Source organism: Zea mays, chromosome 3, assembly GCF_902167145.1.
Source record: "Zea mays cultivar B73 chromosome 3, Zm-B73-REFERENCE-NAM-5.0, whole genome shotgun sequence".
Taxonomy (NCBI): domain Eukaryota; kingdom Viridiplantae; phylum Streptophyta; class Magnoliopsida; order Poales; family Poaceae; genus Zea; species Zea mays.
In genome coordinates this window covers 196,326,472-196,397,496 of record NC_050098.1, presented here as the reverse complement: position 1 = coordinate 196,397,496, position 71,025 = coordinate 196,326,472, and the positions used below count along the sequence as shown (strand labels likewise).

The 71,025-nt window shown below is 45.2% G+C and overlaps 3 protein-coding genes and 1 long non-coding RNA gene across 17 annotated transcripts; 2 read left to right on the top strand and 2 right to left on the bottom strand.

The window, feature by feature from the left end:
* Positions 1-3,396: 3,396 nt before the first annotated feature.
* Positions 3,397-6,485, top strand: LOC100272305 (Protein UPSTREAM OF FLC). Of its 6 annotated transcripts, none has more exons than NM_001146790.1 (7): positions 3,397-3,493; positions 3,639-4,039; positions 4,145-4,214; positions 4,475-4,623; positions 4,770-5,337; positions 5,437-5,556; positions 6,061-6,480. In NM_001146790.1, exons 2-7 carry the CDS (start codon positions 3,892-3,894, stop codon positions 6,248-6,250), a joined length of 1,245 nt encoding a protein of 414 aa, NP_001140262.1. In that variant the 5' UTR covers positions 3,397-3,493; positions 3,639-3,891; the 3' UTR covers positions 6,251-6,480. The 6 variants fall into 6 exon arrangements, with proteins under 6 accessions (NP_001140262.1, XP_023157606.1, XP_008672319.1 ...); XM_035965705.1 differs by having other exon boundaries at positions 3,452-3,493; positions 4,767-5,337; positions 6,061-6,485; XM_023301838.2 differs by having other exon boundaries at positions 3,403-4,039; positions 4,767-5,337; positions 6,065-6,485.
* Positions 6,486-22,118: 15,633 nt separating this feature from the next.
* LOC100856995 (uncharacterized) lies at positions 22,119-22,674 on the top strand. Its single transcript, NR_157385.1, has one exon. It is a non-coding gene; the product is annotated as an uncharacterized lncRNA (long non-coding RNA).
* Positions 22,675-29,733: 7,059 nt separating this feature from the next.
* LOC103651146 (protein STICHEL) lies at positions 29,734-43,042 on the bottom strand. 9 transcript variants are annotated; one of them, XR_564591.4, is made up of 9 exons: positions 42,520-42,983; positions 38,338-40,368; positions 37,414-37,633; positions 34,062-34,619; positions 31,733-32,414; positions 31,327-31,402; positions 30,885-31,241; positions 30,716-30,773; positions 29,734-30,600 (listed from the first exon to the last, which is right to left on the bottom strand). XR_564591.4 is itself a non-coding variant. In XM_008676751.3 (8 exons), the coding sequence occupies exons 3-8, from the start codon at positions 40,291-40,293 to the stop codon at positions 31,209-31,211; spliced, it is 3,525 nt and encodes a 1,174-aa protein (XP_008674973.1). In that variant the 5' UTR covers positions 40,294-40,295; positions 40,390-40,400; positions 42,520-42,991; the 3' UTR covers positions 30,616-31,208. The 9 variants fall into 9 exon arrangements, 5 of the variants coding, with proteins under 5 accessions (XP_008674973.1, XP_008674972.1, XP_020406035.1 ...); XR_564593.4 differs by lacking the exon at positions 29,734-30,600 and having other exon boundaries at positions 30,616-30,773; positions 30,885-30,939; positions 31,016-31,241; XR_564590.4 differs by lacking the exon at positions 29,734-30,600 and having other exon boundaries at positions 30,616-30,773.
* Positions 43,043-56,721: 13,679 nt separating this feature from the next.
* LOC103651145 (uncharacterized) lies at positions 56,722-57,819 on the bottom strand. The gene is made up of 2 exons (XM_008676749.4): positions 57,421-57,819; positions 56,722-57,324 (listed from the first exon to the last, which is right to left on the bottom strand). The coding sequence occupies exons 1-2, from the start codon at positions 57,521-57,523 to the stop codon at positions 57,185-57,187; spliced, it is 243 nt and encodes an 80-aa protein (XP_008674971.1). The 5' UTR covers positions 57,524-57,819; the 3' UTR covers positions 56,722-57,184.
* Between the last annotated feature and the right edge of the window lie 13,206 nt (positions 57,820-71,025).

Sequence of the window (71,025 nt, the reverse complement as noted above, 5' to 3'; positions counted from 1 at the left end):
CGGACACTGTCCGGTGCGCCAGTTACGTCACCAGGCCGTTGGGTTCCGACCGTTGGAGCTTCTGATAACTGGGCCACCGGACTGTCCGGTGGTGCACCGGACAGTCACTATTCACTGTCCAGTGCGCCTTCTGCGCTTGCTCTGACTTCTGCGCGTGCAGTCGCGCACTGTAGCGTTTTACTGTTCCTCTGCAGACGACCGTTGGCGCTGTAGAGCCGTTACTCCGCTGGCACACCGGACAGTCCGGTGAATTATAGCGGAGTGGCTCCCAGAATTCCCGAAGGTGGCAAGTTCGGAGTTGGGTTCCCTGGTGCACCGGACAGTCCGGTGCGCCAGACCAGAGCTGCCTTTGGGTTGTCTTTTGCTCTTTTTGTTTGAACTCTTTCTTGGTCTTTTTATTGGTTTGTTGTGAACCTTTGGCACCTGTAAAACTTATAATCTAGAGCAAACTAGTTAGTCCAATTATTTGTGTTGGGCAATTCAACCACCAAAATCAATTAGAAAAAGGTGTGAGCCTATTTTCCTTTCAGTTGGCGTCGATCTAGGCACCGATCGCTGGGAGTTGTTCTACTTTGTTGGCTCTCTGCGGCGACATGGATGGTCTTTGGCCTAGAGTCAGAGGGTCAGTGGCCTGTAAGCAGGAGCGGGGTTCTCTGCGCCGAGCCGGACGGTCCGTGTGTGCGCAGGGTGGCGGTGTTCGCCAACGACGCCTGGATCTCACCCTAAGAAGGGTCCCCATATGGGAGGAGAGATCCTAGGGTTTGTCTTGGAATTGGCAGGCCACCGAAGACGCCTCTAGACGACGTAGAGTTAAAGAGAGGTGAAGATTGAGACGAAGAAGACTACATTACTGTCTACTCGTAGGGCAAGAAAGTAAAAAGAATTGATCAATGGGCTGATTGGTTCGTTTGATGGTGCCCACAATCGGTCGTACCCCTTCATATATACAAGGGAGGGGGTCTGAACCCATTCCTAGGCGTTTTCCAACAGAATCCATGAGATTGAAGAGATAAAAATGCACGAAAAAAGGGATTAATCACATCTGTTTTGATTTGATCATGGACCGTTCGCGCCGAGGGCCGGACCGTCCGCATCCCGGATCGTCCGGCCTGTTGAACCCCATAGTGGGCAGGTGGACAGTCCTACGGTCCGCAGTCTGAACGGTCCGCCGTAGCTGCGCAGACCGTCCGCGCGTGTGCAGAATCAGTTAGGATTCCGGATTTCTTGCGAGAGTTGTTAGCTAAACCTACGAGATTAACTTAAGAACTGACTTGTAACGGGTCCAGACTGTGGGGGTACATATATCCCTCGGGTCCACTAGAAGGCGAAAACCCTGCTTGGGTCCACATGCCAGTCACCCCGCAAGGACGCCGCGCCGTGGGCCGGACAAATATAGCGGTGGAAATGGACCGACCCAGGAAGACGATGGGCTCACGTCCGGATTATTCGTGGCTTGGGCGTGATCCCGTTGAAGCTGTTCGTTTTCCCGCGCCCGACATCCTTGAACGTCGGGGATAGCTTGGAGCCATTGCGTCGGGTTTTCCTCGAGATAAGCGAAGTCTGTTCACTATTAACTAGGAGATAAGTTGAAAGAGTGTGATCAGCATGTACGTGGGAAGTACCCTACGGTCGTGTATATAAGGCCAAGGGGGACCTCCATCATTTTCATCTCATTAGCACCTCTCTATTCAGGAGACACCACTTGTAAACACCCCACACATACAAAGCCACCTCAACAAGTAGTGTATTACGCTCCTCAAGCGGTCCGAACCTACAGAAAATTGCCCGACTCTCTCTTCCTCGTGCCCCCCGGCACGAACCATCGAGTTACAATCTACGACACCGTCCTACCCAAAAGCACCACGAGGGTATCCCGGGTGTGCGGTCGGACACTAAACACCGACACAGACCTCCCCTTTATATATAGATGAAGGGATACAATCGATTGACCCCCCACAATCGATCTAATCAAATTTACGTATCGTTTTATTTTTACCTTATGCATTAGGAGTAGTGCTAGTTTAGCCTCCCTCTACCTTGAATCTTCACCTCTCTTCAGCTTTACGTCGACTAGAGGCGTCTTGGATGGCCTGCCGACGCCAAGACACACCCTAGGATCTCCCCCCCTGACGGGGTCCCTCCCGGGAGGCAAGATCTAGGTTTGTTGTGAAGAAAGGGACCCTCTACGCCATCGTGGACCGTTCGAGTCCCAGACGCGGACCGTTCGGACATACACAGAGGAGGAGTCACTCCTGCTCCTGCGCCAGATCGCGGACCGTTCGCGCCTTCGCAGAGAGCACCACTACACGGTCCGTTTCAGCGTTTAGAGCTTAGATCAGCACCAACACGGCCTTATTCAGCACCACAATTGATGCTCAATAGATAGTGTGTGTCATGGTTACAAGACACCTATCGTCGGTTTTGTTGGAGCAGTATAGCGAGGCTTCTTGTTGGCACTGGAGACCTAGAAACTGACTCTGGTTGAAGCTGTTGCCGACGTCGTTATCGACGCCTACTAACCAAGGCGTCAAGCCGTGCGAACATTTTAAAACCATTAAAAACAATTAACAAAAGAGCCCGATTTTACTCACCGTCGTCGGGCCGCGCACCGTAGCAAATAATCCAACGTGTTGGAAAACGAAGCTGTCCCTGTCCGGCAACGAGTGTCTGTTTTCTACCTTTTCTTTTCTTATGGGCCCCGGCACGCCCGCCCTGCAAACAAATGGCAGGCGCATGGTCAGTCCTGCACCACAGTCCACACTCCACAGCACGCCTGCACGTAGAATAGGAGGCTCCATTCGGTTTCAGAAAGAGGTGGCATTTGTATATGGCTCATGCGTCGAGCGTTCCTGTACCCGGGGATTTGTTAACCAGACGGCGCATCTGTGGTCGTCGACCATACGGTAGTAGTGTCAGTGACGTGCTGGTCACCGTTGTTGCTGGAGTTCTCGAGGTTGGATTGGACCGCTGCTCCAGTCAAGGATAAGCTATTGAAGACAATAACGGTTTTCTGTTGCAGCAACGAACTTGCATAGAAAAGAGCAAAAAAAAAAACCGTTTGTTGGCCTTGCATTGGCTGAATCTCAATCTACCATCACGTCCGTATTGCGTTCCAGAAATTACCTGTCCCGCGTATGTAGCACACTGCCCTTGCGCGTTCACTGCTCAGTGAGATAAAGAGATGTCTCAAGTATCATACCAAAACCGAGGCTGGAAAAGGAGATGACGGTGGACCGAGCCAAGCAAGACAAGACAATGCCAGGATCTCGATCGGTGATGATTCCTTCTATCTCTACGAGGTGGGCCATCCCATCGCCATCGGTCACCAGAGACAGGCCGTACTTTATTTATATATAAAAATAGCGATTAGCCCCATCCAAACGCAGACACCGTCGTGTATTATTATAATCCCCAGCCCTCGGTTTCGGTAGATTCCCAACCCTACGCCAGGCGGAGAGAGAGAGGAGGGGCCTGCAGGCTGCAGCAGCTGGAGGTACCCTCTTCTCCTCCTCCTCCTCTAGTTTATTCTGCGTGCCACGCCCTCCAATCCCTCGCCAACATTTTGAGCCACGCGCGACGCTGCCTCTTGGCTTGGATCCGCCCGTGAAATTCATCCCTGCGTCGGCTCACCCACGCAGCGCCGGCGGCCTCCCTCTTGCGTACGGAGTAGTAAAATAAGAATTCCGGTCGCACCTCCGATCCGGCCGTCTCTCCATGAGCGGCCGGTTTAAATAGGCCGGGGACAAAGATCGGGCGCAGGTGCTGGCTGGCACGCATCAGGTTTGGCTTTTTTTTGGTGCTATCTATCTCCTTGTTCCCTCGGATTGTCCTTGTCGTTGTCGCCGTCGACGGCACGGCGATATCCAAGGGAGGGAGGAAGGGCAGCATATCATGGACTCGCACAAGGGGGCAGTAGTTTGGGGCGGGGGCGAGGTGAGGCGGATCAACGTGGTCTACTTCCTGAGCCGCGGCGGCCGGTCCGACCACCCGCACCTCTTCCGCGTCAACCACCTCAGCCGCGCCGGCGTCCGCCTCCGCGGTACGTCCGTCTGTCTTCCCCTCCATCTGCGGATCCGTCTGCTTCATTCTGCGATCGTCGTCGGCTCATTGTTCTTCCCGTCTGTGCTGGAACCGTTCCGTTCAGATGTGAAGAGGTGGCTCTCCGACCTGCGCGGCAAGGACATGCCGGACAATTACTCCTGGTCCTACAAAAGGTAGGTAGTAATACTACGACGATGGATGAATCGGAGTGCAGCCTTTCTGGCCATCTTGTCGACGACCAGGATTTTTTTTTTTTTGCAAGTGTGCTGCCAGTTAATTCCTTTTTATTTGGCAGTGTCCGATCCGTCTGCATTGATTGAATGTTACTAATTTCCTGATCCGTGTCGATTATTCTTCTAGATAGAGGCCTCCCCCCTATTGATGATTTCCTTACACACACAATGCAAATCCTCCCGTTGTTCTTCATCGCCAGGAAGTACAAGGCCGGTTACGTGTGGCAGGACCTGAAGGACGACGACCTCGTCACGCCCGTCTCCGACAACGAGTACGTGCTCAAGGGCTGCGACGTCCGAGGAACACCTCCTCCCCGCAGCCAAACGCCGAAAAGAACTTGTTCGTTAGGTGACTCTTGGACGTCTGAATTTTCATTCCATTTTATTTAATTTGCCTCTGGCCTGGTTTTCATATCGCTTATTTATTTATTTATTTATTTATTTCTGCGTTGAGCCGTTGAGGTGAACAATTTGACCTCCTGTTTATACCAGCAGGCGAGAACGATCAGAACCACCCCGTGGAGGTGGTGCTGACGCCGGACTCCGACGAGAGCTCGCCGAAGCCGCCGCCGCACGCGGACCAGGACTCGCCCGGAGGCTGCGAGTCGGGGCGCCGCAGCACGGTGCCGTTCAAGGTCGAGAAGCCGCAGGGCCTTAATAACGAGCAAAAGCAGGAGGAGGAGCAAGTGGTGATCAAGATCGAGGTGTCGCGGTCACAGAACCACCAGCAGCACAAACACGAGGAGGAGGAGAACAACGACGAAGAAGAAGAGGAAGAAGAAGCGGCGACCAAGAAGGCCGACGACACCAAGGCTGCTGCGGAGGAGCAGCAGCAGCCGCAGGGAGCGGGGGGCGTCAGGAGCAGCCACGCGCACGCGGTGGGGAAGCAGGCGCGGAGGATGCGCGTGGCGCGGGCGCTCCACAACATGCTGACGTGCGCGCGCGCTGACGCCGTCGACGACGCCGCGCTCCGCCCCCTGGCGCGGCGGCAGGCCGGTGGCGGCGACGGCTGTCCACCGCCGCCCACGCCGACGTGCCCCGGCATGGAAGGCTGCGGCCTAGGGTGAGTCGCTGAAACGCATATTCACGTCACGCGCGCGCGCACACGGCCGGAGAATAATCGGTCTTTGTTGACTTTTGCGCGTACGTGCGTGCGTGGCAGCGTGAGCCGGAAGAAGACGTCGAGGCCGCGGAGGGGCGGCGGCGGCAAGGACAAGCAGCGCAAGCGAGACGGGGAGAAGAAGCACGACGCGCACAGGCCGGCCACCCTGCCGCGTTGCTCGTAAGTGTCGCTGCCTGCGGATGCCTTTTGTTTAATTTCTCGTTAACCTGGTCGGTTCGGTTCGGTTCTTCGTTGCATGCTGGTTGCTCGGTCTCGCTTTGATTTGGCAACGGCCGGCCGGGTTTCATTCCTGCGCTGCGCCCGACCGGCGACCGGTTCCGTTCAGCTCCGCGGCCTGCCCGTGACCGTGACAGGCTGACAGCACGGCAAGAGATTCTGATCCTCGTAACTAGTAGACTAGATACTACAGTATATGGCTATATATGAATTGACAGGTCCGTACTGTTCCATTCGTGGATCTCGTACAAGCTAGTGTATTCCGTGCAAGTAGAGGACGAAAGAGGGTACATTTTTAAACATTCAAATTTATTCCTAGATTCTACTTAGGCCTTACTTACTGCAGGAGCGAGTACATACGACAATATGGCGATACGGACATATAGTACTGTGCCTGCCGTCTCACGTACGCATGTTTTTTTTTTGACAACGTGGATATGCATGCAGGCAGTGCGGGAAGGAGTTCAAGCCGCAGGAGCTGCACTCGCACATGCAGTCGTGCCGGGGCTTCAAGGAACGGATGAGGAGGAGCACCAGCGCGGACAGGAGGCGCAACTGGACCGCCGCCGGCCGCTACCCCGCGGAGTCGGAGCGGCCGTCCTCAGCCTCCGCCGTGTTCCTGCTCACGGAATCCTGACGGGATCGTCGACTGCTTGCTCTAGCCTCTAGCCCATATAAAAATATGAATTAATTAAACACACTAATGTCGCGGGATCGGATGTACATCGTGCGTGATGATCAAAAGCAACGTTGGGATCGTTTTGCCTATAGTCGGGCAATCATGCCGGAATATGTACGTACCTGCGCCTGTCTCGATATTTTGCTTTGCTTCATCTGTGAATAATAGATGGGTTGCTGTGTTGGATCGATTCTGTGCATCGCGTTTTTTTGTCTTAATACTAGCAAATATGTCTATGTGTTGAAACGAAAGGTACATTGTCGTCTGTTCCAATATATCATGAAATCGGACTATGTACAATAGCTAGATACAGTACACATGTATTCTTTATTAGGCATTGGCCGTGAGCCCGTGAGTTCGTGGAATGAACCAAATATAGCAAACAAAACAAATCATAGCTCGTAGCAATAATTCATAACATACTACTTTAACCGAAACCATCTGCTCGGAGAAATGGAGAGACATATAAACTGGGAAATATATAGCGAAAATTCTCCTCACAAACTCTATCACACGATGGGGTCGTCTAGAGATGTCAATGGGTATAGAATTACGAGTGTAATTCTATATCCGCGGACAAGAATGAGGATACTTCAATAAACGCACTGGATACTTTTGAGTGGGCAAACTAAAACTATATCCACAATCTCCAGTCAATCTGTGCTTTCAATTTTCAAGTCTATTGCTGCAAATAAGAGAACTACTAGCTTTGTTCGAAGTAAGAATGAGCTAGATCGCTACTTGGAGGAAGAATCTCTTCCTCATGACGAGAATGACTATTTTGATGTTCTGGGTTGGTGGAAACTAGAGGGAACTCATTATTCAACTTTGAGGCTAATTGCCCGTGATATATTAGCTATTCCAATCACCAATGTTGCATCAGAATCAACTTTTAGTATTAGTGGGAGGGTTTTAAGTGAGCATCGCATGCGCCATACTCCTAAGATTTTGGAAGCTCTTATGTGTAGCCAAAGTTCGCTTTATCACACTCTCAAAGCTACATGTGCATTTGCATTGTATTATCTTTATATTTCATATGTGAAACTCTTGAATGCTTACTGTCCTGAATCCCATATGCATATGCTTATTACAGTTCATATGCATATGAACATTTGGTTGTAATTATATGTTGCAGCAACTAATGCATACGAACATTTGATTGTAGATGTTGCTGATGAAAGTTTCAACAGCTTTTGGTTATGCCTTAAGGACAATGAAGAAGAAATGAAGGAAGAGTATCACAGCACTATGGCAGACTCCGATTAATGAAATACTTGTTGCCTTTATTTGTTATGTTAGCCACTATTTCTTCTATGTAATGGACCTAGTATTTATTATGTTAGCCAATATTCCTTCTATGTAATGGACCTGTGAGCTCATGTATCATGAATTGGTGTGGACGTGTGGTCCACTTGTGATGTGTAAGACCATGGACGATTGATGCTAGTTAAGTTGAGTTTATTTTTGTCCATGAATCTAGTTTAAGTTGAGTTTATTTGTGTTCATGTATTTGCTTTTGTTTTGATATAAGTATTGTATTTTGCCCGCGAAGGGTGGAGGGTGCGGGCGCGGATTTTGGCTCGCGGTCGTGTGCAATACAAGCTGGTATCCGTGGGTAATTTACCTGTTGTCATCTTCAGGGTCGTCACGCGTTACTGCACTCACGAGACCGATCCGCACCCGCCCACCCAAAAGATACAGCATCTCTTTTATAAGTGCGCTTATGCCAATTCTTGTGGTGTGTGTCATATAGCCTTAGGTATTATTTCGTCTCTAGGGCCCAATAATCTTTTTGGAAACTGGTCTCGAAATGGAGGGCAAGGCAGTTTACTTTTGTTGGGTGTATTAGGTTTTTGTTGAACTATATGGCTATTTAGAAATGATGTTGTTTTCGAGAAAAACATCCAAAATCTTTTTTGGGGTTCTTTTCAAGGAAATTAATTGGCCTTGCCTATGGGCCAAGTTTCAGTGAAGTGAGGAGCGAACTCAAATAATTATTGATGGCTACCAACGATTGGTGACAGTGGCCTTATAAGTGTTCACGTCTTTCGGCTGGCAACATGTGGCTAGGATTTGCTTTTGATTTTTTGGACTCTACAGTGGTTGTTCGAACCGGTTTTGAGCCGGCGGACAGTCCGGCCCTGAGGCCGGACGGTCCGCGGTCCGGACGGTCCGCGCCTGTGGGCCGGACGGTCCGCGCGTGCGCAGAATAGATTAGGGTTCCGAGTTTTGTGCTACGGTTGTTAGCTATATTCGCGGGATTAGCTCGGAATCAGTTGTGTAAAGGGTCCAGCCCCCCTCCTCTATAAATAGAGAGGTCTACGACCGATTTGTAATCATCAACAATCGAATCAATACAACTTTTATTCGCATTTTATCCTAGGAGTAGTTCTAGTCTAGTTTAGGTTTAGCCACTCGATCCCCAAATTCTCCGCCTCTCCTCGACTCTACGTCGATTAGAGGAGTCTAGGTCGGCCTGCCCGAGCCTAGACAACCCCTAGGATCTCTCCTCCCCGACGGGGTCCCTCCCGGGAGCGAGATCCAGGCGCCGCCGGCGATCTTCCGCCGCCCCTGCGTACGCGCGGACCGTCCGGCCCTAGGGCGCGGACCGTCCGGCCGTCAGGCAGAGAAGCCCTAGCCGCGCACCAGGTCGCGGACCGTCCGGCCCCAGGCCGCGGACAGTCCGCCCCTGCGCAGAGAGTACACCGCGCCTCGCACCAGGCCGCGGACCGTCCGGCCCCGCGCGCGGACCGTCCGCCCCTGTGCAGAGAGCACTGCCGCCGGTTCTTCTTGAGTATTTGGCGCTCCGAAAAGGCGTCAACATACTTTTTGGCGACTCCGCTGGGGACAACATATCTAAGCTCATCAAATCGGCCCTCAATGGCCGGTTCAAGGGAGAGCTCTGATATTTCTCCAAGCAACATCATAGAGCCGACTTGGGAAACCTTGCCGGCTGACGAGCAGCTCCAGTTCGAGGAGCACAAGGAGCGGATGATCCAGGAGGCGAAAGCAAAGTTCTTGGCCAACTTCAAAGTGGACAGGAACAACAAGGTCGTCCGACATCGGGCGACGGATCCGGCTTCGCTCCAACCCACGCCAGATATCCCCAATGTAAGTAATACCAACGATCTGCAATCTCTTAGAAATTATGTAGAAGATCAGCGTGAACAAATGCAGAACATCATAGGGGGTATGCAAAGCGATCTTAAGAAACTAGTGCGTGCATTTGATAAATCTAGTATCACAAATTTTCCTTCGCACGAGGTTGAGTTAGGAGGTAACACGCGTAACACATCGGCTACAGGTTGTCACGACCAGTCACAACCCCTGTATGGGATGTCGATGGACACATACCCTGAGCAACCGCAAATCGGCAGTAAATCAGCCGATCTGCACATGCCCGGACCGTCCGCACGTAAGTGCGGACCGTCCGGGCCAGCAACAGTCGGGCCTATTTTTAATGAGTTACCTAGATATGCGCCCGAGCCACCACACACGGCACAGAACCCAAACTACCCAGTCGGACAGTCCGCATACAACGACGGACGGTCCGCATATAACCACGGACGGTCCGGGTACGTATCCGGACAGTCCGCGCATGAGTCTTTTGAGGAGGATTATTACATGAATCCTCGTCCGTCCCAGCAACACTTCCCATCACACTATACAATGCACCAGCCCATTAATTCAGGATCCAAAGCCCAGGAAAGCTTTCTGGCCCCACCTAGAAGGCCGGAAAGAAACGATCAAACATATGAGCCATATAGAGCAAATGGAAATGCACCACGTAACTCAAACCAATGGGGGGAAAGACAACATGCTAATATCCAGCCAAACCCACCTATGTTTGACCAGAGAGCCGGTGGTCTCGCACCGGCTGCCATTGATATAGTAAGGGAAGAAATAGCCGGGGCGTTCCGAGATAAGCTCGGAGTAAGCATGATCCCTGGGGGGCAATCATATCGGAAACCTTATGACAGCCGATTTGATCACCACCCATACCCACAGGGAACCAGGATACCCGAATTCGCAAAATTTTCGGGTGATCAAGGAAAGAACACACGTGAACACATAGGCCAATTTTTAGCACAATTAGGAGAGTTGGCCGACACAGAGGCATTTCGCGTACGTTTATTTTCATTATCTTTAACAGGAACTGCGTTTGCATGGTACGCCACTTTACCTCCTAATTCCATTTCATCATGGGGGGATTTAGAACAAAAATTTCATGATCATTTTTTCTCCGGTGACTATGAGTTGGATTTGGTAGATTTAGCGTCGCTGCGACAGACAAAAGATGAATCGGTTAATGATTACATCCGGAGATTCTGAGATACAAGAAACCGATGCTTTCAAATTCGTTTAGCAGAGAAACAGCTAGTAGGATTAGCCTTTAATGGTCTGCGATATTATTTAAAAGAAAGATTAGAAGGCATCCAATTTTTTACACTAGCACAGTTACACCAGAGAGCTTTGGCTTGCGAAAGCCGGAGCAAAGAAACTGCTAAAACAATGCGTCACAACGTACACATAGTAGAATGCGACCAAAGTAGCTCAGATGACGAATCAGCAGAAGTGTACGCTGCTGAAATGGTTTGGCCAAAGCAGGCCAAATCTTCGGCTTGTGCCTCCTTACAGCCGGTTCAAAAGAAACGGCAAGAGGAGGTTAAGTTTACATTTAATGTTGGTAAGTGTGATAGAATATTTGATGAATTACTTAAAAATGGCAACATTAAAATAAATCACACTGTTCCATCCGCTGACGAGCTAAAACGTCGTGCATATTGCAAGTGGCATAACTCATTTTCTCATGCCACTAATGATTGTAATGTATTCCGTCGACAGATTCAATCGGCCATTAACGAAGGACGATTGAAATTTCAGGAAATGCAGGTGGACACAGAGCCCTTTCCGATGAACATGATTGACTTCGAGGGCAAGAAAGTCCTAGTTCGGCCAAACACAGCCGATAAAGGCAAAGAGACAATCATCGGCAATGCTAAAGAGGCCGATGGGGATCGTAAAGTTTCTTGCAGGAAAGTGGTGGCCGAGAAGACTCCCGATGGAGGGGAGACCCTAAAGGTGACCATCACAGCCTCCAGTACCGGGGGGCAAGCGCAGACAGGGAGACAGATGCATGAGCCCATGCTGCGTATCCCGGACTGTCCGGCACGTAGGCGCGGACGGTCCGGGACCCCACCGGACGGTCCGGAGAGCTCCGGCGGACGGTCCGGCCATACTCAGGATTCACAACGTCCACGTACTTTCAAACCACGACGACCAGAGATAGGTACGTGGAAAACAAATACATTTAAAGCAGTTGGTCGGTTGGTTAAAGCCGGCCCAACTTTTGATCAATTATTGTCTAAATACGTAAAAAAGAAGGCCGGCCCCAGTGACCGGCCAACAAAGCGACCCCGCTCACCCATTCATGAGCAGCGCCAGGTTAGGCCGATTGGACCACCCCACCAATCGGAAGAAATGAAAGGTCATACTATACAAGTGAGACCTAACATACCTGCATGGACACCTCCACCTCCATATCCACCTATGCCATATCCGTACACATATTTACCTCCGCCATATGTCCCAAATCAAATGTGGGGCATGCCACCATATCCATTTGGGATGCCACAGTATCCCGCCTGGGGGGCACCCCAAACATCTGTTTTCAACAGGTTGACGCCACCAGTACAAGACCGATTGAGCACTGCTCAATCCGGTCACCAGGCACAAACCCAACAGGATTGCCGGACTACTCGGCCTTCAAGGCCGACCAATCCGGCAGGGGGGCATATGCCTGCAGCAACTCAAAAAACAACAAAAGGGGACATCATCAAAATAGGCACCGCAGATGTTGTCATACAGGGAGACAATAAAGGGCCGATGATTTTTGGCGAATCGGCCAACGCAACCGAAAAGGATACGGCTACCATCAAAACAGCCGATCCAAAATACTCAATGCCTCGATGGTGCCCAGCAGGATTGACACGATCCCAAAAGAGAAAATTGCAGCGCCTAAGAGCAAAGGAGAGCCAGGAGAAAGAGGCGGAAAAGACATTTAATGACACACATCCATTATACCCGCCACCGCAAAAGAAATGGAGACCGAAGGCCGTTGAGAAAAAACAAACGGCCACAGAAATAGAAAGTCAATCTGCACCAAGCGCGGACCGTCCGGCCACCCCACGCGGACCGTCCGCCGTTCACCAGGAAGTCTCTGGACAGCCTGCACCAGGCGCGGACCGTCCGGCCACCCCACGCGGACCGTCCGCCGTTCACCAGGAAGCCTCCAACGACACGACAACATCAATGGAGGAGGACGACCTGCTGGGAGAAGACATGGTCGACTACGAGGCTTCTCCAGAACGCCCAGGTATGGATGTAAATATTATTACATTTTCTGCCGATTGTACTATTATCGGCGACGATGAACCTGTTGTTGCCCAGTTTGATTTTGGTCCTAAAGAAGCCGCCTTTACTAAACCAAAGGAATCGGTAAACCATTTAAAGCCGCTCTTTGTGCGCGGCCACATTGATGGGATACCGATTGCTAGGATGTTGGTAGATGGAGGGGCGGCTGTAAATCTGATGCCTTATTCATTATACAGAAAATTAGGTAAACAAGATGACGAACTTGTCAAGACCAACATGACCCTCAGCGGTGTTGGAACTGATAGTTCGATCAAAGCCAGGGGAGTCACGTCCGTTGAATTAACCATCGGGACTAAGACCCTTGCTGCTGCATTCTTCGTCGCTGATGTAGAAGGAAATTACAGTTTAATCCTAGGCAGAGATTGGATTCACGCCAATCAATGTATACCTTCTACATTACATCAAATGCTGATACAATGGGTAGGCGATGACATAGAACAAGTACATGCTGATGTATCGGCCTGCATCGCTGTGGCCGATGCCCCTGTACTCTGGACTTATGAGACTGCTACATGTCTCACAGGAGTAGACTTTTCTGATTATCAATTCATAAGTATAGATAAGAAAGGTTTCATTCCTGTAATGCTAGAGCCGATGGAGAATCGGTTAAATCCTAAATAAAGTTAAAATGATGAATACACACAAAGTTCATGAGTCTTTGGTCGCAGACAGTTCGGCCGCCAAGGCCGGATGGTCTGGTCTTTCACAAAAGAGTTCGGACCTTAAGACCGAACATCTACCACAGCAAAAAGACATTATTACGGATGATCCGGTCCCTGAGACCGGAAAGTCCGCCATCACGCAAAGATCATCTGATTCCTCTGTGGGGGACATGATAGAGGAATTCAGAGATCTTGATAAACTAGGACAGGGGTTTACATCGGCCGATCCTTTGGAGGAGATTGACATAGGAGATGGTAAAACTCCAAGGCCGACTTTTGTAAACAAGACCCTGGAGACCGATTCTAGAAATGAGATGATCGGTCTATTGAAAGAATATTCAGATTGCTTTGCTTGGAATTATACTGAGATGCCTGGATTAAGCCGAGAGATCGTAGAGCATCGGCTGCCTATTAAATCTGGTTTCAGACCTTTCAAGCAAAGAGCCAGAACATTTCGTCCGGATCTTCTCCCACGCATCAAGGACGAAATCCACCGGCTGCTAGAAGCTGATTTTATCAGACCTTGCAGATACGCAAAGTGGGTCTCCAATATTGTGCCGGTGGAGAAGAAGGAGACAGGTAAACTTAGAGTATGCATTGATTTTCGCAATTTAAATAGAGCAACTCCTAAAGACGAATATCCCATGCCCATAGCCGACACATTAATCAATAATGCATCAGGAAATAGAATTATTAGCTTCCTTGATGGTAATGCCGGATATAATCAGATTTTCATGGCCGAAGAAGATGCGTCTAAAACGGCCTTCATATGTCCAGGCTTCATTGGTTTATTTGAGTGGGTTGTCATGACATTTGGTCTTAAAAATGCTGGTGCTACTTATCAGAGAGCTATGAATTTGATCTTCCATGAATTGTTAGGAAACACTGTGGAAGTTTACATTGATGATATTGTAGTCAAATCGGCTGAGTTTAGTTCTCATATAGCTGATTTGCGCAAAGCCTTTGATAAAATGCGTCAGTATGGTTTGAAAATGAACCCACGTAAATGTGCTTTTGGAGTGTCGGCTGGTAAGTTTTTAGGATTTGTCATACATGAACATGGTATAGAGATAGACCCTGACCGAATCAAGTCTATTCGGAATGTAGGACCTCCGACCTGTAAGGTCGAGGTACAGAGGTTTCTCGGCAAGGTGAATTATTTGCGAAGGTTTATTTCTAACCTAGCCGGGAAGATTGACGCGTTCACCCCTATTCTTCGGCTTAAGAATGATGCCGAATTCGCTTGGGGGCAGAGCAGCAGGAAGCATTTGATCTCATCAAAAAAATACTTATCTTCGGCTCCCGTATTAAAAGCACCACAAGCAGGAGTACCATTCCGATTATACATTGCAGCTGAGGATAAGGTCATTGGGGCTGTTCTGACACAAGAAACTGAGGGAAAGGAGCATGTGGTGACATATCTAAGCCGAAGGTTGGTGGATGCTGAAACAAGGTACACTTTTATTGAAAAGTTATGCTTATGCTTGTTTTATGCATGCACCAAATGTAGATGTTATTTACTGTCTAGTCATTGCACTGTTTCTGGTCAAGCCGATGTGATCAAATACATGTTGCATAACCCAATTATGAGTGGTAGAATTGGTAAGTGGGCTTATGCACTCTTAGAATATGACTTGGCCTATGAACCATTGAAATCTATGAAAGGCCAAGTCATAGCGGATTTCATTGTAGAGCATCGGGTTAATAATATTCATGAACTAGACATATCATACCTCACTATTACTCCTTGGACTTTATATTTTGATGGATCGGTTTGCAATGAAGGGCAGGGAATTGGCATTGTGCTTGTTTCACCAAGTAATGTCTCCTTTGACTTCTCTAGCCGATTGAAAACGTATTGCACTAATAATCAAGCTGAATATGAGGCCCTCCTATTCGGTTTAGAACTGTTAAATGGTATGAGAGTAAAACATGTGAAGGTATTTGGTGATTCTCAGCTGGTTGTCCAACAAGTGTTAGAAGAATATCAATGTCTTGATGGTACTCTAAATAGTTATCTTGAGAAATGTTGGAGCATAATCCATTCTTTTGATGAATTCAGTATTCAGCATATCTCTAGAGTTGAGAATCATAGAGCTAACAGCTTGGCACAAGGTGCATCGGGTTATCGGGTAAAGAGAGGGAAATTTCACAAAACTGAAAATCTGATAACCAGTGCAGAGCCAAATTCCCAGGTCGCGGACCGTCCGCGTGTTGACGCCGGACCGTCCGAGGTTACCAGAAAGGTTCTCTTAATCGATTCGGCTGACAATGAAGCCGATACAAGTGATTGGAGGACACCTATACTTAATTATTTGCAAAATCCCAATATCAGGACAGATAAGAACATTCGGCGAACAGCTTTCAAGTATGTTTTGATGAGTGATGAACTTTACCGCCGAACGGTTAATGATGTCCTGCTTAAGTGCTTGGGCCCAGATGATGCTATATTAGCCATGGCCGAAGTACATGAAGGAATTTGTGGTACCCATCAATCAGCTCCAAAGATGAAGTGGTTGTTGCGAAGGTCGGGTTTTTATTGGCCTAGTATGACAGCTGATTGTTTCAAGTACTACAAGGGGTGCCAAGTGTGTCAAAAATTCGGCGACCTACAGTTGGTCCCTGCAGCCGAATTACATCCTATCATCAAGCCTTGGCCATTCAGAGGATGGGGATTAGACTTTATTGGAGAAATCCATCCTTCATCATCAAAGGGGCATCGGTTTGTGTTAGTTGCCACTGACTATTTCACCAAATGGACTGAAGCCGTTGCTCTAAAGAACATGACGCACAAGGAGGTAATTGAGTTCATAACTGAGCATATTATTCATAGATTCGGCATTCCCCAGACCTTGACTACAGATCAAGGTACTTCTTTTATGTCAAAGGAGGTACGTGAATTTGCTGAATTATACAGAATTAAGCTGCTTAATTCGTCTCCATATTATGCTCAGGCCAATGGACAGGCCGAGTCTAGTAATAGGACGTTGATTAATTTGATAAAGAAAAAGGTATCTGATAATCCTAAACATTGGCATAAGATTTTGTCTGAAGCTTTATGGGCTCATAGAATATCTAAGCATAGTGCTACTAAAGTATCTCCTTTTGAGCTTGTCTATGGGCAGGAAGCAGTGTTACCTGTGGAAATAAGTTTGAATGCTGTCAGGTTTGCGAGACAAAATGATCTAACTGCTACTGATTATTATAATTCAATGATGGATAATATTGATGAGGTGACCGACAAGAGGATGATAGCTTTGGGAGCAATAGAAAAGGACAAGATCATGGTAGCCAGGGCCTACAACAAGAAGGTCAAAGCAAAATCATTCCAAGTAGGAGACTTGGTGTGGAAGACCATTCTACCTCTAAGGAATAAAGACCGAAAGTTCGGGAAATGGTCGCCAAGCTGGGAGGGTCCTTATAAAGTGAAACAGGTGATGTCTGGTAACGCTTATTTACTACAAACATTACAAGGCAAGGATTTACCTATGACTTTGAATGGGCGTTTCCTCAAACAGTACCATCCTAGTATGTGGCAAGATGCCTAAGAAAACCGATGTGATCACATCGAGTTAGTTGCTTTTGGTTCGCCCAGCTCCACCAAAAGGCAGGGGGGCATATGTTCGAACCGGTTTTGAGCCGGCGGACATTCCGGCCCTGAGGCCGGACGGTCCGCGGTCCGGACGGTCCGCGCCTGTGGGCCGGACGGTCCGCGCCTGTGGGCCGGACGGTCCGCGCGTGCGCAGAACAGATTAGGGTTCCGAGTTTTGTGCTACGGTTGTTAGCTATATTCGCGGGATTAGCTCGGAATCAGTTGTGTAAAGGGTCCAGCCCCCCTCCTCTATAAATAGAGAGGTCTACGGCCGATTTGTAATCATCAACAATCGAATCAATACAACTTTTATTCGCATTTTATCCTAGGAGTAGTTCTAGTCTAGTTTAGGTTTAGCCACTCGATCCCCAAATTCTCCGCCTCTCCTCGACTCTATGTCGATTAGAGGAGTCTAGGTCGGCCTGCCCGAGCCTAGACAACCCCTAGGATCTCTCCTCCCCGACGGGGTCCCTCCCGGGAGCGAGATCCAGGCGCCGCCGGCGATCTTCCGCCGCCCCTGCGTACGCGCGGACCGTCCGGCCCTAGGGCGCGGACCGTCCGGCCGTCAGGCAGAGAAGCCCTAGCCGCGCACCAGGCCGCGGACCGTCCGACCCCAGGCCGCGGACAGTCCGCCCCTGCGCAGAGAGTACACCGCGCCTCGCACCAGGCCGCGGACCGTCCGGCCCCACGCGTGGACCGTCCGCCCCTGTGCAGAGAGCACCGCCGCCGGTTCTTCTTGAGTATTTGGCGCTCCGAAAAGGCGTCAACAGTGGTCAATAACTTTCTTTGAAGTGATTTGTAATAATCCTGGTCTGATTCTCTCTTTGGGAGTTGAGGCCGGAAACCAAGTTTCCTTTATCTAAAAAAGGAGAATCCACTAATTAATGGTGGTAGAAGAGCGGTCATGACATGGCGGTGGTGGTGGATGAGACAGATGTTGGAGGGGCAGCGGGGGCACCACTCTCCAAAATGGTGGGAGAGATTACGGTTGGACATTGATGGTAAAAACATGACGATCAGTGGCGGACTCAGGAACTAAAGACAACCTAGGCGAAATTATCAACTGTTAATAACTATAGGCAAGATTATCAACCGGGCTCAAATATTTAGACTTGTGTGCTACCCTCAGGCGGCAAGGCAGCTCAGGCCACAACCTATGTTGCCTGGGTGGTGAGTACGCCTCTGATCACGATGCGAATAAACAGGGAGGCGAGGGGGGGGGGGGCGAGGGTCAGGTCCAGGAGCATGGACTAAAGGTGGTAAAGGTTGGCGACTCGTCGTTGGCTGTGGGTGGTGTAAGCCAGTGGTGCCATGGGCGGTGCAAGCTAGGGGTGAGGGCGAGAACGATGCTGATGGAGTCGCAACTCGCAACACATGCTCTTTAAACGAGTGACTCATCGCGTTTCTCGTACTTATGTTGTCTACAACAGCTTCTTACACATCCTTATACCCATATTCGAGCTCTACTCCGCGAACAATGTAGTAGTGTTTTGATTGATCATATTGGTGAAATACTGAAGACGGTCTTATATAATACTATATATAATACTAGTGCAATGTTCGTATGTTGTTGCGACGGTGCATAAATATTCGACAAAATATTAACGCACAACAACCACATGAAAACGAACAATACATATATTATCATCGATCTTAATATCTCACAATTTTTTTAATATCTCACAAATTCTTTGTCAACGGTATCGGCGACGATGGTGACTCTATCGCATATTGCATGACGGTGGAGAGTCACAGGATGCAAGAGATTGTTAGGCGAGACGTGGGGGAAAATAGGTCTACGCAATGGCGGTGGCGACTGGCGAGTCGATGTCCAGTAGGATGGCAAGTTCATCCTCTAGGTCCTCCATGGCGATGCGTAAGAACCTGCAAAGTTGGGAGATTAATATATGACGACAACAGGAAGGAGGGGAATGAAGCACTCAGTTGTTGCTTAGTTACGCATGCAAGATGGCAACAGGAAGGAAGGAGAAGGAAGTGTTTGTGGTTGTTGCTTGGTTGCGCATGTAAGAAACAAGACTTATCTTACATTGTTGTTGTTAGGTGAGACATGGAGGAGAAAAATAGATCTACTAGGTTTGGACGCAACGTGTGATAGTGTAAATTCATGCAAACAAGTTACATTGAGGAGTATTTATAACCCCAACCACTCAAATAGTTGTTGGAGAAAAGTAGCAATAACTGCACAGTCAGGTGGTGCACCGGACATTGAACAGTGCATGTCAAGTGCGCTAGCGGACAATGTACATTGCCTCTGATAGTAGTCGTTCTGTGCTGCAGGTGACCATTGCCGCTGTTGTCAGACTGTTCGGTGCATAATGGACAGTCTGGTGCTACCTGCTGAATTTTTCCCGAGGCTCGCCGTTTTCCTGACCTCCGCTATAAATACCACCGAACAATCCGGTGCAAACCGGACAGTCCGTTGTCTTTTGGCAGCAAACCAATTTTCTTCTTTTCTTCAATTCTTCTTCAAATCCTTTTGGCTATCCTTTTGGGTGTTCCTATGACTTAGACAAACATATGTGCAATCAATCCAACTAGTATAAGTCTCATTTCATGAACTTATGCTTTCTCCAACTCATAACTTTGATTTTGCTCAAACTAGCTCCAAAAGAGCGATTCTTTGAAACTGACCTTTCCAACCTCCTTAAATGTTTCAAAAAGGTTCCTAGGGGTATATGCAACTTGACCAAAGTGTGAGAGTAGGTATTCTTTATATTTTCCAAGTTTTATCCCACTATGGTTGGTTTTGAGCTGTTTTTGACTTAGAACTGAGTTGAATGTACTTATGCACCTGTGAATCATAGACTAGGTAAACAAGTTAGTCCATAAGATTGTGATGGTCATTAAGCACCAAAATCAATTAGAGAAAATGGTCGGAACCATTTCCCTTTCAATCTCCCATTGTTGGTGATTGATGCAAACACAGACCAAAGCAAACATAAAGTGTAGAATTGTAAGTAGTTTGCAATTTTGACAGATGTGCAGTTCTAAGTGCCTATGTAAATTCTTGACATAGTTAAAAGTTTGAACGATATTTGCACCACTTAGCTTGTTTTTGCAAATCATTTGGTAAAATCTTTTCAAATTCATTTGCAATTGGCCTAAGGTGTAAGAACATGATTTTCAAAAGCATCTCTAAGTTTTAAAGATTCTTCTCCTTTTTTTAAATACTTTTCCTTTTGCCAAATAAAAGCTTTCTCTGAATAAGTTCTCCCCTTTGGCATAAGTAGTTTTTCTCCTCTTAGTTGTCAAGAGAGTTTTCGCAAATCCAATAGTACCAACTTGGAAGACAAAAAGTTTTTAGAAAACAGGGTGGTGATGCGGTCCTTTTGCTTTGGCCTATTTATTTATCCTCCTTTGGCATTAAGCGCCAAAAATGCAAAAAAAATCGAAGCCTTTTTAAGAAGGATATGAACTTATGTACATGAGTTTGGCAAAGAGGTCTTTGATACCGACAGAGATGCAGTGGAATCTTTTGCCTTTACCTTCAACTCTATTGCCCTTTCAATCTAAGAGTAAGAACCAAAATACACTTGAAAGTATTTTAGTCTTAGCTTTTGCACAAGAAAATTAGGATTTATTGCACCAAATTTTTCTATCTAAAAGTTAGTGGAATAGAATAAGTTGATCTATCATCGTTTCATTCTTCATGGCTAATAATAATCAGTAATAATGTGAGGAATGTGTTTATTACACCATTTTTTTATAATGCACTTATGATACGTCACTCCATCTAGAATGGATTGATTTTTCAAATCAAACAATTTCTAAATGATAGGAGTCGAGACATGGTGAAGGGTAAGAACATATGAGGGGAGAGAGAGAATACGCCACAGTAGTGTCCTCCATGTCTCTTGCTGTGTTCCCCGACACATGTAGGCTGTAGCCAGTAAGGAGGGATCCATCATTACGTGTGGTGCGAGTAGGGCTGGAAACGAGTCGAGCCGAGCTCGGTTCGGCTCGGCTCGGTGCCTGAACGAGCTTGGCTCGGCTCGTCCATTCCACGAGCTGGCGAAAGAGGCTCGGCTCGGCTCGCGAGCCATATTTTGTTACTTATCGTTGCATTATTTGGTGAATTAACATTATATAAATTTGAAATATAGAATCATCATTCTACATTATGAATAAATTAAATTATAACTTATAATATATTCATAATCAAAGACTAAAAAATAGATATTATCCATAAAATTATCTAATATTCATTATTATTCCATAAATTGATCATTTTTGCAAGGCTCGCGAGCTGGAACGAGCCGGCTCGGCTCGCTGCAAAAACGAGCTCGAAGAAGAGGCTCGGTTCGGCTCGGCTCGAGGCTCGCGAGCCGCTCCGAGCCAAGTCGAGCCGCTCCGAGCTCGAGCCGGCTCACGAGCCAGCTAATTTTCCAGCCCTAGTCGCCACTCCCTCGCACGGTGCGAGGGGGTGGCGACTGAGATCGAACATGTAGCCAGGCACGAATCGTGACGGAGCACGCAGGCCAGCTATAAGCCCGGTCGGCCGGTCTCCATGTAATTGTCGGCCGGCGGGGGCTTCAAGAGACGTGCGCACGGGTCCCGCCCGGGTGGACGTCGGCGTTGGCAGCACGATGGCGATGGAGAGGGGCCGAGGGCGGACCCAGCGATCCGCGCGCGGGAGGCACGACACGAGGCTGCGCGGGGAAGGGTGTATGCGGACTGCGGTCATGCCCGGGCCACGGCATCATTACGTGGGAAATTAGTACGTACTAGCAGTCGCTAGTAACCAAACGAATGATCTCCGGAACCATCGTCTGGCGACCAATGCGATAGCTCGGACAACAAGGCAATGTCCGGACCGGCACCGCTGCGGAATCGTTCGATGAAACTGATGACTGCTTAGCAGTTAGCACAAACAACAACACATGTGCTTGCCTCTCGTCCCTCCCGCACAACAGAACAAAACTGACCATTCATTCAGATACCGCCCAGGCAATCACCCCCAGCTAATCATAGCAAAGCCTAAAATTAGGACAGCCCAGCCCAGCCAGCCAGCCACAGCCAAGAATACTTTACAACCCATCCTCGTTTCCAAGGCTAAACAAGGCCCCTTCCACCAGCTTGCTTATATATGCCCGCCCTCTCCCTCCCGCCCTTCCCCATTCCAACACCGCCCGGCTCGCTAGCTTCCTGCTCCTCCTCTCCTCCCCTCCATCTCTCGAGCACCGACCGAGAAGGTAGCTAGCTAGCGAGATGGCGGCCACCCTCAGGCTCAGGATCCTCGCCGCGGCCGCCACCGCCGCCGTCGTGGCCTCGTCGCTCGTCGGCGTGGCCACCGCGTCCGAGGCACCGGGCCCATCCCCCGCCAGCTCCACCGGGGCCGCCGCCGCCGCCGTCACCGGCCCGGCGCTCGCTGCCGGCACGCTCGCTGTGGCCGCCGTTGGGTACCTCTTCAGCTGAGCTCCTCCGGCTGCAGGGCCGGCCGCGCGCGTGTTGCCGCCCCCGGTCCCGGAGTGATACATAATAATATATACCAGTTCATCGCTTCTTGTACTTGAATTTTACCAGTATTTTCATCTTGGGTGTGTTTTGATCGCTTCACGCACGCGAGTCGCCAGTTGGGAGAGTGTGTGTGTGTGTCTTGGGTTGTTGATTCATGTGTACTCTCCAACGATCAACCTGTTTACACCGCTATATATATTAATGCAGTGAGTATATTGTTGGGGACTTGTTCTCAAATGCTAAGAGTTAAGAACAAGGCAACATAAAAAGTGTTAAGTGTTAAAGTCATTCGTCCTTCGAAGCATTATGTCCCTTCGGGAAATAATGAGTTTCGGACGAAGGTCATAAGAGACATACCTTCGTAAACATAACAAGTAATGACGAAGGATTCATATAAAGCATGAAATATAATATAAGCATCATCATAGAATCATTTCTATTTTATTAACATGGAAAAATAGAAATGATTTCAAATTACAAATGTACCTTCGGTCCTGAGAGAAGGTAAAAAGTACAAGCGTGACGCAAAAGCAAATGCCAAGTCAGCGTGAACAGTACGGGGATACTGTTCACCTATTTATAGACACGGGACACAGCCCTTACAAAATTACATTTATGCCCTTTACATCTGACAATAACTCTATAGTAATCCATCGAGGTCCGAATAGCCTTTTCATCTTTAAGTCGGTTTCCTTTCCTGCCACCATGCCGAAGCTTTTCTGCTCACAGCTTCGGTGCTGTATCAACCTTCGTATGCTTTGAGCTTCTCCCTCTGTGATACCGATTCGAGTCCGAAGATACCTGTTTGCACATTATACTCCAGAAACACTATTAAATCATGTTTTTGAGGACCTTCGGACGCCGAAGGTCCCCAACAGTAGCCCCTCGCAATATTAATTTGTTTGAAATAATAAATTCAGATTGCGATATGAACGAAGGCTTTATGCCGAAGGTCCGAAAAAACACCTTCCCTTTGCTAGAATAGCAACATTCAATGACAAGTGGGGTCTTTCAACTTTCAACGCATCAAGCGTATAAATACGGCCATACCGCAAACTTATTTTGCACGCTTTCTGGCCAACCACTCCTGCTCAGTGATTTTTTAGCTCTTGTGCACTGTGATCTGCTAAGCTTTTAGCTTTGAAGCTTCGGCTTTGAAAACAGTTTTTTAGTGTTTCCGAAGATGTCTGAAGCTGCTAAGAAGGCTGCTGCTGAGATGAAGCTGAGTCTTGATGAAGAGAAGAACTTAGGGTTTCTTATAGCAATGTCGAAGACCAACACAGAAAAGATCACCAGGGAAATTCTGGAAGGGCTGTCTGAAGATACTAGTGACAGTGACAGTTTTGATGTGGACAGCGGTGGCGAAGACTTCGAAGATCGCCCCTGGCGACCAAGCCATTCAGTTTATGGTAAATCAACTATCAAAGAGAATCATCTTGTTAATATGAGAGGAAGGTATTTCCGGGATCTGTCCATTGTGAGGGCGGACGAAGGGGAAAAGACTTGCCCAGACCCCGAAGAAAATGAAGTCGTGGTATTCCGAAGCTTTTTGAAGGCTGGGCTGCGATTGCCCTTGAGCAGCTTCGTCGTGGAAGTGCTGAAGATCTTTGAAGTCTATCTTCATCAACTTACCCCCGAGGCAATTATAAGGCTGAATATCTTCGTGTGGGCCGTGCGAAGCCAGGGTCTGAAGCCTGATGCAAGAAGCTTCTGCAATATTCACGAATTATCATACGAGACAATACCTTGGGGTAAGGAACAGTATCACAATAACTTTGGCTGCTACAAATTTGTTTCTCGGTCTGGGTCAAGCTGCCCCGTGCCAACTTTTCGGAAAAAATGGCCCAGCGGCTGGATGACAGAGTGGTTTTATGTAAAAAATGATCTGAAAACACGAGAAGACATCAAAGGTATAATCATGCGTCCTATTTGGCAAAGCTTCGGCCTTCGGAGGCCGAAGGTTGAAATGAATGAAGCCGCCGAAGAGTGCCAAAGAGCCTTCGGCGTTGTCTGCTCTTTCATGGGAACAAGGGACTTAGTACAAGAGCATATTGCCTTCAGGGTGTGGCCGCTTGCGGAGAAATGGGAAATGCCACAAGAAACCATTAAAGAGGCCGACGAAGGTGGACTTGTCAGGTTTAAGTACACTTTTAAATTTGGAGATAAATTTATTGAGCCAGATGATGAGTGGTTGAAAAGCATTGACAATTTAAGTGATGAGCTGCTTGGGACCTACTCGAAGGCCGAAGATACTGCAATGTCAGCAGCCTTCGGAGGCCGAAAAAAGAAAAGGCTGAATCGGGTATTTGATGCCATCGGGTTTGTCTACCCTGACTATTGCTACCCCATTCGAAGGCAGAAGAGAAAAAATACAACCTCTGCAAAAGAAGAAACTGCAGCTGCTCCTAGCGAGCCAGAACCAAAAAGGAAGAAGATAAAGGTTCTTACGCATCGGCCGCGTTATATTGAACCAGCTTCGGTGCCTGAGTTTACCGGAGAGACTTCTTCGGCCACCGAAGCTGAAAAACCAGCCGAGCCAACTTTGCTGCCAGAAGTCGCAGAAACAGCCGAAGTACCAACGAAGACAAAATTGGAGCAATCAAAAATTTTGTTACCGGAAACGAAAGAGAAGGCCGAAGCGCCATTCACAGAAAAAATGGAAGAGGTAAAAGAAGCAACCGAGGACTCCAAAACATCAGAAGTTTTGAGTCCTTCAGCAATTATTGGGACATCAAAAAATGAAAAAGTGCCAGCTGCAACTCCGAAGAGAAAAAGAATGGCTAATGTGCTAGATGTACTGGAAACGATCATATCTTCGAGCACACCTCCGAAGAAGGCTGCTATTACTTTTGAAACAACAGCTGAAATTTCTGGTTCTGCAGCTCCAGAGCAAGAAATTGAAGCCGAAGCTGGGCCCTCAGAGCCCACAAAGGCAAAAACCTTGGAAAGTGAGGCAGAAAAAATAACAAAGCCAACTTTTGCTGAAGAAACTGGTGTTGTTACCCCCGAAGCATCCCCCAAAATTCGTGATTATATTTTTCGTCATGCTTCGGGGAAAAAATTATCAGAAAAAGAAGAACAAGAGGCCCAACACTATGCCCAAAGGTTGAAATATCCAAAGGGGGCGTTGATATTTAATGGCAGTGGAGAAGAAGATTTCTTGTATTGCCTCCCCGACAGCAAGGAAATTTCTGTCTGTCGGGAGATGAGCAGAAGCTTCGGATTCCCAACTTTAGAAGACGGACTTTCGTTGCTGTCAAAGAACGATCTGGCTGACAGCCTAGCTTACAACAGTTTAAAGGTGCGACAAATAGAATTCTTATATTTTTGTTGAGTTCAAGATTTTTCGTTTGTTTAAAACTATTGACACAGACATATTCCTGTCTGCAGGGCCTGATACTCAGCAATGCCCTCAGAGCACAGAAAGATGCTGAGGACGAAGGATGTACTATAGCCCTGAGCAACCTTCGTTCCGAAGTAATTGAACTGAGGAACGAAGGTCTCGAAAAAGACAAAATATTGCATTCCTTAATAAATAAAATAAAAGAAGACGAAGCTATTTTCAAAGGTCAGGCCGAAGCTCAGAAGCGTGAAATTGAAAACCTTCGTAAACAATTAGCCAGAGCTAAAGAGGAATGCATACTTGAAGAAACAAGGCGAGAACTCAGCGACCAATGGGCAAATCATTTAGAAGAAACTGTTAAAGAGCTTCGGTCAGCCAAGAAGAAATGCTTCGAGAAATCTATGGAGTGTGTCAAGAAAATAAAAACTAGCTTCGCCAGCGTTGGCGCATTTTCGCAAGAAGAAAACTTTATAAGAGGTAACCCCGAAGGTCCCCTGGAATGGATCAATCATGAGGCGGAGGCCTTTGAAGAAATTTTAAATAGTCGCGGAGACATCTGCGCTTTTTCTGGTGCCAGAGGGATTGCCACCATTTTGGAGGGGAAAGGATGTGAACATGTAAAGATTTTATCGCGGTCCGAAGCCACCTTGTCCACTGAAGATATAAAAGATCCTTCAGCCGAAGCTAGCGCGGTTGGGGGAAAATTTTTCACCGACATCTGGGACAACGGTGGTAGAGAAATGGCCCAAGAAATCATTCAGAAAAGCGAGAAAGGGATTCATGAGGCTAGAAAAGTAGCCGAGGCTGCTGAGAAAAACGCAGAGCCTGAAGGGCAAATAGGTACTAACGAATAGTTTTCATTGCGTTATAACTTTTAATTTTATAGTTCGTTCGCGATCTGTAATAGTGATGTAATAATATCCCGTCCTCACTCAGATCCTACTAAAGCATCTTCGGGCCCTCAGCCTAAAGATGACGACGAAATTAAAAAGATGGCCGAAGCTATCATGGATCAGGTTGTCGATCGACTGCTGAACGAAGCTGCAGAGATAGTACTTAGGGAAGACTAAGTGCTATTGCAAAAAAACATTTGATATATGATTTGTGTAATATTCTGTAATCCTGTATATAATATACTTGTTTTATGATTCAATTCTTTACGATGCATGAAACTTTAAACACGTACCATTTTTGAGTCTTCGACGAAAAAACACCTTCCCTTCTTTTCATGCTTCGTGAAGAAGAATTTATCATTTATCACGACAATATCCATAGTGTTCTGATAAGAAATATCCAAGCTTCGTAAAAATAATCTCCGAAGCTATGCCTCGAAGATCAATATTGTTTCTCCCTGTAACTTGGCATGATTTGCCCTTTCTCAAAGCATTTTCCGAAGATCGATAACATGCCCCCTTCTTGTGCCACATGCAGCATGATGTATGATGATTATGCTATGCAAAATGATGTGATGATGTTATGTTATGCAAAATGATATTTTGTGCCGAAGATACGCACATTCCTGCAATGGAGCACAATCTTTTGTATCAATACTGACTTTTTCATTATAAGCCTCCCTTAGGAGCTTCTTCGCCTTTTACTTCAGCGGAATCAGCGTTTATTTTTCGCTGTAAGTTCTGCATCCCCTTAGGAACGTCTTTGGAACTTCTTCGCCTTTTACTTTCGGCGGTATCAGCGTTGACTTTTCGCTGTAAGTTCTGCATTCCCTTAGGAACGTCTTTGGAACTTCTTCGCCTTTTACTTTCGGCGGTATTTAGCTCTGCATTCCCTTAGGAACGACTTTGGAGCAGAAAACCTACGCTGCGCTCCCTTAGGAACGACTTCTTGTAGCTTCGGCAAGCTTACTTTGCGTCCCTTAGAACGACTTTTTGTAGCTTCGGCAAGCTTACTCTGCGTCCCTTAGAACGACTTTTTCCTTGCTCCGAAAAATACATATCGTGGTGGAGGCAAGCTTATTCGCCCTTCTCTTGCAAATTCTTACAATTTGAACCTGTGAAGAAAATTTACTTTCCTCGTGGCAAACGACAAAACCATTACATGAAGTTTAAAAAGTGTTCTTTATTACATGAAAAATGAAACTTGAATAGAGAAGACTTCTATCAAAGTAGGATACTTGTCAATAGATGTGCTTTGACTCTGGCACAGTGCTATTAACTGTGCGAGCTTCGGACTGTTCTCTGAAATCCCGTTGATTTTGAGTATATTGGCCCCCTTCTGGCTGCTGGCCTTGTTGTAGCGGTGGTGGAGGCGGAGGTTGTTGCCAGGAAGCCTGAGGCTGACTCGCCGAAGCAACAGAAGCTGCAGGGTGATTGCCTACATATTCTGGGATGTAAGGCGAATGATACGAAGCAGTGTGCATGACCTGCTTCGGCTGAGCCTGTTGCGCGGCAGCTTCGGCTATCTCTTTTTGCTTCTGAATGGTAACATGGCACATCCTGGTAGTATGACCTTTGTTTTCACCACAGAATAAGCAAAATATTCTTCTGGGTTGATCCCCGAATCTTCCGTCGAAGCCCCTGGCGCCTCTGCCTCTTGGAGCTGGTGGTCGGAAGGAGCTTTGCTGTTGCCCCGAAGCCTGTGAGGAGTACTGTGGCCTTTGCTGCTGGCTCCCCTTATCATCATTTTGATTGGAATTATGAATTGATCTGACATGCCTCGGATAGAATCTTCCTCCGAAGCCCCTGGTCATCTCAGAAAATCTGAAGGCCTCCTCCCTTCTTTGGCGAAAATCATTGTCAGCTCGAATATATTCATCCATCTTCTGGAGCAGCTTCTCCAGCGTTTGTGGTGGCTTCCTGGCAAAATACTGCGCTGATGGCCCTGGCCGAAGCCCCTTGATCATGGCCTCAATGACAATCTCATTGGGCACTGTCGGCGCCTGTGCTCTTAAACGCAGAAACCTTCGGACATATGCCTGAAGGTATTCTTCGTGGTCCTGGGTGCACTGGAAAAGGGCCTGAGCAGTGACCGGCTTTGTTTGAAACCCTTGGAAACTAGTTATGAGCATATCTTTCAGTTTCTGCCAAGAAGTGATTGTCCCTGGCCGAAGAGAAGAGTACCAGGTCTGAGCAACACTTCTGACGGCCATGACGAAGGATTTTGCCATGACTGCCGTATTGCCACCGTATGAAGATATTGTTGCCTCGTAGCTCATTAGGAATTGCTTCGGGTCTGAGTGACCGTCATATATGGGAAGCTGAGGTGGCTTGTAAGTCTGTGGCCAAGGTGTAGCCTGCAATTCTGTTGAAAGAGGAGAAGCATCATCAAAAGCAAAGTTTCCATGATGGAGATTTTCATACCAGTCGTCCTCATTGCGGAAATCTTCCTGATGAAGCTCTCTGCGTGGAGGCCTTCGGGTTTGATCATCTTGAACGAAATGACGGACCTCTTCCGAAGCTTCATCTATCTGTCTCTGAAGATCAGCTAGACGAGCCATCTTTTCCTTCCTGCGCTGAACTTGTTGCTGAAGGATCTCCAAATTTTGAATTTCCTGATCAAGATCATCATCCGGAGGTGTTGGACTGACAGCCTTCCTTTTCTGGCTTCGGGCTTCTCTAAGAGAAATAACATCCTGATTGGGATCCAGCGACTGCAGTGTGCCAGCTCCTGTTGTTGAAGCCTTCTTCGGCGGCATGACGAAGGTGACGCTCGCCGAAGGTATTCAAAGCTCAAGAAATGGAAGTGAGTTCACCGGAGGTGGGCGCCAATGTTGGGGACTTGTTCTCAAATGCTAAGAGTTAAGAACAAGGCAACATAAAAAGTGTTAAGTGTTAAAGTCCTTCGTCCTTCGAAGCATTATGTCCCTTCGGGAAATAATGAGTTTCGGACGAAGGTCATAAGAGACATACCTTCGTAAACATAACAAGTAATGACGAAGGATTCATATAAAGCATGAAATATAATATAAGCATCATCATAGAATCATTTCTATTTTATTAACATGGAAAAATAGAAATGATTTCAAATTACAAATGTACCTTCGGTCCTGAGAGAAGGTAAAAAGTACAAGCGTGACGCAAAAGCAAATGCCAAGTCAGCGTGAACAGTACGGGGATACTGTTCACCTATTTATAGACACGGGACACAGCCCTTACAAAATTACATTTATGCCCTTTACATCTGACAATAACTCTATAGTAATCCATCGAGGTCCGAATAGCCTTTTCATCTTTAAGTCGGTTTCCTTTCCTGCCACCATGCCGAAGCTTTTCTGCTCACAGCTTCGGTGCTGTATCAACCTTCGTATGCTTTGAGCTTCTCCCTCTGTGATACCGATTCGAGTCCGAAGATACCTGTTTGCACATTATACTCCAGAAACACTATTAAATCATGTTTTTGAGGACCTTCGGACGCCGAAGGTCCCCAACATATATATTATGTGTTTTATGGTGAGATAAACACGGCTTATTAAGGCCCTGTTTAACCTCTAGATTATATAATCTAGTTTAAATAAATTGAAAGGTAAATAAACAACACAGATTATTAGGTGAATTATGTATTCTAGATATCTAAACTATGATAATCCATAAGCAGGTCAATAGGTACTTAAATAATTCACAAGCTAGATTATATAATCCTAAAAATAAAGGTGGTAATGAGTTATAAATTTTATACTATAAAATTTAAGGATCTAGAATCAGATTCTATTTCCATTTATTTTTAAACTAAACTTATTTAAAGTCTTTAACTTATTGTCAATAAATATTTGGATTGTGATCCATTATCACCTTATCAAGGAAACAAATAGGGCCTACAGCAACGTCAACACCACAGTTGATTGCTGTTGGAGTATAGATTAGATAGAGAATATCCAGTGTTAGCATAGTAGTAGAATAGAGGGTTTTAAACAACCGACACGAAATGACAAAGAAGTCTACACAAATGCAGGAGCTAACCAGTTTTTGTACAAACTTGATAAAACCACAGCTTATCGACGCAAGGTCTTCCTTTGTTCTAACAAAAAAAAAGGAATTGGTACAATAACAAATGCAAAGTAAATTCAAATGCTGTCAAACACAGTACTAAAAATGCTGAAAAATAATTGCGCCTCATTAACTCGCTAACCAATGTTTCCTAATTTTGCTGACCGCTTCACGTATACGCCTCAGCATCCAAATGTCTGTACAAGAAGCATAGATGGATCAGAATGGCTTGTTAAAATCCGCATGTCCAACATCTCTGCAACTTTTTATCACCCTCTGCTGAGTCCACGCGTAGAGAATGCTGAACCCTCAGCGGCAGCATTAAATGCATGGAATAACGAATTGGTCTTCATAAATCCTCTAGAAGAAATGAAGTAAGGCAGTTTCGTGAGGCACGTGCATCTCTTCAAATGTTCCTCTACAATCCAGGGCCACAATGCTCCTTTTATCGTCGTCAATTGCCAACTTAAGATGACCTCAACCGTGTCTGCCCTTTTCCCTGAATTGAGAACATGAATCGGATGAAATGTGAGACATGATATAGCCAAAAAAAACATCTTCATATGAGTGTGTTTCGGATTTACCTTTCTCCTTTTCGTTTTTTCAGTTTTCCAGCATGGGAACAGCCCATGGCAACCGGGTGCTCCGGACTCAGAAACACTGTAAATTAGGCACGCAAATAGTGAGTGTTACAAGCTGAAATGTAGAAAGGATAAAATGTGCAGACTTGTGAACCATGATACACATAGAAACTTTTATTGAAAGCTGACTATGGACATGTATAATGCCAAGGAAAGATGCTTTAGTGACACCTCCAAATTCATTTAATTTGAGTAGAGTGTGCTGCCCTTTGTAAGTTGTACTCAGCTACATCTTCTCTCAAGGTAACATGCAGTTGTTTACTTTTTCTAGTACCGCCAACCTTCTAAAGACATGATCAAAACTATTTCTGGATTCATGCAGATTACAAATAGTAAATATGTTACTTACACGCTCTCATTGTCACAATTTGCCAAATGGTTATTTCTATGCAAAAGGCTTGGTGAAATGGCATAACCACTCTCCATCTGTACATCTTGACCATTATGGGGTCCATGACTGTCACTGATCTTTAAGGCTTTCAGTTCATTAGATAGATCCTTGTCAACATGCCTTGACGGAACAACGGTGGCCATTGAGGACCTACCATGATGCTGACCACCATTTTGTGGAAGAATTTGATTTCTCTCAGGTCTACCTTGATTTAACATACCAGGCATGGGTTTTTCAGCAGCCTGGAGCCATGCACTCTCTAACCTTTGTTCATCAAAAGCTGATACCTTCAACTGTTCAATAGAAACATCCTGCCCTCTTGTTCTATGCATTCCTGAAGTTTCCTCAGAGATGATCATGGGAACATTGTTTGGCTGCACTCCACCAGCACCTGATAGATTCAGAACACCCTTTCGACGTTCACTGTTCGTTGAACAACTCAAGACATCAGATTCAGCTGTCTCATCTGGGTATGTCTCATGCTTTAGTCCCCCAGCAAGAAATTCTTGCATCAAACAAATCCTGACTTCCACATTGCATTTCAGTACAGTTTCCATTGAATTTCTGATGCTGCTAATAAATCTTTGGGCTCGAAACTTTATATCATTGTCCTCAAATGCTATAAAAGCAACAATGGTACCTGAAATTCAGTATACCAAAATCAATTTTGGGCAGATGAACAGCTGTGCAGTAGGAAAGAACAAATAAATGGCAAGAAAAAGGAAGAAAAAACTCCTTGTTGGTTTCTCATTTTTCATGAATATTACTATTTGTATGCCACAAGTTTTTCAAGCACCATTTCCACGCTCAACATACAGATTTAGTCACAATTACACATCAAATATGCTGAATCTGTCAAGCCGCAGGGTCAGTAAGCTTGCACCGCCGGTGACTAAGAATCCCGAATTTGGATGTAAGCTAGAAGAATTGGGGACTTCAAGGGACCTAAACTTAAGGTTGCTAAAAAATAGGCTTCTTCAAGAAAACATAGTAAACAAAAGTTGATTTAGTAACTTAGAAATACAGATACTGAATAGCCAATATAAATTGGCACAGTATACAATGCTCAAAGGGGTATGATGCTGATGTGCACATTTTAAATTTGAGACATCCTTCTCGTATTCAATAGCAGCTACTAATTTTATGAAGAACCCGTCCCACCAAAATTTTACAAATAACCCCTCACAGCTGTTGCCATTAGATGCGAGATGGATATCACAGATTTAAAATGTGCATGTGAGCACCGTGCCTCTTGGAGCACCAGATATGTTGCCATATAAATTGCCTTCCTATTATATCTGTCTTTTAAACCATAGAACTAAGCTTGATCCCTCAACAAACAATTAAGTGGAATTCCTTTCCAGCCCGATGTTTGAAACATAGATGTTCTAGTTCAACAAAACAAAAGATGCATGACATGAATGTTATCAATTACAATACCATGGACTAGTGTGTAACAATGTGATTAGTGTTTTTGCATCTTTCACCTATGTTGGACTTCGTATACAGTATTCACGATTCAACTAAGTACAGTTTGTCAAGCTATAGTGCAATTTCTGTTTTGAAGTTAAATGGCTACGAACGAAAAGCTGGAACCTGAACTTAAGTGATGACCACTCTGATGACTATTTGTTTCACCATGGAGTTGGGACCGCAAGCAAAAGATGTAGTGAGACTGCACTCAGCTTTTGGGGCAACTTAGTTACCCTTAGTTTTAGCATATTGTGAAGTCGGAATCCAAAAAATTCTCATTCTGAGTTTCTGACTCAAGCTTTAGGCCGTCAAAGTTTTAAAATGATGCAGTGGAACTAAGATGCCCTATAGGTCAGGTATGTTGAGTTTGTGATCCAAATTCTGAAGAAGGCGGCCAAGTTGGCGAGCGAAGCGGAGGCCCGTCGCCGGGAGGCTTGGGCCGGAGCGCCTGGGGGGTGCGGGGGGCGGAGCCCCCCCCGGTACGGATCGTTTTAGGGTTTCACCTCTATAAATATCTTTGTAAGCCGCAGGAGATATCTATCTCAAATTGTAAATCTCCTGCGATCTGTAACCACCCAAAATAGTGAGAAGTTGCCGGCCGGCGCCCGTGGTTTTTTCCCCTTCACTTTGGAGGGGTTTTCCACGTTAAATCCGTGTCTTCTCTGTGATTGATCCTATTTGTGTCGCATTATTTTATAACAAGGTAGCTCCAGCTCTAATCCAGTGGTCAGAAGTACTAGAACAAACTTGTAAACAAAAGGCCTTAAAACATTAAAATAGCCAGGACAAGAAACAGAATACATTATATGTTTACCTTCACATTCTTTGACAGATGTTAATTTCCCATGATCATAGAGAAGTTGCCGCAATGTCTTGGAGTGGCAATTCTCTATGCACTTCATCCAAATTCGGGTAAGGTTATCTGAGATTCCACTATGCATACCCTTTTGCTCAGAAGAAATACTTGTTTGAGCAGAATCCAATAATGCTCTATCAACAGACATATGCTCGGCATAAATCATGTTTTCATTGTGTCTCATCCTGGAGGACAGTGAAGCATGAGGACTGGAGTGCCCACTGGTTGTTTTCAGATCCACTATTTTCTTTGAATCAGGAAAAGTGGATAAATGATGAGCTGTACTCCTGCTTGCAGAAGATTCTCTCATTGCTTCCATCATGGTTTCGCTGGTTGCCTTAGCGCTTTGCTTACTGCTGCTTCTTGATTGAGTTATTTCTGAATTGTGACCGGAACCAAGCTGGAGTAAAGCAGCAGTGAACCATGTCGAACGCTCGCTTGAAAGTCTTATCTGTTTTTCAGCATCAGAAAGAATCCTCAACGCTTGTTGTAATCTTTCCAATTCAGCATCAGTTACTAAAGAAGGCAACAAACATGTTAGAATTTCAGAATCAGATAGATCTTTCTTGTTTAGATCAACACATCGATCAAGAATGCAATACTCCCTCTGTACCAAATTAGTAGTCGTTTTAGGTCTTCATTTTTATGTCTATATTCCAATAAATGACAATGAATCTAGACACATATACATCAATTATTGAATGCATTTGTTAAAAGGCTAAAACGACTTCTATTTTGGAACAGAGGGAGTACATTGCAACAGATTGGCAGGTGTTGCGTAATCCAGCTCGGTTTATTTGTTTTCTTCTCAGTTGATTGATTAGTTCCTCTTCTTAGCTAATTGATAGCTGATTGGATAATTTCCTTTTGAGCCTTTGTAATTGTGTATGTAAATATAAACAGATTAATAGAATACATCTATGGCATCGGTGTAGTTTGGCAGCGCCAAAAACTTATAGTGTGTTTGGTTGCGGGACAGCCAGGACAGGGGCGTCCCCTGGTGTCCTCTCTCGTCCCTCCAATTTTGAGGGATAACTGGGGACAACACTGGGATAGTCCTATCCCAACCCTTGACTCTGAACCAAACAACTTTATTTGAGTGATCGTCCCATCCCGTCCCGTCTTGTCATTGTAACCAAACGCACCCTTAGTGTCCTTCTAGTGTTCGTGTTGAGTTTTGTGAGCGTTTGAGTGATACAAAGATCATTTTCTTCGTCTCTGGCAAGGCACACCGGCGAGTAGAAGGCTACAACAGGCCACACCCATTGTAGCAATCTCAATTGGAGCGACAAGATAGATTACAGGTGGTGGTGCCACATAACAAATACATATCCATAATCCATACTGGCAGGTTACTAAGTTCAAAGTTTACATCTGTTTCTTGGCACACCAAAATATTGCAAAGAAGTACAAAGTAAATTGGCACTTTTGACTGAATAGTTGTGTGATAGGCAAATGGACATTATTGATAAAAGTGACACTGATGTGCACCATTGAAACAACTCAACTGTTTCTGTAAGGAATACATAATGAATTTGTTTCTTTAGGAATATAGAACCTGTAAGTCATAAACAAACCACGATAATTTCATTTTTCCGATAGCAACACGGAAGAAATAAAAGTAACCGAGCAACACACCTATGTATATGCTGTATTAAACAATTTGTGGGAAATGATCAAGGGATGCACACATTTAACAACAAGATGAGTCAGACCCAAAAACTAAATATGTTAGATAATAAAACTAGTAAAACAGATAGCAAAGTATCCAACAAATATGATATGAGTGGAAACAATTATGTCTCCTAATTAAAGTGTATTCAATTATGCTCAGTGAAGGCATTCAGGCATGCATTGCTTCATAAAAAAGTATTAGTTATATTTAAAATGGTGGGCATGACTGCTTAACTGTTCTGTTCTACATAAGTCCCTGAAAAAATCATCATCTCCTTAGCAAGAAAATTAAGTAACCATCCTATCAATGTGTTTTCTTAGTACACACATAAGCATTACAGCTCAATTCATTTCATATTTCTTTAGGTGCTGAAACATCAAATATCACCATCTTAGTTTCAGATATTTACTGTTGCAATCAGACAAGATAATAAAAGTGAAGCTGAACATATCAGTTTACTTTGGTAATCACATTTGCTTGTTTTCGTAGTATTACTAGTGCAATTTCATAAGATCAACAAGGTTGTTAATCAACATCTTGATTCTAAAAGGAAGTATTTCATAAACAATTATCATGCATTAGAATCTTAGGTACAGCGTGTTGCCTTCACAATAAAGGTGTGTTAACTCCAGATACAGTACACACAACATTAAAAAGCATGATGATACTGAATGAGTGGCTGCATAAAAACACACTTAACAAGTAAGGGCCTGTTTAGCAACGTAGTATTTTCGGAGTTCCAAGACAATACTTTGGTATATAGGAAAACTACAGTATTCTAGCCTAAATGTTGTTTGGTTGGTCATGGAAAATTTATGGTTTCAATACCGTAGTTTAGCCAATACTACAATATTTTTGTGGTATTTGATGCTCCACTCAGAACCAAAGTTTTCTCTCTGTTGCTTCTTCAACAACAACAAGTCAACAACAACAAAGCCTTTTTGTCCCAAGCACGTTGGGGTAGGCTATCTGTGTTGCTTCTTCACGCGCTCTTTTTTTCCTATACTCCCGCGTGGGTGTCGCCGATATGATATTTCATCCTCCTCTTCCTTCATTCCTCGTTGAACATGAACCACCTGTGCATCACGCTTTCGGCGGATGGGAGGTTCGTCCGCCAGCAATACGCAGTACGCATGTAGCAACTTTCAAAAGGATTCCTGTTCATCCCGCAATACACATGTAGCAGCTTTTTTTAGTATTCACTGTTGGATGTTGGGAATTTTAGCCTCCACGATCTCACAACCAGTCAACAAGAGCCTCCACGAAGTGACTAGGATGTTGCTATTTTTTTTCTTTGTGCGTTGAGTATATCCAATAGTCTAATCAGGATTTTTTAGCCTCCTCGTGTATTTTTTTTGGGCTACAGTTGCTGCAAATAATCGTTATTGAGATAGTTTGGTAGTTAACAAATACTTTGGAACCAAACATGTGCTAGTTTCATGGAATACTTTGGTTTTAGTGAGCCAATGAAAAACCATGGTATTAATGCTATAACCAGTTGTATGCCGTGGTATTTCAGTACCACAGTTTCAAAAAAAATCGCTGCCAAACACAGCCTAAAGCATGAACAGTGAGTCAGTGACAGACAAAAAAGATGGATTTCGAAAGGATTGCATCAGAAAGTTAAAGACTCACTATTTCGACCACCAATTCCATCTCCACCGCATGTAGGGTCTGCCAATCTATAGGTCCCAGCAATGATGTCCATTATGAGCCCAGCTAATTGTGACATTAATGCCATTGGATCAACACCAGAATCCATCAGCTCTCTCGACCTTTTGACTGTTTCAGCAGTGTTTGATGACATGGCTATCTCCAATAGGTCAAGGAGTTTCTCCTCAGACACAACCCCAACCTGTAAAGCATAAGTACAGTTTGTGTGACTGATCTAAATATTGCATTGCCATTATAACTTCCAAGTCGTGACAGCCAGAGAGGGAATCTTATAGGGTGTTTAGTTTGAGAAATCACTCAATTCTAAATAAGGTGGTGCATTATGAGGTCATTCCTCAGATTTGAGGAAATGGCTCCATTTCTCATACTAGTACTAAATATTAGCTTGTGAAGAATGAGGTGATGATGGATCAACTCATTTCATTCCACCAACCAAACAAAAAAGTATTGTAAGTAAGAAGATGATGGACTAACTCATTCCTCGAATTAAACACCCTATAGAGTTCTGCTTTCCACTAAAGCATAAAAGAATGAACTGATGTATAGTAAGTGAGGAAGGGAGGGAGGGAGAGCTCAAATAATGTAATCCACAGAGTTTGTGAATGTTCATTCCAAACAAAATAGAAAGCCAAGACTCATGGATCCATAATCAAAAGACGAACATTGGGTAGAGAACATTGAATGAAAACGAAACCTATTTTGCATATATCTACATAACATATGGTAATCAGTGTATTTATGTATGTTCATACTTCACGATGAACTTATCTAAGCATAATCCGTTTAGACATGTGCAAGTCCTAAACTCCTAATAATACATTGAAACAATAGAATAGAGATTTTTTTTAGTTACAAAAATATCCAACAATCTGAAAAATTACTTACCAGATCATTTACAAGTGATGGTGTTATCTTCTTCCCTAGTAAACACAACTGATCTAACATTGTCTCCGCATCTCTCAATGATCCATCTGAATTTAGTGCTATTAAATCTAGAGCAGCCAATTCAACGTCAAGGTTTTCCTTCATAGCAATCTTCCTCAGCCGGCATACTATGTCAATGTCTTTGATCTTGGAGAACATGTACTTTTGACAACGTGATACGACAGAACGGGGAAGATTTTCAGGGTCTATTGTTATAAATATGAAGACAACGCGAGGTAATGGTTCATCAAGAAATTTCATAAATGCCGACCAGACTTTAGAAGATACCATATGGCATTCATCCACGACAAATACTTTGTACCGTGAAGAAGTTGCAGATGCTGGTATATTTTCAATCAAATGGCGTACTCTGTTTATACCTTTTCTGTTGGTAGCATCAACCTCAATTAGATTAGTTCCATTTCCAGTGAAAAAGTCACTGCACTCAGTACAAACTCCACAGGGCTTGGTCTCTCCAGTAGCAGTACAACTTAAAGCTGCTGAAAGTATTCTTGCAGAAGATGTTTTCCCTGTCCCGCGGGGCCCATGGAACAGATATGCTGGAGCTATTCTTTCCCTTGCGATAGCATTACTAAGTGACTGTACAACAAAGTTTTGACCAACAATTTCTAGAAATGACCTTGGTCGATATTTTTGGCTCAAGCTTCTGTGATCTGAAACTACATGATCAGCTCCACTCACAGACAGTGCAATCCCATCCTGGCTTTTACAGCTTGACCACCTTCTGCCATCCAAACGGCTCAAAGCTTCCAGATCTAATTCTCCAAAGATGGTTGAAACTTCATCACTAGCTGAATCAAATGACGAATAAGCAAAATGACTACTATCACCCAACAGTGGTACACCTTGGGAAGATTTTTTAAGATATCCATATTTATTGGAGCCTGATGATTTCTTTCTCCCATGCATAGTTTGACTCCCACACAATAGACTGGTGCCTTTTCTTCTAAGTGTATCAGAAAGTGAAGGAGAACAACTCCTTTCAGATCCCTTGTGTTTACTCCTCTTTGACCAATAACAAGGAATACCACACCTCTGATTTGTCAACAGTTCTGGTTGGTTCAGCCCATCGTCATCAAGTGAAGCAGCAGTTGTTCCATCCCATGAACCTACAGTACTAGGATTCCTCCCTTTGTACCTGTAATAGGAGCTAGTGGAGACCGGAGTACAAGAGAAGGAAGATCCTTCTCTTCTTGGCACTCTCAACAGCTTAGAAGGATTTGTTGAGCTAAAACACCCTGATGCAGCAAACAGTGGTGATGTAGAGTGAGAAAAATACCCTACTTTCTGAAGGTGCTCATGAGTCTCTGAGTTGTAGTTCTCAGTATCCTCAGACTGCTCAGCAGAATTCACATGGAGATCTAGCAACTTTGAAACAGTAGAATTTCTCATAGCTCCTTTCTTTGAGAATGAACTCCTCCTTACCCTTCTAACAGTTCTTTTAACAGGAGTGCATGAATTAGAACCTTGAACACTGTATATGCTGACAGGAACTTCAAGACATGTGTCACTCCTAGAGTCCATACCGTTAGAAATACACGGGCTTTCCAGACTACAGTCTACTGAGGCTTGTCTATCGTCCACATCTAACTTCACTCCACTTTCACTAGATTTGTTAGAATGATGTCTCCAGTTGTAGAGATAAACGTTTTTTCTTTTCTTTTCACTTTTGACTGGTGCTGCAGCTGGCTCTGTGCGCTTTTCTGACAAACTACTGCCTACCTCATTATGATTTATAACACCAGAAGTTGACAAGAATGATTTAGAGCTTAACGGGGACCTCCAGGATGAGCATGTTTCGGGATCACGCAAGAAACGTGCCTTTCTCAAGGCAATAAGTTCCTTCTTCAGGTGAAGCTCACTGGGACCAACACACCCTTCAACTATAGTGGCCATAACTGAAGAACGAGAGAGATATTTACAAATTAAAAAGAGAACTGCTGTCCAAGCAGACCAATGTAGTACATCCCACTGCAGAATGTCAAAGATTACCTTGATTAAACCTGAACGGTATATGCAGAGCATAGATAAGTACAGCAAATTTCACAATTAACAAACATAAGAGTTCATATCTACCTGAGAAGGAATAATGCACACAAACTATGGAACAATGAATCCATGAACCAGAGAGCAATCCACAAAGTGCACTCCAGTGTGGTATGAGCCGAATATCAATGCACATATTCATTTTACATTAAAAAGCTGTGAAACAGTAGAATTCACATGTATTTTGTTACCTTTATTCAGAGAAACACGCTTTATAGAGAAATTTCTATATATTAAAGCAGGGCGTAAATCTGCAATCTGGTAAGGCCACGCCAGCGTATTGTATTGTAGCCACACGATCATGCTTCAACGGTCATGGACGCATATGAGGCAGCTCCTCCAATCGACGGAGTCTTCTAGATGCCGCACGAAAAAGGCTGACAAAGAATAACAGGACTGCTTTGTCTTCGTCGCCAGACTAAGCTCGACGAAAGCGACTGTGGTCTGCGGGTACGGTCCTCCCTGGCTCCCTCCATTCGCCTCTCTCTCCGCGCGCACCTTTGCCTTGGGGTTCAGTGCTCGCCTCGCATATCGCCTCACTGCCACCCATGTCTTGCAGAAAGCACAATCCACATCGTCGGGCTCCTCCGGCACTAAGTAGCACCTCTGGATGAACTGTGGTCATACTTTCATGCTCGTGCCACCACAGATCCTATGGCACCAAGGTGCTCCAGATATCTCACTCCAACTCTATTCATGTGCCTAGGTACATGTTCGTTGACCGCCCAGCAGCATACGCTCACAAACATAGTGCACTAGCCCTTTGCCCTCTTACTGTTTGTTGAAATTTCTCTTAGAAAATGTTCTCAGGATTTTTTTTCAATGAGCTTTGGAACCTAAGTAGCTGGTTAAAATACAGTGGTCCCAATGAATTCTGAACCAATGGTGTCCGGATTTGAGATTTGTAGGGATAACCGAGTTGACTCAGGAGGCCAAATGAAGGAAGTTTAGTGCATGACATGCAGTTCTAAGGATCCAAAAACACAAGGCTGGGGATAGCTTTTGAAGAACTACACTACAGTGACCTTATGGTCATCTTCCATGTTGTTACAGTGTGAGATATGGCCTTTGGTAATTTCTTTTGGCCAGTCTGCTTTCAGGACCAGGCGGGCTGCAGTAGGTATCTATTCTACACATAATTATTATTTTTTCAGTTCATTCTTCAACGAGTTTGTTGTCCCTGGCATTTACAATTTTCTGAAGCAATCCAGCATCGCACAAGATCAAAGCGCTCTGAGAAGGCAAAGAATCATTATCTATCATTCAGCCATGCATCGCTTGATGAAGGTACCGGTTTTTTTTTTGGCAAGGATAGTAAGTGCAGATGCACTTTAGGAATGGAAAAGATATTATGCTCACGGTTGCTTTCAAACTTATATATGTCGACTTCAGAATTTCACATACCTACAGAAGATTAGAAATAAATATTTAACATATGTGTGTACTTCTTAAAAAAACACTATTGAAATTAACACCATGTATTTATTTGTTTATTAATTGGAACCAACTACTGTTACAGATGAAGACAAGGTGTACTTTTAATAACTGTTTCAAGCATGTTACCGAGACTTAAACTTAGAAATTTATGTACCCTAGGGCAAGCTGATATGTTCACTCATTGTTTTTTTGCAACGCGTCATTTTTTTTTTGTCATTGAGACTAATATTTTATTGCTTTGGTGCATGTATATATATATCCATTTACTTTAAGTGTGTGTCTATATATACGTTGTTGTTATGCATTGACCAAAGGCTCGCGCAAGGCGCGAGTCAGTTACTAGTTTTATATGACCACATGCAATTCACTCAGCAGTTCCACGAAAGACAATTTTTGTGTTGTGCATGTATCTGCTGTATGAACTTAGCAGCAGCAGAATGCAGCTCGTGCCGCCAGTTTTTCTAAGACGTAGGGGTCGCCATCGTCTGGCCTTGATCTAGTCAAACAGCCAACAGTGCTATAACCTAATCCCTTCCCGATTCTCATTACTGTTGCGCTTGAGTACTCGTTGATCAACATCAGACCCAAAACAAAAATGAACATCATGCGCCACCCAAAATGTGGACGCTCGATCCGTACCTGTGTACGTCGGACGGCGGGGGTGCGGCAACTTCAAGCCCGGGAGTCGGGTTCTTCCCTCCCGGCGGCGGCGTGTCCCGTGGAGAGAGACAGCGGTGACGGCTCCGCACTCCAGGCGCAGGAGGAGGGGCTGTTTTTATGAAAGGCGGTGGCGGGCGGAAGCGGGGAACAGGCGGAGCTCCAGGCCGCACTGCAGCAACGGCTGTTCACGCCGGGATTCCGGGCAGCGCAATGGCCTGTATGGACGGCTTCAGCGGGTGGTGGGGCTAGCAGGCGGTAGGGAATGCGGGGATCGCGCCGGCAGTGGGGACTTCGGGGAGTGCGGGATCAGAGGAGAGCGGCGTGGGGCAGGGAGAAGGGCAGCGGTGGAGCTCCCATCTGGATCTAGACAGCGCTGGGACCTGGAAGAGGGGGCAGACGCAGACTGCAGAGGGCCGAGGTGCTGAGGGAGTGATGAGTGAGCCAGTGAGGTGATGGGTGGACGGTCAGGGAAGACTGCTGCGAGGGCTGGCCGGCTGGGGACAGAATCTCAACTTGGGCCGGGCCTTTTCCATTTCCAATCCGTGGTTGGCGGGAAAAGAATATGATTTAGCATCCGAACGGGAAGAAAAAAAGGGCAAAGTACGAGATACGGAGTACGTTGCTACGGTGTGAAACACTAATTGCGTTGCTCTTATTACTTTTTAATGAAACTCAAACACTAATTGCTACAGTGATCTCATGCAGTACTGGACAGGATTAATTCAGGAATCTGGAACCCATGTCCGCGTCGTGGGCGTGGCGTGCAGGCAGTATGCGAGTGCGTCCCAATCGACCCGGTCCTGGGCTCCTCCTGGCTGCCAAGTGCCAAATCATGTGCTTCGTTAGATCGGTCATACCGATACAGCCTGCGGACTGCCACATGATTTTGCGAAAATCGCTAATAAAAGGCGCCGAGGGGTTCCAAGTACATGCAACCGCAAGTAGCAGTGCGTATCACCACCGTAAACACATGAACACGTACAATGAATCCGGCACCAATAAATAACGAATCACCCATTTATTGATACATACTAGCATGTTATCGTTAACAAAACTGGTCTCCAGAACGAAGCGCACGTGGGCGCGCACATCATGACCGCACGGCGGCCTTGCGCCGATGCACGCAAGCACATGCGCCGGTCTTTTTAGCGTTTTAGCCCTTTTTAGAAAGTTTTTCATAAGTGTACAATTTTCAGTTTGAATTTAGAAAATTAACCTTTATCTCAGCGTCATCATTATTGGTGTTAAAGTTACACGTCTCGGTGCCAATATAGATGGCGCTGAGGTATCACTTCGGACATGACGGCATCAACCTCTCGGTGCCAATATAGAACAGGAAAGAAACGCAGCCAAAATTGTATTGATTACGGGATGGGGTCTCACAAATCGATGACGACGACACTATTCGATGACAGAATTGATCTAAGCAAAACCCAAACCTAATGTGGCGGCGGCTGCTGAATAAATAGAGTATTAGTGCGTGCGTGACCCCTAGACTCGCCCCTAATGGGCTCCGACGCGATACACGGCCCAACGGCCCAACAGACGGTGTCGCAGCACCAAAATAGAATCTGAGCGCTGACTTGTTTTGACGATTCCCATTGACTCCAGACGAATTTTAGGGTGGAACTAGTTGGGTTGGTTAGATAATCTCCTTATCTTTCCAACCATATCAAGTCCGTCGCAATCGGAGTCCGGATGCATCTTGGGCGTCCATGTTAGTGCAGACTGGTCCTGGAACCCGAGATGGAGTCACAGCCGAGTCGGACTTGATCTCCTTCCTGTTGTGGCACCCTTGCTGCTCCTCCTCAACACCTAGGCCTTTCCCAAGTCTTTGCTGGTCCTCTCCAAGGTTCCTAATCATCAAAACATCCATGGCCTCAAGCGTAAGCTCTGAAACACAATTGACTAGGGTAGAACGTACCTGAAGATTTAGCTATCATGCACGCGATCGTGTTATCGGTCCATTCATTGTATGTATAGAAGTGATGTCCTCATCACCGAGCGTCGCCGTCCCCAGCCCACCGTCGTCCACCGTCCGCCCGTGCTCCGACGCGCCGGTCAGCCACCGCAGGCTCGTCGAGGTATAATCCTACTTATATGTAAATGCATATGTTATTATTTTCGTGGGTTTTTTATGGCCGACGGGAGTTAACTTTTATGTGACTAGTGTTAGTTTAAATCTTTTAATTAATAGTGTTATTAGTCTTAATATGAATTTATATATTGTAGTTGATATGCATGGGCGACCTAATTTCATTATGTGGCTTCGGGACCGTGTAAGTCTCAATTATGTGGCTCCGAGACCTAATTTTAGTTAACTAATATTGCAGAATTTGCTAATGCTTTGTGGCATAATTGACAGTTTGGGGAGGAAATGAATTTGAATGATGACTTACGTCAGTTATCTATTGGAAACGTAACTGCCAAAAGCTATGGACGTTACGACGTCAATGGATATCGCTTTCGATCAAGCATTTTCGAATCAAGTCATCCTATGGCTGCCACTCAAAATAGTGGAGTCGTTACTAGGGCAACCGACATGGAAGGACACGAAGCCTGCTATTACGGGAAAATCAAAATATAATCGAGATTACATTTGCTGGAAATAAGCCTTTAGCGCTAGTTTTCTTTGAGTGTAAATGGTATGACCCGAAGTATTATAGGACCGAATTTGGGATGACATAGATCCAACCTGAAAATTTGCTTCAAGGACACGACACGTATAACCTTGCCCATCAAGCAAACCAAGTTTATTTCTCGACATATCCATGTAAAAAGTTGTCTACATGGAGGGTTGTGTACAATGTAAATCCCCGCGAACGCTTATACACTCTAGGTGAGGACAAATATCAATTTGGTCACCTTGAGCAGGTTGATGAGGTGTTTCAAGAAGAAGAGTTGCCAACTAGTTTTCATATTGATCCTGCACCGGCATTAGATTCACTAGTTGCAGATGTTAACGACTTAACTTTTCCCGAGAGACGGAGAAGACAACCTGTTAGGAGAAAAGTTACATGGCGACCTCTACATAGAAGAGAACAAATAGATCCTGATTTTGATGATATTTAACAAGTAAAGTTGTTTTGTTATTTCATTTGTTTTTAATTTATAAGTATTATGTCATTTTCGAACAAATAGGTGACGGCATGCTCCGAAAAGCTAAAAGAATGGTAAGTTTGATTTAGCTATATCGATCACCAAATAGTACGATTGCTTATGAATGTTTTTTGTTTATACAGGAAGCTACGAGTGGCCAAAAGCCTAATGACATTGAGGTCTCCAGGAGGGCCATAAAGGACCAGACCCTAACAACCCTCACCAGCTTTGCAGCCAGACAGCCACAGATTGGCTGGTGAGTTTTGGCCCAAAAGTACAAACGTTCAAAGTATAGAAATTCCTGCATTTGTAAGGTTGTGAATGATGTATAGGCGGCATATGGGGAGGAGATGGTTCGTCGCCATGGTCCTGACTTTGACTGGCGACATGAACCGGTGGATCCCTCGGTGGTGTATGCAAGTGGTGGTGGAAAAGTGCATGGACGGTAAGCTCTAACTTATGAAATTATATGGTTGACACTAAATTGATTATGTAGTAATCACAATTTTTGAATCCTACTTATAGATACGCACTCTTCGACGGATTCATTGACTCGTCGTCGGTGAGATCTCAGAGGATGGGTTCGTCTTCCCGTAGCTCATGTTCTCGTCGACCGAACGAGCAGGAGTTGGAGATTATGAGGATGCATGAAGAGATGAGACAACAACGCGAATTTATGGAGGCTTACAATGCACATAACCAAGCGATGTATCAAGTGAGTATACATAATTTGAACTCTAAATTATTATATTTCAATACAACATATTAAATAGCAACACATATGTTTAACAATTAATGCAGCAACAGGGCATAACAACAAATATTCCACCGCCACCACAATGGAGCCAGTTTGCATACACACTAGCTCCGTCACCACAGTTTAACACCCCTCTAACACATATACCTGCACCTGGAGATATGGTACGTTTGGTAACTCTCGATTAATATACACTTGTATATTTTTTGATATTTGTATTTAAAATGTTGATATTTGCTAACTTGCATAGGTTACGCCCGAAGCGGGTGGTAGTGGGTCTGATCCCGCAGCAGGGACTGGATTTGTTGACTCCCTCTTCGCATTCCCTCCTCCTGGTGGCGGCAGCGGTCAAAGCTCTAACCACCCAAGTGGTGGTTATCTCTAAACACTTGAACTCGTGCATGCTATGTTTCTTAACTCGTGGACGTTATGTTTGTGTAAACACTTGATCATAACTCGTATTTGAAATGTTTGTGTAAACACTTGATCTTAAGTTTGTGATGTTTGAATTGATTATCAATGCATGTGTTTGTATTGTGTATGTTCTGTGTGATGATATATATGTTTTGTGTGCAATTGTGGAGAAATAGTGACCTAATTTGGTGCTGGTTTTGCAGCATTATAGGTTAATTCCCGACGACCTAGTTAATTCCCGTCAGCTATGGTCAAACCAACAGGGATTAACAATTAATCCCCGTCGACCCAGTTAATTCTCGTCGGTTCACCAGACCGATGGGAGTTAAAGCTTATCCCCGTCGGTTCACCAGACCGACGGGAGTTAAAAGATAATCCCTATCGGTTCACTAGACCGACGGGAGTTAAAGCTTATCCCCGTCGACTTGTACTTGGCCGACGAGGATTACTTATTCCCGTCAGCCGTCGATGGGAATAAGGTTATCCCCGACACCTGATGGCCATCGGCTTTGGGTCGACGGGAGTTAGCCAGTTACCGACAAGAATTAGTTATTCCCGTCGGTTTATAGGTTATTCCTGTCGGTTTTTAGCCGACGAGAATTAACTGGATTCCTGTAGTGGGAGGCTGCCGGGCTCAATGAAGATGAGATGGCACTCATCATCAATCGCTTAAAGGCCGTGCTAAAAGGACGCATGGAGTACCCCAACAAAAACAAGTAAAGGGGAAAACGCTCCTGCTTCAAATGTGGTAAGACTGGTCATTTCATAGCTCAATGCCCCGATAACGATAATGACCAGGAACAAGAAATGCATGGGAAGAAAGAGAAGAAGAAGAACTACAAGAAGGCGAAGGGCGAGGCGCATCTTGGAAAGGAATGAGATTCTGACTGCACTTCATCCGACTCCGACGATGAAGGTTTGTCTGCCTCGGCCTTCGACAAAACTTCGCTCTTCCCCAACGAATGCCATGCTTGCCTTATGGCTAAGGAGAAAAAGGTATGTACTCAGGGCTCTCCCAAGTATACTTCTTCTAGTGATGAAGAGTCATCTGATGATGAAGTGGATTATACTGATTTGTTTAAAGGACTAGATAGAAATAAAGTAGACAAAATAAATGAATTAATTGATGCTCTTAATGAAAAGGATAGACTGCTAGAGAAGCAAGAAGATATTTTGTACGAGAAACATGATAAATTTGTTAGCGTTCAAAAATCTCTTGCTCTAGAAATTAAAAGAAATGAAATGTTATCCTCTGAGTTGTCTGTTTGTCATGAATCTGTCTCTAGTCTAAAGGAGTTAAATGATGAATTAAATGCTAAACTAGAGAAAGCAAATGCAACTAATTCATGTGTAGAACATGTAGTTATTTACAATAGGTGTAAAAATGTTAATATTGATGAACATGATATCACTATTGCAAAATTAAACAATGAAGTTGCAAGTCTTAATGCTCAACTTAAGACTTACAAAGATGACTTTGAGAAATTAAAATTTGCTAGGGATGCCTACACCATTGGTAGACACCCCTCAATTAAGGATGAACTTGGTTTTCGAAAGGAAACCAAGAACTTAACAACCCAAAAGACTCTCGTTCTCAACAAGGAGAAAGGGAAGGCCCCCTATGGCTAGTAGTTCTCAAAAGAACCATGCCTATATGTATGATAGGAAATTTAATAGACATGCTCATAATGATAGATGCTATGATCATGTTGTTTTACCTGGTTATCATACTTCTCATGCTATGGTTGCTTCTAGCTCTACTTATGCTTATGGTAGAAATAGGCCTAGGTGGAATCATGTTGTGTCTCATGCGCCTAGGAGAGTTTGCAATAGTCCCACTACTGTTTACCATACTTGCAATATTGCCTTTGTACTTTCATGTAAGAATGCAAAAATAGTTGCTAGAAAATTGGGATCAAAATGCAAGGGAGACAAGGCTTGTATTTGGGTTCCAAAAGTTATTGTGACTAACCTTGTAGGACCCAACAAGAGTTGGGTACCTAAAACCCAAGCTTAAATTGCCTTGCAGGTTTATGCATCTGGGGGCTCAAGCTGGATCATCGATAGCGGATGCACGAACCACATGACGGGGGAGAAGAAAATGTTCACCTCCTACGTCAAAAATAAGGATTCCCAGGATTCGATCATCTTTGGAGATGGGAACTAAGGCAAGGTCAAATGATTAGGAAAGATAGCCATCACATCCGAGCACTCTATATCTAATGTGTTTTTAGTTGAATCGCTCGGATATAATCTGCTATCTATGAGTCAATTATGTAACATGGGTTATAATTGTTTATTCACAAATGTAGATGTATCTGTCTTTAGAAGGAGTGATGGTTCACTAGCTTTTAAGGGTGTACTAGATGGCAAGCTCCATTTAGTTGATTTTTCGAAAGAGAATGCTGATCTAGATGCATGCTTAATAGCTAAGACTAATATGGGATGGCTCTGAAATCGCCGTCTAGCACATGTTGGGATGAAGAACCTTCATAAGCTTCTAAAGGGAGATCATGTGTTAGGACTTACCAATGTCTGTTTTGAGAAAGACAGACCTTGTGCAGCATGTCAAGCAGGGAAACAGGTGGGAATCACTCATAACAGCAAGAATGTGATGACGACATCAAGACCACTGGAGCTTCTTCACATGGACCTCTTCGGACCCGTTGCCTACCTCAGCATCGGGGGAAGTAAGTATGGTCTTGTAATTATTGATGATTTTTCCCGCTTCACTTGGGTATTCTTTTTACAAGATAAGTCAGAAACCCAAGGGACTCTAAAGCGCTTCTTAAAGAGAGCTCAAAATGAATTTGAGCTAAAGGTGAAGAAGATAAGAAGCGACAATGTGTTCGAGTTCAAAAATCTACAAATCGAAGAATTTCTTGATGAGGAAGGCATCAAGCACGAGTTCTCCGCTCCCTACACACCACAGCAAAATGGTGTGGTAGAGAGAAAGAACAGTACGCTAATCGACATGGCGAGAATGATGCTTGGAGAGTTCAAGACGCCCGAGTGGTTTTGGTCGGAAGCTGTGAACACAGCCTGCCACGCCATAAACCGGCTCTATCTGCGCTGTCTCCTCAAGAAGACCTCCTACGAACTCCTTACTGGTAACAAACCAAATGTTTCTTACTTTCATGTATTTGGAAGCAAATGCTACATTCTGGTGAAGAAAGGTAGACATTCTAAATTTGCTCCCAAGGCTGTAGAAGGGTTTTTACTAGGATATGACTCAATTACAAAGGCGTATAGGGTCTTCAACAAATCATCGGGATTAGTTGAAGTCTCTAGCGACATTGTATTTGATGAGACTAATGGCTCTCCAAGAGAGCATGTTGATCTTGATGACATAGATGAAGATGAAGTTCTGACGGCCGCAATGCGCTCGATGGCGATAGGTGATGTGCGACCACAAGATCTACAGCAACGAGATCAACCTTCTTCCTCGACACTAGTGCATCCCCCAACTCAAGATGATGGACAAGTACCTCAAGAAGAGGAACGTGATCAAGGGGGAGCATAGGAAGAATAGGTTATGGAGGAAGAAGCACCACAGATCCCTTCAACTCAAGTCCGAGCGTCGATCCAAAGACATCACCCCATCGACCAGATTTTGGGTGACATCAGCAAGGAAGTAACCACTCGCTCACGATTATCTAGCTTTTGTGAGCATTACTTGTTTGTCTCTTCTATTGAGCCTTTCAGGGTAGAGGAGGCCTTGCAGGATCCGGACTGGGTGTTGGCCATGCAGGAAGAGCTCAACAACTTCAAAAGAAATGAAGTCTAGAGCCTGGTGCCGCGTCCAAAGCAAAACATTGTGGGAACCAAGTGGGTGTTCCGCAATAAGCAAGACGAGCACGGAGTGGTGACAAGAAATAAGGCTCGACTTGTGGCAAAAGGTTATGCCCAAGTTGCAGGTTTGGACTTTAAGGAGACTTTTGCTCCCTTAGCTAGGCTAGAGTCATTTCGGATATTATTAGCCTATGCTGCTCACCATTCTTTTAAGCTGTTCCAAATGGACGTGAAGAGCGCTTTCCTCAATGGGCCAATCAAGGAGGAGGTATACGTGGAACAACCCCCTGGCTTTGAGGATGACAGGTATTCCGACCATGTATATAAGCTCTCTAAGGCGCTCTATGGACTTAAGCAAGCCCCAAGAGCATGGTATGAATGCCTTAGAGATTTCTTAATTGCTAATGCTTTCAAGGTTGGGAAGGCTGATCCCACTCTTTTCACAAAGACATGTGATGGTGATCTGTTTGTCTGCCAAATCTATGTTGATGACATGATATTTGGTTCTACTAATCAAAAGTCTTATGAGGAGTTTAGTAGGGTGATGATGCAAAAGTTCGAGATGTCAATGATGGGCGAGTTAACTTACTTGCTTGGATTCCAAGTGAAGCGACTCAAGGACGACACTTTCATCTCCCAAACGAAGTACACTCAAGATCTTCTCAAGAGGTTTGGGATGAAGAACGCCAAGCCCGCGAAGACGCCGATGGGAACTGACGGGCAACCCGACCTCTACAAAGGAGGTAAGTCCGTTGATCAAAAGGCATACCGGTCAATGATAGGTTCATTACTTTATCTTTGTGCTAGTAGACCGGACATTATGCTTAGTGTATGCATGTGTGCTATATTTCAATCTGACCCCAAGGAATGTTATCTTGTGGCCGTTAAGCCAATTCTTAGGTATTTAGTTTCTACGCCTTGCTTTGGGATCTAGTATCCAAAGGGGTCTACCTTTGACTTAATTGGATACGCAGACTCCGATTATGCCGGGTGCAAGGTTGATAGGAAGAGCACATCAGGGACATGCCAATTTCTATGAAGGTTCCTGGTGTCCTGGAGTTCCAAGAAATAAACATCTATTGCCCTATCCACCGCTAAGGCCGAGTACGTTGCCGCAGGACAGTGTTGCGCGCAACTACTTTGGATGAGGCAAACTCTCCAGGACTTTGGCTACAATCTAAGCGAAGTCCCACTCCTATGTGACAATGAGAGTGCAATCCGCTTGGCGGATAATCCTGTTGAACACAGCCACACTAAGCACATAGACATCCGGCATCACTTCCTGAGAGACCACCAACAAAAGGGAGATATCGATGTGTATCACATTAGCACCGAGAACCAGCTAGCTGATATCTTCACCAAGATGTTGGATGAGAAAACTTTTTGCAGGTTGTGTAGTGAGCTAAATGTCTTAGATTCGCGTAACTTGGATTGATCTATAGGATACATGTAGTCTATGCCTTTGATCATGTTACCTTGAGCATTTACATTATTCGTTGTATATTTATGATGCTCAAGTTGTACAAGTCATCCCCGGACCTCACAAGTCCGTATGCACATGATGCACATATTTAGGGGGAGATGTGCTACAACTTAACCCTTTTGAGACTAACTTGTTTGGTTGAGTACACTTGATGTAATCTCAAAGGTACATTGAAAGGGAAAGTGAACTTGGACGATTAAAAGACTTCCACTGCACTCTGGTATTAGTGTAATTAATTCCAAGTTCATACTTGTGTTCTCATTGCCTTTTTGCTCTTAATTGACATTTTGGTGAGGCAATGGGGTTAAAGGGCCAAGAATGATCCCGTTTTGGTGCTTAATACCAAAGGGGAAGAAATTAAGGACCAAAGCAAATGGATCAGCCAACCACTTGTGAATTTTGAAAATAGAGGAGTTAAAATTTGGATTTTGTCAAAATACTCTTATTGCAAAATTTGGTCTCTTATGGGGGAGAATTTTGATTATGGGAAAAGGGGGAGTTTTGGCACTTGATCAATTTTACTCTTGGAATATCTCTCGATTTGCCTAAACAAGTGTGTTTGACTTAGAGATAGGAAAAAGAATTTGATTTGCAAAAACAAACCAAGTGGTGGCAAAGAGTGATCCAAATATGCCAAATATTAAGTGAAAAAGAAATTGGTCTTCATTTGCATTGATGTTGCACTTCTTTTGTTGCTTTTTAATGTGTTGGCATAAATCACCAAAAAGGGGGAGATTGAAAGGGAAATGTGCCCTTGGGCCATTTCTATAAGTATTTTGGTGATTAGATGTCCAACACATATTGAGTGAGTTCTTATGTACCAAATGAGTGAGAAGTGTGAAATCAAGAACAAGGTATGTTTCTAGACTCAGTAAATTGTTTTTGAACACTAACATGGTTATCTAAGTGCTAGAAACAATGCCAAGAAAAGAAGATTTAAATTGGAGAAAAGTTGGCAAAGTTCAGCCAACACCAACTCGGACCTGGCACCCGGACAGTGTACGGTGCCCCAGGCTGGCTCGGCGTCAACTAGACGCTCTCGGGAAAAGAGAAAGGTGACGTGGCTATAAATCACCGGACTGTCCGGTGGTGCACCGGACTGTCCGGTGAGCCAACGGTGCCAGCGGCCAACGGTCGGCCGCGTGATCAACGCGCGACACGTGGCCCACGCCAACGGTCGGTTGGGCACACCGGACAGTGTCCGGTGCGCCAACCGGTCCCGAGGCCCAACGGTCGGCTGCGCCCGATATGGACGGAGATCGCGCACCGGACTGATACAGTGGTTGTCTGGTGGTGCACCGGACTGTCCGGTGCACCACTCGACAGAAGGCAAGAATTGCTTGCCAAACTGATCTCCAACGGCTCTTAGCTGCCTTGGGGCTATAAAAGGGACCCCTTGACGCATGGAGCAGAACACCAGGCATTCTCTAAGCATACAAAGACATCCAGACTCCGCCTCCACGCATTTGATTCGTTGTGTTAGTGATTTGAGCTCCGTTCGAGTTGTGAACTCCCTGTGCTGTGCTTTGAGCTCAAGTCTTGGCTTGTGTGTGTGTGCTGCGGATTGAGTCTTGTGTGTGTTGTTTTCCCTCCCTTACTCTTGTGCTTCTTGTGATCAAAACTTTGTAAGGGCGAGAGGCTCCAACTTGTGGAGATTCCTCGCAAATGGGAAAAGATCTCAAAGGAAAAACCGTGGTGTTCAAGTTGATCATCGGATCACTTGAAAGGGGTTGAGTGCAACCCTCGTCCATTGGGACGCCACAACATGGAAGTAGGCAAGTGTTACTTGGCCGGACCACGGGATAAAAATCGCGTGTCTCTTGTGTTGCTTCTCTCTGTGATTGCTTGTGTTTGCAAGAGTTCGCTTTATAAACTTGATTAACTCGCACTAACATCTTTATAATCAAGTTTGTGGCTATTTAGTGTTTGATTTTATAGGATCACCTATTCACCCCCCCTCTAGGTGCTCTCAAGTCCAATAAGCTCACGAGTTCCGAAGAAGCTGTTGCATCTACAAGGGAGTCTATTCTTGGTAAATGGAACTCATCCTTCGGACATGCCTTGTTGAGGTCTGTGAAATCAATACACATTCTCCATTTCCCATTAGCCTTCTTCACCATAACAGTGTTAGCTAGCCACTCTAGATATGTTACTTCTCTGATAACACCGGCACTGAGAAGTCTCTTTACTTCATTTCGTGCACCTTCGGCTTTGTCATCAGAAATTTTCCAAAGCCTCTGCTTTCTTGGTCTGAAGGATGGGTCCACATTGAGTGAATGCTCGATAACGTCTCTATTGACACCACAGAGATCATTAGCTGTCCAAGCAAAAACATCTTTGTTGTTGAATATGAACCTTAGCAGAGTCTTTTCCTGTTCACCAGATAGCTGAGATCCCAGCAATACCTTTTGGTGCTATATCTTCACATAGGGGCATAGGCTTCGGCTGATCCGCTGAAGCAGCCTTCTCTCTTTTGTGCTTATACTGCTGATAAGCTTCGACTTCATCTATGTTATGGATAGCCTTTGAATCCATCCAGCTTCCTTCGGCCTTCCTGACAGCTTCCTGACTCCTATGAACAGCAATGGGCCCATGTTTCGAAGGTATCTTCAAGCATAAATATGCTGGATGAAGAATGGCTTCGAAGGCATTAAGCGTCCCTCGACCAATGATTGCGTTGTATGGATACTCCATATCAACAATGTCAAAGACAACGCGAAGATGATGTCCGATGCGCTGCCAGTGTCAACCAGAACATTGTGGACCAGAAATCCCTTGATGACATAAGATATAACCATGGCATCATTGTGAGGATAATCTTTAAGCTGAAGGTCTTCCTGGGAGAAGGTAATTGGGATGTGAGACCACTTAGATCTGTAAAGGGTCCTTGCACCCCAACACGCTGCACTCTTCTTTGTGCTTCCTTCTTCTGCTTCTTATTGGCTGGCTCTGAGCTTGAACCACCTGTGATTGGGAGCACCAGCTTCGTGACCGAAGGTGCTACAACTTGGTTGTTGTATGAAGCCATCGTCACAACAGTGGAAGTGAGTTCACCGGAGGTGGGCGCCAATGTTGGTCACTTTTTCTCAAATGATATAAATCAAGAACAAGGCAACACAAGTGTTAATGGTTAAAGACCTTCGTCCTTCGAAACATTATCTCCCCTAGGATATAATGATCTTCGGACGAAGGTCATGAAGGACATACCTTCATCATTTCAATAAGCAAGGATGTAAATAGAGACATGAAACACGAAGGGAATATGAATAATCATTTCAAATTATTAGACTATTCATATTCTCATTATATAAACATAAATAAACATTAATGATATTTAAACTACATTTGTACCTTCGGCTTGACAGAAGGTGAAAAAGCAGAAGTGACGCGTGCGTGATTACAAGTCAGCGTGAACAGTACAGAAATATTGTTCATCTATTTATAGGCACGGCGTAGCCCAGACAAAATTACATTCGTGTTCCTAATACCTAATTACAATCATAACACAAATTATCAGGGACTACGTAGTCTTTTCCTCTTTAAGTCAGTGACATCTTTCGTCTTTGGCATGCCATTATGCCGAAGCTCTCTCAATTGTAGGTTCGGCATTTATCTTCATGTCGTGTTTGCTTGCATATCGTCCTGCCGAAGGTGTTTTTTGCTTAGAGAACCTTCGGCGGAGAAAAATGCCCCAACAATAAGGTTTAGGAGGAGTGTTGAAAATAAACCTTCGATGCTAAGCTTGCTGCTTAGTTATGTATGTTACTCATATTAGAAAATAAATCTTTATGTGTTTGATTATAGGATTACAATTTATTTTTTATGTAATCTTCTATTCAAGCAAATAAATATACTCTAGAAAAGTTGTCGAAGCACGGTCGTCTTCTTCTGTTATGTGAGCTTGTGTGTTTTCTTGGCTAGTTGTTTGGTCTGATAAGATTTTAAGGGGGTGTTTGAATGTACTAAAGCTAGTTAGTTGATAAAATTAGCTAAAAACATAGTTAATAGTTTAACTATTAGATATTTTTAACAAATTAGTTATATTTATTAGCTAGCTAATTCCATTCTAGCCAAGATAACATGCCTGGTCTCAGTTCGGTCTTCGGTGTGGTTTAGGTGGGCACTCTTTGGCCGTTTTTTCTAGGTTTACCATGTGGTGTGAGCGTGGGTAATGGCGCCGGTTGGCGCACCATGTAGCTAGACAGCTTGGTCTATCGACTGCCACTGTGTTGGCGGAGAAAGTTCAATAGAATATAGAGCAACTATAAGAATGTGTTTGGTGTATTTTTACTTGACTGAGCCGATTTTAGATCTATATAAAATTTCTCTTTAGAACCTTGTTTTTCAGCTTCTGTCACATACGCAGTTTTTTTATGTGAAGCTAAAAATAGCTTTAAGCTTTCTCTTTTCTGAGAAACTGTTTGTGCTTTATAGAACCAATCATAGACTAATAGTTAACCTATATCAGACCTAAGTGTAGCAACCTTCCCGTCAGGAAAAAAAAAGCAGAAACCAAGCAAATTACGGTTGTCTGAACAAGCATCTTCTTCCTGAACCTGAACTACCCTGTTGTCCGTACCATGTGGTTGCAGGAAGAAGCATTGTGCTACTCCAGCTAGTGCAAAGTGAATACATAAGCGAAAACTGAAAACGGGAGATACCAGATTCAGAAAATCGGTGAGGATTCAATTTCTGTTCCTGCTATTCCCTTCCAAACTCCAATAGAGATGGGCTGAAGGACCGCATCCAGATGCAGTCTTACACGTACGTAAACTGTAGAAGTCAAACGAACGAGGGGTGCGCTCCAACTCCAAGAAGCTCATCACCACACTCGTCAACAAAGCGACACGCGCGGCAGCTGCATTCCTCCGCAGCTGCACGACCACTCTCGTCTCGGCAGCCTCCAACAGAGGCACCAATCCAGGCCGGCAGCAGAGCAGCACACCGGCGACACAACACACATCGGTTGATCCCTATGTACATCAGAATTCAGAATCGCTACTACTTGAATTCACCTCTCAGCGACATAGCCATGTCGAGGTATATCCATGGACCGTTCGCTTATTCAGGGGGTGCAGCGGCGGAGCACCCGCCGCCCCTCATCGCTTCAGGCTCAGCAGAGGCGGCGTCGGCGTCGGCGTCGGCAGGCCGTGGGACTCAACGAGGATCGCCCACAGCACGTGCACGTCCTCGCATTGGCACGACTTGACGTCGTCGTACAGGATGTAGATCCCTCTCTCTGCGCAGGAGCAGCGACAAGAAGGATCAGAAGCCAGAGAAACGGAAGAGGGGAGCAGCAGAGCGCGTGGTGTGACTGACTGGGCAACGGACGTACTCTTGCGCTGCACCGCGTTGACGCGGCACCAGAGCTTCCTGAGCGGGGAGAGCACGGAGCGAAGCCACCCCATGCCGAGCCTTGGCCGCCTCTTGCATCTCATATCTATAGCAGGAGAGCCAGAGCTAACCCGTGCGGGTTCGTCGTGAAGACGAACGAGCACGTGAAGAACAAGAGCTGCTGCAGAGGAGGGGCAGGGCAGGTGGTGCGGTGCGGTCACTGACCATGGTCAGTGCAGTGGTGCCGTGTATATGAGCAACCCGCCGGTGAAGCAACCCGGCCGCGGGAGCGTGCCTTTGGCTTGCTTTACACTTGGGTAAAGCCTCCCACACTATTCTCCCCCTCCCTTCCGTCCGTTCATCCGTTGGGTTCCGGTTTCGTCTGCGTGCTCCCTCTTCCACACCACACCACACCACCAGACTCCCTTGCCGCGCAATCATGCCACGCCGAAGCTGCGCCCGCCCGTGTCCGCAGCTGATCTTTACGTTGCCCCGTCGTTTTCGCGGATCTTCGAACCCTCGCGGACGTACGAGTGCCACCTTTCACTCTCAATCAAGACCACCGTGCCCATTAAACTGGTGCACGCCGCAGCGCCTTGTGACGAAGGGTCACCATGCCGTCATAAAGAAACCAATCAGGCAAAACCAAGCCGGTCGTCGCCCTTAATTAGTTTCTTCTGCGCGCTGTTCACCAGTGGGTTAAGCAAGATGTATGATAAACAAGGTCGGGCGGGTGCCGCGAGGAGCCGACCGAGGACGGACGGAGGGACGTTCGTAACTTACGCCGGACGCGGGACGCGTGCGCCGCAAGCTCCTCCTTTTTCTTCGCGTCCATGAGATCATGATGCTTTTTGCTTCAAGGACCGACGCGCCGCGGAGGCGTGTGGACGCATGCATTGGCATTGGGTAACTCTTACAACGCACGGCATCGATTTACCAGGCCAGGCGATCGAGGTGAGTGAGGTCAGGTGAGCGAGCGAGCGAGCGAGCGAGCACTGCAACAAACGGGCTCAGAGAAAGTTTTCGTGGCTATTGCTGGTGAGTCGGTGGCACCTCCATCAAGCCTCACCGTCTGGCCATCGAGACGGGCTCGCTCGTTATTCACGTGACATCTTCCTTTCCTTCTCGTTCACCCTATCGCATGGATGGCGGTCCTTGTGGTCGTGTGACTATGTATATTGTTCTGATATGGATAGTTGTCCACTCCACCGACTTATAAAAAAACTCAGATACTCTACCTCTCAAACTATTGAAAATCATCTAAATAACCAAAGATAATTTTAAATGTGGTTTTGCTGATCTGTTATTTTTATAAGTCTACATAACCCTCTAATATATCAAGGGTATATATCACCTCCTATCCATAATATTGCAAACAACAACAACAAATAATAAAATTCGTTTTATATTTTTGATATATTCATATAATACTTGGTCTATGTGTTTTATATATGTGTCTAGATTCATCATCACCAAGTTGAATATAGAAATAAAAACTAAGAGCTAAAACGAATATTGTTTTGGGACGGAGGGAATATATAAGATTGAAAGAGATTAAGACTATTAATTACAACAGAAAAAACTATGCAATGACAAAAAAACAAGGAATATGTGTGCAACATATTGTCTCATATGCATGAAACATCACATGAATATGATCATATGTCGCTATTATAGCTAGATCTACAGGACAACACGTGCAACATTAGACCTTTAACAATAGGGGGCTACTTATTTTGTTTATTATAAAGTATCATCATTCCACACAAATAATCAATTACCATAATATGCACAAGTGCATCATGCTACAAGGGTCCTTGACTGGAAATTTAAATACATGGACAACCATTTTCTAGGTTTTTTGTGCATGTGCCTCAGACGAGCTTCCATTTTGTCTGGTTATATAGATTTGTATCGATCAAGGGTCGAAGGCCCCAACATAAGTGGATAGGGGACCTAGTGACTTAGTGAGACAACTCTCACCGCTGCATTGAACCGTCCTATTTGTACCAAGCATAGGAGTATAAAATTTAAATTTTGTTTTTTAGTTCTAATTCCTAGTTCATGTCCTTCCTGCAAATTTATGAGAATACATGACACATGGTTCCACTAGGTATGTTAGATGTTGGTCATCTAATTTCTAATTCTTGGAGTTCTATTTTCTGTTGTTGTCTGTAATATTATAGGTAAGGGATTATATAGATCCTTTATATGTTAGGGGTTATATTGACCTTTGATACATTAGGGGGTTATATAAACTTCTAAAATTGACGTATCAAGAAACCATCTTCAAAACCATCTCATGGGTTATTTAGACGATTTTCAATACTTTGAGGGGTTGAAAGGGAAATGTGCCCTTGGGCCATTTCTAAGTGTTTTGGTGATTTAGTGTCCAACACAAGTGCCTAAGTGTCAAATGGTGGACAAAGTACAAATCAAGTATAAAGGTATGTTTCTCAGACTTAGTACATTGTTTTAGTGACTAATGTATTGTGTCTAAGTGCTGGAAACAGGAAAAGAACAATTGGAAATGTCTTGGCTCGAGCAGCCAAGACTCTGCTCAGTCTGGGTGCACCGGACTGTCCGGTGGTGCACCGGACAGTGTCCGGTGTGCCAGGCTGGCTCAGGCGAACTCGCTGCTCTCGGGAAGGAATTAACGGCGTACGGCTATAATTCACCGGACTGTCCGGTGAGCCAACGGTCGGTCGGGCCAACGGTCGGCTGCGCGATCTGCGCAAGACACGTGGCCGAGCCAACGGTCGGGAGGGGGCACCGGACTGTCCGGTGTGCACCGGACAGTGTCCGGTGCACCAACGGCTCCAAGGCTGCCAACGGTCGGCTTCGCCAAATAAGGAAGGAAATCCGCACCGGACAGTGTCCGGTGGTGCACCGGACTGTCCGGTGCGCCAGGCGACATAAGGCAAGAATTGCCTTCCCGGATTGCTCTCAACGGCTCCTAGCTGCCTTGGGGCTATAAAAGGGACCCCTAGGCGCATGGAGGAGAATAACAAGCATTCCTTAAGCATCCTTGATCACTCACACTCCATTCTTGCGCACTTGTTCGACATTCTAGTGATTTGAGCTCCGTTCTAGTGTGCTAGTCTCTTGAGCTCAAGTCTGTGTCTTGTGTGTGCGTATTTGCTGTGATCTTTGTGTCTTGTGTGAGTTGCTAATTCCTCCCTTACTTCGTGCTTCTTTGTGAACATCTTTGTAAGGGCGAGAGGCTCCAAAGTGTGGAGATTCCTCGCAAGCGGGATATAGTAAAGCAAGCAAAACACCGTGGTATTCAAGTGGGTCTTTGGACCGCTTGAGAGGGGTTGATTGCAACCCTCGTCCGTTGGGACGCCACAACGTGGAGTAGGCAAGCGTTGGTCTTGGCCGAACCACGGGATAAACCACTGTGCCATCTCTGTGATTGATCTCTTGTAGTTATTGTGTTTTGTTGAGACTCCTCTCTAAGCCACTTGGCATTATTGTGCTAACGCCTAATCAAGTTTTTGTGGATTAAGTTTCAAGTTTCACAGGATCACCTATTCACCCCCCCTCTAGGTGCTCTCAATTGGTATCGGAGCCGTTCTCTTCAAGAAAGGGACTAACCGCCCGAAGAGATGGATCCTAAGGGCAAGTGGATTGTGATCAATGATAAGGAAAAGGAGTCCTTCATCAACGAGCCCAAGGATGACAAGCCTACCGACTCGGGCACGGGCCACAAACGCAAAGATGGGAAGAAGAAGACAAGGCGCATCAAGGAGATCGTCTACTACGACGACAGCGATGAGTCCACTTCTTCCCAAAAGGACAACGACGACAACGACTACGACAAAAGAAAGACGGTTAATTCGAACTTTTCTTTTGACTACTCTCGTATTCCGCAAAGTACAAATGCTCATTTGCTCTCCATTCCACTTGGCAAACCTCCTCACTTTGATGGAGAGGACTACGGATTTTGGAGCCACAAAATGCGTAGTCACCTGTTCTCTCTCCATCCGAGCATATGGGAGATTGTGGAAAGTGGAATGAAATTTGATAGCTCAGATAGTCCTATGTTTATCAATGAACAGATTCATAGAAATGCACAAGCTACTACTGTGTTGTTAGCCTCTTTGTGCAGGGACGAGTATCATAAGGTGAGCGGCTTGGACAATGCCAAGCAGATCTGGGACACCCTCAGGATCTCACATGAGGGGGAACGACGTCACCTTACTCACCAAAATGGAGTTGGTGGAGGGCGAGCTTGGAAGATTCGCAATGATCAGGGGAGAGGAGCCAACCCAAACATACAACCGGCTCAAGACCCTCATCAACAAGATAAGGAGCTACGGAAGCACACGATGGACGGACCACGACGTTGTTCGTCTAATGCTAAGGTCCTTTACTGTACTTGATCCACATTTGGTGAACAATATCCGTGAAAATCCTAGGTACACCAAGATGTCGCCCGAAGAAGTTCTTGGGAAATTTGTAAGCGGGCGAATGATGATCAAGGAGGCGAGATATGTCGACGACGCGTTGAATGGTCCAATCCATGAGCCTCAACCCATTGCTCTTAAGGCAACGAGGAGCAAGGAGACGCTACCTAGCAAGGTGGCGCAAGTTGAGGCAGCCGGGCTCAATGATGAAGAGATGGCCCTCATCATCAAACACTTCAAGACGACGCTAAAGGGTCGCAAGGGGCAGCCAAGCAAGACCAAGACAAAGGGGAAGCGATCATGCTTCAAATGTGGTAAAGTTGGTCATTTTATCGCTAACTGCCCCGATAATGATAGTGACCAGGAACAGGGGAACAAGAGGGAGAAGAAGAAGGCATACAAGAAGGCTAAGAGCGAGTCACACCTTGGCAAGGAATGGGACTCGGATTGTTCGTCATCCGACTCCGATAATGAAGGACTCGCCGCCACCGCCTTCAACAAATCATCCCTCTTCCCCAACGAGCATCACACATGCCTCATGGGGAAAGAGAAGAAGGTATGTAATCAAAACAATGCCACTTATGATTCTTCTAGTGATGATGAGTCTAGTGATGAAGAAATAGATTACTCTAGTTTGTTCAAGGGATTGGATAGAACTAAAGTAGATAAGATTAATGAATTGATTGATGCCTTGAATGAAAAGGATAGACTCTTAGAAAAACAAGAGGACCTTTTATATGAAGAGCATGACAAATTTGTAGAGGCGCAAAAATCTTATGCTTTAGAAGTTAAAAAGAAATAAAATGCTTTCTTGTGAACTATCTTCTTGCCATGATACAATTTCTAGTTTAAAAAGCATAAACGATGACTTGAATGCTAAGTTAGAAATAGCTAATAAATCAACATCTTGTGTAGAACATGTTGTGGTTTGCACTAGGTGTAAAGATTTTAATGTTGATGCTTGTAGTGAACACCTAGTGTCAATTTCTAAATTGAATGATGAAGTGGCTAGTCTTAATGCCCAACTTAAGGCTAGCAAAAGCGAATTTGATAAGTTAAAATTTGCAAGGGATGCCTACACGATTGGTAGACACCCCTCAATTAAGGATGGACTTGGTTTCAAGAGAGAAGCCAAGAACTTAACAAGCCATAAGGCTCCCATCCCTGCCAAGGAGAAAGGGAAGGCCCCTATGGCTAGTAGTGCTAAAAAGAACCATGCTTTTATGTATCATGATAGGAGACATGCTAGAAATGCAAATAGAAGTTATGATGCTTTTGATTCACATGTTTATGATTCATATGCTATGTTTGCTTCTAGTTCTTCCTATATGCATGGTAGAAATGTAGCTAGGAAAAATGCTATTAATCACATGCCTAGGAGAAATAGTGTTAATGTTCCTAGGAAAATTAATGAACCTTCTACAATATATCATGCTTGCAATACTTCATTTGCCATTTGTAGAAAGGATAGGAAGGTAATTGCTAGGAAATTAGGGGCAAGATGCAAGGGAGATAAAACTTGCATTTGGGTCCCTAAAACCATTGTGACTAACCTTGTAGGACCCAACAAGAGTTGGGTACCTAAAACCCAAGCCTAAATTTGCCTTGCAGGTTTATGCATCCGGGGGTTCAAGCTGGATTATCGACAGCGGATGCACAAACCACATGACAGGGGAGAAGAAGATGTTCACCTCCTACGTCAAGAACAAGGATCCCCAAGATTCAATCATATTCGGTGATGGGAATCAAGGCAAGGTGAAAGGCTTAGGCAAAATTGCAATATCAAATGAGCACTCTATTTCTAATGTGTTTTTAGTTGAGTCTCTTGGATATAATTTGCTATCTGTTAGTCAATTATGCAATATGGGATATAACTGTTTATTCACTAATGTAGATGTGTCTGTCTTTAGAAGAAGTGATGGTTCACTAGCTTTTAAGGGTGTATCAGACGACAAACTTTACTTAGTTGATTTTGCAAAAGAGGAGGCCGGTCTAGATGCATGCTTAATTGCTAAGACTAGCATAGGCTGGCTGTGGCATCGCCGCTTAGCACATGTGGGGATGAAGAACCTTCACAAGCTTCTAAAGGGAGAACACATGATAGGTTTAACTAATGTTACCTTCGAAAAAGATAGACCTTGTGCAGCTTGTCAAGGAGGTAAACAAGTGGGAGGAGCACATCACAGCAAGAATGTGATGACCACATCAAGACCCCTAGAGCTGCTACATATGGACCTCTTCGGACCCGTCACCTATCTAAGCATAGGAGGAAGTAAGTATGGTTTAGTTATTGTTGATGACTTTTCCCGCTTCACTTGGGTGTTCTTTTTGCAGGATAAGTCTGAAACCCAAGGGACCCTCAAGCGCTTCCTAAGGAGAGCTCAAAACGAGTTTGAGCTCAAGGTGAAGAAGATAAGGAGCGACAATGGGTCCAAATTCAAGAACCTTCAAGTGGAGGAATACCTTGAGGAGGAAGGGATCAAGCACGAGTTCTCCGCTCCCTACACACCACAGCAAAATGGTGTGGTAGAGAGGAAGAACAGGACGCTTATAGACATGGCGAGGACGATGCTTGGAGAGTTCAAGACCCCCGAGCGCTTTTGGTCAGAAGCCGTGAACACGGCCTGCCACGCCATCAACAGGGTCTACCTTCATCGCCTCCTCAAGAAAACGTCGTATGAGCTACTAACCGGTAACAAACCCAATGTTTCGTATTTTCGAGTTTTTGGGAGTAAATGCTACATTCTAGTGAAGAAGGGTAGGAATTCCAAATTTGCTCCCAAAGCCGTAGAAGGGTTTTTGTTAGGTTATGACTCAAATACAAAGGCGTATAGAGTCTTCAACAAATCATCGGGTTTGGTTGAAGTCTCTAGCGACGTTGTATTTGATGAGACTAATGGCTCTCCAAGAGAGCAAGTTGTTGATTTTGATGATGTAGATGAAGAAGAAGTTCCAACGACCGCAATACGCACCATGGCGATTGGAGATGTGCGACCACAGGAACAAGATGAGCAAGATCAACCTTCTTCCTCAACAATGGTGCAACCCCCAACTCAAGATGATGAACAGGAGGCGTGTGATCAAGGGGAAGCACAAGATGATCATGTAATGGAGGAAGAGGCACAACCGACACCTCCAACCCAAGTTCGAGCAAAGATTCAAAGGGATCATCCCGTCGACCAAATTTTGTGTGATATTAGCAAGGGAGTAACTACTCGATCTCGATTAGTTAATTTTTGTGAGCATTACTCCTTTGTCTCTTCTATTGAGCCTTTCAGGGTAGAAGAGGCCTTGCTAGATCCGGACTGGGTGTTGGCCATGCAGGAGGAGCTCAACAACTTCAAAAGAAATGAAGTTTGGACACTGGTGCCTCGTCCCAAGCAAAATGTTGTGGGAACCAAGTGGGTGTTCCGCAACGAACAAGACGAGCACGGGGTGGTGACAAGGAACAAGGCACGACTTGTGGCAAAAGGTTATGCCCAAGTCGCAGGATTGGACTTTGAGGAGACTTTTGCTCCTGTGGCTAGGCTAGAGTCCATTCGTATCTTGCTAGCATATGCCGCTCACCATTCTTTCAGGTTGTTCCAAATGGATGTGAAGAGCGCTTTCCTCAACGGGCCAATCAAGGAGGAGGTGTACGTGGAGCAACCCCCTGGCTTCGAGGATGAACGGTACCCCGACCACGTGTGTAAGCTCTCTAAGGCGCTCTATGGACTTAAGCAAGCCCCAAGAGCATGGTATGAATGCCTTAGAGACTTTCTAATTGCTAATGCTTTCAAGGTTGGGAAAGCCGATCCAACTCTTTTTACTAAGACTTGTGATGGTGATCTTTTTGTGTGCCAAATTTATGTCGATGACATAATATTTGGTTCTACTAACCAAAAGTCTTGTGAAGAGTTTAGCAGGGTGATGACTCAGAAATTCGAGATGTCAATGATGGGCGAGTTAAGCTACTTCCTTGGGTTCCAAGTGAGGCAACTCAAAGATGGAACCTTCATCTCCCAAACGAAGTACACACAAGATTTGATCAAGAGGTTTGGGATGAAGAACGCCAAGCCCGCAAAGACTCTGATGGGAACCGACGGACACACCGACCTCAACAAAGGCGGTAAGTCTGTTGATCAAAAAGCATACCGGTCTATGATAGGATCTTTACTTTATTTATGTGCTAGTAGACCGGATATTATGTTTAGCGTATGCATGTGTGCTAGATTTCAATCCGATCCTAAGGAATGTCACTTAGTGGCTGTGAAGCGAATTCTTAGATATTTAGTCGCTACGCCTTGTTTCGGGATCTGGTATCCAAAGGGGTCTACCTTTGACTTGATTGGATATTCAGATTCCGACTATGCTGGATGTAAGGTCGATAGGAAGAGTACATCGGGGACGTGCCAATTCTTAGGAAGGTCCCTGGTGTCATGGAGTTCTAAGAAACAAACCTCCGTTGCCCTATCCACCGCTGAGGCCGAGTACGTTGCCGCAGGACAGTGTTGCACGCAACTACTTTGGATGAGGCAAACCCTCAGGGACTTTGGCTACAATCTGAGCAAAGTCCCACTCCTGTGTGATAATGAGAGTGCTATCCGCATGGCGGATAATCCTGTTGAACACAGCCGCACAAAGCACATAGACATCCGGCATCACTTTTGAAGAGACCACCAGCAAAAGGGAGATATCGAAGTGTTTCATGTTAGCTCCGAGAACCAGCTAGCCGATATCTTTACCAAGCCTTTAGATGAGCAGACCTTTTGCAAGTTGCGTAGTGAGCTAAATGTCTTAGATTCGCGGAACTTGGATTGATTTATAGCATACATGTGTTTATGCCCTTGATCATGTTCCATATGCATTTTGTTGCTTATTTATGGTGCTCAAGTTGTACAAGCACTCCCCGGACCTCACAAGTCCGTTGCAAAGAGGTGCACATATTTAGGGGGAGATGTGTTACAACTTGACCCTTTGAGACTAACCATGTGCTTGAGTTTGCTTGATTTAGTCTCGAAGGAGGATTGAAAGGGAAAAGGTGGACTTGGACCATGCAAGACTTCCACTGCACTCCGATGAGAGGGTAACTTAACTCCAAGTTCATCTTTATGATCTTATTGCCTTTTACTCTTAGTTGAAGATTTTGGTGAGGCAATGGGGTTAAAGGGCCAAAATTGATCCCGTTTTGGTGCTTGATGCCAAAGGGGGAGACAATAAGGCTAAAGCAATAAATGGATCAGCTACCACTTGTGAATTTTGAAAATAGTAGAGTTAGAGTTTTTTTTTTGTCAAAATGCTCTTGTTTGTTTCTTGTGGGGAGAAGGCCTAATTATGGGAAAAAGGGGGAGTTTTTGAATCCTTGATCAATTTCTCGTGAAATATCTCTCTTTGTGTGTTTGACTTAGAGATAGGAAATTGAGTTTGATTTGCAAAAACAAACCAAGTGGTGGCAAAGAATGATCCATATATGCCAAATTTGATTCAAAACAAATTTGAGTTCTTATTTGAATTGATTTTGTACTTGCTCTACTTGCTTTATGTTGTGTTGGCATAAATCACCAAAAAGGGGGAGATTGAAAGGGAAATGTGCCCTTGGGCCATTTCTAAGTGTTTTGGTGATTTAGTGTCCAACACAAGTGCCTAAGTGTCAAATGGTGGACAAAGTACAAATCAAGTATAAAGGTATGTTTCTCAGACTTAGTACATTGTTTTAGTGACTAATGTATTGTGTCTAAGTGCTGGAAACAGGAAAAGAACAATTGGAAATGTCTTGGCTCGAGCAGCCAAGACTCTGCTCAGTCTGGGTGCACCGGACTGTCCGGTGGTGCACCGGACAGTGTCCGGTGTGCCAGGCTGGCTCAGGCGAACTCGCTGCTCTCGGGAAGGAATTAACGGCGTACGGCTATAATTCACCGGACTGTTTGGTGTGCACCAGACTGTCCGGTGAGCCAACGGTCGGCCGGGCCAACGGTCGGCTCCGCGATCTGCGCAAGACACGTGGCCGAGCCAACGGTCGGGAGGGGGCACCGGACTGTCCGGTGTGCACCGGACAGTGTCCGGTGCGCCAACGGCTCCAAGGCTGCCAACGGTCGGCTTCGCCAAATAAGGAAGGAAATCCGCACCGGACAGTGTCCGGTGGTGCACCGGACTGTCCGGTGCGCCAGGCGACAGAAGGCAAGAATTGCCTTCCCGGATTGCTCTCAACGGCTCCTAGCTGCCTTGAGGCTATAAAAGGGACCCCTAGGCGCATGGAGGAGAATAACAAGCATTCCTTAAGCATCCTTGATCACTCACACTCCATTCTTGCGCACTTGTTCGACATTCTAGTGATTTGAGCTCCGTTCTAGTGTGCTAGTCTCTTGAGCTCAAGTCTGTGTCTTGTGTGTGCGTATTTGCTGTGATCTTTGTGTCTTGTGTGAGTTGCTAATTCCTCCCTTACTCCGTGCTTCTTTGTGAACATCTTTGTAAGGGCGAGAGGCTCCAAAGTGTGGAGATTCCTCGCAAGCGGGATGTAGTAAAGCAAGCAAAACACCGTGGTATTCAAGTGGGTCTTTGGACCGCTTGAGAGGGGTTGATTGCAACCCTCGTCCGTTGGGACGCCACAACGTGGAGTAGGCAAGCGTTGGTCTTGGCCGAACCACGGGATAAACCACTGTGCCATCTCTGTGATTGATCTCTTGTAGTTATTGTGTTTTGTTGAGACTCCTCTCTAAGCCACTTGGCATTATTGTGCTAACGCCTAATCAAGTTTTTGTGGATTAAGTTTCAAGTTTCACAGGATCACCTATTCACCCCCCCTCTAGGTGCTCTCAGGGGTAGAATACCCGGGTTATAGGTGAGAGGGTGATGCTGATAACCATTTTCACACTTAAGGGGGTTAAATAGACTTTTCCTTATTGTTCTCATGTAGTTGTGTTATGTCACTGTGCAATATTTCTCTAAAAATTGGAAAGTGTAATGAACAAACTCAAGCCCCCCCTACAAAATAAGTAATAATTTTGTTCTGTTGGCTAAATAATGGGCTAAAGTTGATACCGAATAATGTCTATCAGTTTGAGAGCAGCAACTGACCATGAAGAGAAAAAAATTTTGTGAGCTTGAGTTAAAAATGCTCATTACACACAACATATTTACCACATCCAACCAATATTATATGTGAAGAAAGGATCATGAATCGTTACCACTAGATACATAATGCAACGAAAGAAGAGTGCGACGATGTAGCGGAAGTAGTAGTACGTTCTCGTGCTCCAGAGCAACACGATCACTCATGATTCTTACGTTCGTTTGCCTATCGATACCACAACAATAGCAACATACATCTCCACAATATGCACACTTGTGGGGATAATGCACCATGCATGGTTCCGGTGTGCTAGCAGCGTACGCGCAACGAAGAAAATACGACGGTATCTTGGACGTCGGTAAGCCTAATACCCAGTTTGGATGTCGATATTGGAGCATGGAATTGGGAATTGAAATCAACTTTCCTAAATTCTGTTATTTGGTTGCACACATAATTGAGATTTGAAATCAGAGACCCAATTCCTTGGAAATGGATTATAACTAGAAACTCCCTCTCACAATTCTAAACTCCAATTCAACGACATTCAAACAATAGAATCGGAATTACATCTAATTTCAATACCATGGCTGATTTGGTATTGAACCCGGCTAATTTAATTTCATATCCTCCAATATCGACATCCAAACAGACCATAAGAAAAAGCGACGATGGCTACGATAAGTCTTAGTTGTAGCACACTAAGGGTGTGTTTGGTTTGGTTTTTGTCTTTGGTTTTTGTCCCCTAAAAGCCAAACCAAAGGGCTAGATTCAAGAAGCAGTTTTTTTTCTAAAAGTTGACTTTCTCGCAGTGCAAAACTGAAAGCATATTTGTACCTACTTTTAGTGGCTTTCGGATTGAACTGTGAAAATATATATGAAAGAACTTTTAGCAGCTTTATTGATTTCAACCAAATTGTTTTTAGCTTTTGAACAGCTCACAGCCCACAACAGATTTTCCACAACTCACAGCCTACAGCAACCTTTTTACAGCCACAACTCAATCAAACAGACCCTAACCCTTTATATATATACTAGTCATATGCACGTGCATTGCTACGGTTTCTATATATATGACACATGACAATTTTGTTTTAATAAAGCACAAAATATATGTTTTCTATTGATTAGGTGGGTGTGAATGTGGAGCCAATAAGCAAGGTTTAAACACTCACTTATACATAATTTTAACTTATTTTTTACATAAACTCTCCTATTATAGTAGTAGAGAAGAGATTACAGTAGTGCGGGTTGATTCTAAAGAAATATAGGCGTTTTTTGAAAAATATTGACGCAGGGCGACTGTTCAAACTGATGCTTTAATATATATATATATAGCCCTGGGCTCTGTAACTCTGTTTATCTACATGAAGCCCCGACCACCCATCCGGTTGACCAGGCGCACCATCCGATCCACCCACTATAATGTTTACGCTTAGTTATACACAGGTTTACGCTCATGTACCATCGTATAAAACCAATCGCTCTATCTGGCCTTCCGCGATAGCTGAGACTAGGGTTTCAGTGGCGGCGGTTGCGCGACACGAGCGAGCGCGGCGAAGCCAGCACGACCGCGATAGACAAGTGTCCCCATAGACGAGATCCATGGCGGATCGCCTCCCCGTCATCGTTCCAGAGGTGCCTTCCCTTCATTTCCCTCATTTTCTTCCCTCCCCTAACCTTACCTCCTTTCCCCGCACGTAGCCGCCGCTAGTTTCTTCTCCCCCCACTTCATCTTCCTCGTAGCGCCGATGCTACATCTCCAGACTGCCCCTGCTCCGCGCGGACCCGCTCTCCAGCGCGACTGCACGACAGTTGTTCCCAGCGGTGGTGGTGTTCCGTGGTGCGACAATGAAATCGATGATCGCAAGAACACGCTCGACTTTAACTCTCTAGGCGCCGCCAATCGCATCGTGCCCCGTGAGGACGCCCCTCGCGTGCCAACCGATGTGTCTGTGACGACTTGGCCTCCCCTCCACCGACCAGATCTACACCGCCAATGGGCTCACCGCCGACGACCTCGACTCACCGCTCAGTTTGGGCCAGGAGTTTGTCATCCCGCTCCCCTGTTAGGTGGAATAACTGGAGGTGCAGTTCTAATCTTGGCCACTACCGTGGTATGTGCTGATTTCTGCTAATTTGGTAATTTGAA

Excerpts from the sequence above, each read along its gene's own strand:
- LOC100272305 (XM_008674097.2), top strand. The coding sequence starts at position 3,892 with ATGGACTCGCACAAGGGGGCAGTAGTTTGGGGCGGGGGCGAGGTGAGG. Across the intron at positions 5,338-5,436 it reads ATGGAAGGCTGCGGCCTAGG|CGTGAGCCGGAAGAAGACGT; the intron begins GTGAGTCGCTGA and ends CGTGCGTGGCAG. Across the intron at positions 5,557-6,060 it reads GCCACCCTGCCGCGTTGCTC|GCAGTGCGGGAAGGAGTTCA; the intron begins GTAAGTGTCGCT and ends ATATGCATGCAG.
- LOC103651146 (XM_008676750.3), bottom strand. The coding sequence starts at position 40,293 with ATGGCCACTATAGTTGAAGGGTGTGTTGGTCCCAGTGAGCTTCACCTG. Across the intron at positions 32,415-34,061 it reads ATCTGTCAAAGAATGTGAAG|GTACCATTGTTGCTTTTATA; the intron begins GTAAACATATAA and ends ACTGAATTTCAG. Across the intron at positions 31,403-31,732 it reads AATTGTGACAATGAGAGCGT|TGTTTCTGAGTCCGGAGCAC; the intron begins GTAAGTAACATA and ends CCTAATTTACAG.
- LOC103651145 (XM_008676749.4), bottom strand. The coding sequence starts at position 57,523 with ATGAGATGCAAGAGGCGGCCAAGGCTCGGCATGGGGTGGCTTCGCTCC. Across the intron at positions 57,325-57,420 it reads CAACGCGGTGCAGCGCAAGA|AGAGAGGGATCTACATCCTG; the intron begins GTACGTCCGTTG and ends GCTCCTGCGCAG.